General features: G+C 44.8%; 2 protein-coding genes across 2 annotated transcripts; both read left to right on the forward strand.

Moving 5' to 3' along the window:
* Positions 1–3,688: 3,688 nt before the first annotated feature.
* On the forward strand, positions 3,689–60,167 carry LOC307193545 (N-acetyllactosaminide beta-1,6-N-acetylglucosaminyl-transferase-like). The gene is made up of 3 exons (XM_079935688.1): positions 3,689–3,894; positions 33,589–35,052; positions 60,091–60,167. The coding sequence occupies exons 2-3, from the start codon at positions 34,122–34,124 to the stop codon at positions 60,102–60,104; spliced, it is 945 nt and encodes a 314-aa protein (XP_079791814.1). The 5' UTR covers positions 3,689–3,894; positions 33,589–34,121; the 3' UTR covers positions 60,105–60,167.
* On the forward strand, positions 44,190–45,917 carry LOC307193546 (N-acetyllactosaminide beta-1,6-N-acetylglucosaminyl-transferase-like). Its single transcript, XM_079935689.1, has one exon. It carries the CDS (start codon positions 44,946–44,948, stop codon positions 45,885–45,887), a length of 942 nt encoding a protein of 313 aa, XP_079791815.1. The 5' UTR covers positions 44,190–44,945; the 3' UTR covers positions 45,888–45,917.
* Positions 60,168–60,948: the final 781 nt, after the last annotated feature.

Raw genomic sequence — 60,948 nt, forward strand, 5'->3', positions numbered from 1 at the left:
TATATTTCTGTTTTTGTGCCAGTACCAGACTGTCTTGATTACTGTAGCTTTGTAGTATAGTCTGAAGTCAGGGAGCCTGATTCCTCCAGCTCCATTTTTCGTTCTCAAGATTGCTTTGGCTATTTGGGGTCTTTTGTGTTTCCATACAAACTGTGACATTTTTTGTTCTAGTTCTGTGAAAAATGCCAGTGGTAGTTTGATAGGAATTGCATTGAATCTGTAGATTGCTTTGGGTAGTAGAGTCATTTTCACAATGTTGATTCTTCCAATCCAAGAACATGGTATATCTCTCCATCTATTTGTATCATCTTTAATTTCTTTCATCAGTGTCTTATAATTTTCTGCATACAGGTCTTTTGTCTCCTTAGATAGGTTTATTCCTAGATATTTTATTCTTTTTGTTGCAATGGTAAATGGGAGTGTTTCCTTGATTTCACTTTCAGATTTTTCATCATTAGTGTATAGGAATGCCAGAGATTTCTGTGCATTAATTTTGTATCCTGCTACTTTACCAAATTCATTGATTAGCTCTAGTAGCTTTCTGGTAGCATCTTTAGGATTCTCTATGTAGAGTATCATATCATCTGCAAACAGTGACAGCTTTACTTCTTCTTTTCTGATTTGGATTCCTTTTATTTCCTTTTATTTTCTGATTGCTGTGGCTAAAACTTCCAAAACTATGTTGAATAAGAGCGGTGAGAGTGGGCAAACTTGTCTTGTTCCTGATCTTAGTGGAAATGCTTTCAGTTTTTCACCATTGAGGACGATGTTGGCTGTGGGTTTGTCATATATGGCCTTTATTATGTTGAGGAAAGTTCCCTCTATGCCTACTTTCTGCAGGGTTTTTATCATAAATGGGTGTTGAATTTTGTCAAAAGCTTTCTCTGCATCTATTGAGATGATCATATGGTTTTTCTCCTTAAATTTGTTAATATGGTGTATCACGTTGATTGATTTGCGTATATTGAAGAATTCTTGCATTCCTGGAATAAACACCACTTGATCATGGTGTATGATCCGTTTAATGTGCTGTTGGATTCTGTTTGCTAGTATTTTGTTGAGGATTTTTGCATCTATGTTCATCAGTGATATTGGCCTGCAGTTTTCTTTCTTTGTGACATCCTTGTCTGGTTTTGGTATCAGGGTGATGGTGGCCTCGTAGAATGAGTTTGGGAGTGTTCCTCCCTCTGCTATATTTTGGAAGAGTTTGAGAAGGATAGGTGTTAGCTCTTCTCGAAATGTTTAATAGAATTCGGCTGTGAAGCCATCTGGTCCTGGGCTTTTGTTTGTTGGAAGATTTTTAATCACAGTTTCAATTTCAGTGCTTGTGATTGGTGTGTTCATATTTTCTATTTCTTCCTGATTCAGTCTTGGCAGGTTGTGCATTTCTAAGAATTTGTCCATTTCTTCCAGGTTGTCCATTTTATTGGCATAGAGTTGCTTGTAGTAATCTCTCATGATCTTTTGTATTTCTGCAGTGTCAGTTGTTACTTCTCCTTTTTCATTTCTAATTCTATTGATTTCAGTCTTCTCCCTTTTTTTCTTGATGAGTCTGGCTAATGGTTTATCAATTTTGTTTATCTTCTCAAAGAACCAGCTTTTAGTTTTATTGATCTTTGCTATCGTTTCCTTCATTTCTTTTTCATTTATTTCTGATCTAATTTTTATGATTTCTTTCCTTCTGCTAACTTTGGGGGTTTTTTTGTTCTTCTTTCTCTAATTGCTTTAGGTGCAAGGTTAGGTTGTTTATTCGAGATGTTTCCTGTTTCTTAAAGTAGAATTGTATTGCTATAAACTTCCCTCTTAGAACTGCTTTTGCTGCATCCCATAGATTTTGGGTCATTGTGTCTCCAGTGTCATTTGTTTCTAGGTATTTTTTATTTCCTCTTAGATTTCTTCAGTGATCACTTCGTTATTAAGTAGTGTATTGTTTAGCCTCCATGTGTTTGTATTTTTTACAGATCTTTTCCTGTAATTGATAACTAGTCTCATAGCATTGTGGTTGGAAAAGATAACTTGATACAATTTCAATTTTCTTAAATTTACCAAGGCTTGATTTGTGACCCAAGATATGATCTATCCTGGAGAACGTTCCATGAGCACTTGAGAAAAATGTGTATTCTGTTGGTTTTGGATGGAATGTCCTATAAATATCAATGAAGTCCATCTTGTTTAATGTATCATTTAAATCTTGTGTATTTCTCCTTGGATTTATCCTGTATGGGACTCTCTGTGCTTCCTGGACTTGATTAACTATTTCCTTTCCCATAATAGGGAAGTTTTCAACTCTAATCTCTTCAAATATTTTCTCAGTTCCTTCCTTTTTCTCTTCTTCATCTGCAACCCCTATAATTCGAATGTTGGTGCATTTAATGTTGTCCCAGAGGTCTCTGAGACTGTCCTTAGTTCTTTTCATTCTTTTTTATTCTGCTCTGCAGTAGTTATTTCCACTATTTTATCTTCCAGGTCACTTATCCGTTCTTCTGCCTCAGTTATTCTGCTATTGATCCCATCTAGAGTATTTTTCACTTCATTTATTGTGTTGTTCATCATTGTTTGTTTCATCTTTAATTCTTCTAGGTCCCTGTTAAATGTGTCTTGCATTTTGTCTACTCTATTTCCAAGATTTTGGATCATCTTTACTGTCATTATTCTGAATTCTTTTTCAGGTAGACTGCCTATTTCCTCTTCATTTGTTAGGTCTGGTGGGTTTTTATCTTGCTCCTTCATCTGCTGTGTGTTTTTCTGTCTTCTCATTTTGCTTATCTTACTGTTTTTGGGGTCTCCTTTTTGCAGGCTGCAGGTTCGTAGTTCCCGTTGTTTTTGGTGTCTGTCCCCAGTGGCTGAGGTTGGTTCAGTGGGTTGTGTAGGCTTCCTGGTGTAGGGGACTAGTGCCTGTGTTCTGGTGGATGAGGCTGGATCTTGTCTTTCTGGTGGGCAGGTCCACGTCTGGTGGTGTGTTTTGGGGTGTCTGTGGACTTATTATGGTTTTAGGCAGCCTCTCTGTTAATGGGTGTGTATATTTTCCTGTCTTGCTAGTTGTTTGGCATAGGATGTCCAGCACTGTAGCTTGCTGGTCGTTGAGTGAAGCTGGGTGCTGGTGTTGAGATGGAGGTCTCTGGGAGATTTTCGCCGTTTGATATTATGTGGAGCTGGGAGGTCTCTTGTGGACCAGTGTCCTGAAGTTGGCTCTCCCACCTCAGAGGCACAGCAGTGACTCCTGGGTGCAGCACCAAGAGCCTTTCATCCACACGGAAAACGAGGAAATGGGGAAAAAATCATAAATCTTGCTCTCAAAGTCCACCTCCTTAATTTGGGATGATTCGTTCTCTATTCATGTATTCCACAGATGCAGGTACATCAAGTTGATTGTGGCGCTTTAATCCGATGCTTCTGAGGCTGCTGGGAGAGATTTCCCTTTCTCGTCTTTGTTCTCACAGCTCCCGGGTTTCAGCTTTGGATTTGGCCCCGCCTCTGCGCGTAGGTCGCCGGAGGGCGTCTGTTCTTCGCTCAGACAGGATGGGGTTAAAGGAGCCGCTGATTGGGGGCTCTGGCTCACTCAGGCCGGGGGAGGGAGGGGCACTGCGTGCGGGGCGGGCCTGAGGCGGCAGAGGCCGGCGTGACGTTGCACCAGGCACGCCGTGCGTTCTCCCGGGGGAGTTGTCCCTGGATCCCGGGATCCTGGCAGTGGCGGGCTGCACAGGCTCCGGGGAAGGGGGTGTGGAGAGTGACCTGTGCTCGCACACAGGCTTTCTGGTGGCGGCGGCAGCAGCAGCCTTAGCGTCTCTTGTCCGTCTCTGGGGTCCGCGCTTTTAGCCGCGGCTCGCGCCCGTCTCTGGAGCTCCTTTAAGCGGCACTCTGAAACCCCTCTCCTCGCCACTAGGAAACAAAGAGGTAAGAAAAAGTCTCTTGCCTCTTAAGCAGCTCCAGACTTTTCCCCGGACTCCCTCCCGGCTAGCCGTGGCGCACTAACCCCCTGCAGGCTGTGTTCACGCCGCCAACCCCAGTCCTCTCCCTGCCTCCGACCGAAGCCCGAGCCTCAGCTCGCAGCCCCGCCCGCCCCGGCGGGTGAGCAGACAAGCCTCTGGGGCAGGTGAGTGCCGGTCGGCCCTGATCCTCTGTGTGGGAATCTCCCTGCTTTGCCATCCGCACCCCTGTGGCTACGCTCTCCTTCCTCCGCGGCCCCGAAGCTTTCCCCCTCCGCCACCCGCAGTCTCCGCCCGCGAAGGGGCTTCTAGTGTGTGGAAACATTTCCTCCTTCACAGCTCCCTCCCACTGCAGGTCCCGTCCCTGTGCTTTTGTCTCTGTTTATTCTTTTTTCTTTTGCCCTACCCAGGTACGTGGGGAGTTTCTTGCCTTTTGGGAGGTCTGAGGTCTTCTGCCAGCGTTCAGTAGGTGTTCTGTAGGAGTTGTTCCACGTGTAGATGTATTTGTGGTGTATCTGTGGGGAGGAAGGTGATCTCCGCGACTTACTCTTCCGCCATCTTCCCGGAAGCCCCACCCACTCATCTTTTTGAGGGAAGCCATAAAAGCCGTGGATCAGCTATGGGGTTTGGGGAGGGGATGCTGGCAAATGGTAGAATGTGGTGAAGACAAGGGCTGCGTGCTGGCCGAGCAGAGGCTGAACTTGCAGGGGACAGCACTCTGAAATCCTGCCAAGAATCACCCCTTGGTCGCTGTGGGCAATTTGCGTTTTCAAGGATCCTGTGGGCAGAGATTCTCTCTAGATATTTCCTCACAGGAGGAGATGAAGAGAAACTAGGTGGTGGAACTTGAAGCTTTTTTTTTTTTTTTTTTTTTTTGCGGTACGCGGGCCTCTCACTGTTGTGGCCTCTCCCATTGCGGAGCACAGGCTCCGGACGCGCAGGCTCAGCAGCCATGGCCCGCGGGCCCAGCCACTCCGCGGCATGTGGGATCTTCCTGGACCAGGGCACGAACCCGTGTCCCCTGCATCGGCAGGCGGACTCGCAACCACTGCGCCACCAGGGAAGCCCAGAACTTGAAGCTTTTTAAGTAGAAAAAGAGGAAATTGTTTGCTTTTCTTTAGTAAAAATATATTTAATTTCTTTACGCATATATACTCAGATAATACATAGTGCTCCCTCAGTGTATCAAGTGAGCAGATATATGCCTCCCCCTGTTTTCACTTGGTTACTCCTTCTTTTCTTCCTCTTCCCACCGCCCGCATTAACTTTCCCTCCATCCTCAGCCCCCCAAGGTAGCTCATGTAACTGCCATGTTTTTCTTCTCATATGGTTAGTTTTCTTCTCAATGGTTAGTTTGATGTGTCGACCTGGGTAGGTTATAGTACCCAGTAATTTAATCAAACACTCGTCTAGGTGTTGCTGTGAAGGTGTTTTGTAGATAATGTTGACATCTACAATCAGTTGACTTTAGGTAAAGGAGATGACCCTCAATAATGTGGGTGTGCCTCATCCAATCTTGAAGGCCTTAAGAGCAAAAACTGAGGTCCCCTGAGGACAGAAACATCAAAATTCTGCCTGGGTTACCAGACTGGCACCCTGCCCTACAGGTTTCAAACTTGTCAGCCTCGCAGTTGCATGAGCCAATACCTTAAAATAAAAATCCGAAGAACCCTGGTTGATATAATACTTACTCATTTAATCATATAAATATTAACATATTGATAGAGACATACAGGTTTTTGCTATCTTTCGATTTGCAAAAATGAGATGATATTGTAAATGTGTTTCTTCATCTTGCTTTTTCTCATCAACATTTAAAAGGCTGCCTAACACTCCTTGGTCCTTAGTGCACATGAGTGCATATGAAACATGAAATGGTTCATTAAGTCATTCTCCTACTAATTGAAAATCACTCTGTTCTCTTTTTTTTCCCACTATGAGTGATGCTACAACAAATATCCTTGTATGTGCATATGTGTATAGACGGATGTATAAAGACTGACAGCCCCACCCCTAGCCAGGGACCCAAGGCCTGTGCCCATGTGTGGGTAAAATGAGGGGGAAGAGGTGAGAGGGGGAGATTTTCTGAGACTCCCTTGACACAGGGGCCCAGTGCTCTGTGAATCTGAAACCTGTTGGTGAAGTCTTAATGTGAGCTAAGTTTAGATGGGGAGGATGGAGATGCAATGGCTGACGGGATTAAGGTGAAAGTCTGGGAACTTCCCTGACGGTCCACTGGTTAGGACTCTGCACTCTCACTGCTGAGGGCCTGGGTTCAATCCCTGGTTGGGGAACTAAGATCCTGCCAGCAGTGTGGCACTACCAAAAAAAGAAAGAAAGTTTGAATGAAAATTGGGATTTTCAAACAGATTTTATGTGAAATGGTAATGGCTCCTATGCCTGAATGCATTATTGCGATGGATATTTTGTCCTACTAGGCATTGCTTCTCCTAATTAAGTTTGTAAAACACAAGGCATGTAAGTTTGCCCGCGGGCCGGTCTCGATTGGACATGATGGATGGGAACCTGAGGACTGCTGAGCGCACACAGTGGTTGATTTAAAACAATATAGAATACCTCGTTGGCAAAAGGAGATTACCACTTTAATTAATGACATGCTGGAAGCTGGCGGGCTGGTACCAATGAATGCTCTGCACAGTAGCCCTGAGTGGCACAGGGAAAAGGTGGATGGGGCCTGAAGAGTCACAGCAGACCAGTGAGGCTTAACTAAGGTTGTGTTGCCCACGGCCCCAGCTTCACCCTCCAAAAATACAACAGGCTCAAGAAGACTGGGACTCTGATTAATCTCGAGAATGCTTCTCTGTTGCAAACTCAAGAAGAGCCAACTGTAGTCATGTGAGAAGAACTCCAATTGGTGATCACTGTCCTGTCGCAAGGTTACCTGAACTCACCAGTTTACCGTCATAATTTGATCAGAAGGGATTTGGCCTTGTTGCAGGTCCTGAGTGTAAGATTATAGCATACTGATGACATTACGAAAATATTGGAAACTGCAGAGCAAGCTAGGACTGACTTGAATGCCACGATGGATCACGTGACCAACTGAAGCTGGTTAATAAATCTAGCAAAGATCCGAGAGCCTGCCTAAAACGTGAAACTCTTAGGAATGTCATGGTCCAGAGCCATTCAAGATATTCCATAAGAGACTAAAAAATAAAGTGCTGTCACCACTCATCCTTAGAACCCAACCCAACCTCCAGCCTTTGGTTAGCTTATTTGGATTCTGGAGAATGCATATTCTACATCTGGAAATACACTAGGTCCTATCTGTAAGGATACCCAGAGGAAAGCCGTATCTAGTTGAGGATCTGAACAAAAGCAGGATGTGTCTGAATTACAAAACGCGATGGCTCTTTCACCACCTTTGGGCCGTTGGGATCCCCACTCAAATATGATTTGGGAAGTGTCTGCCTCTCCCACTCATGCAGACCAGAGCCAGTGGCATAAGCCCATGAGCACCTACCAGTGGCAACCATTGGGATTTTGGACCAGAAATTTTCCAAATTCTGCCCCCTGCCCCTTACACATTACTTGAGAAACAGTTACTAGTGAGCTATTGGGCATTGATTTGGACTGCCTCAATAACTGTAGGACATCCAAAATCATGAAATCTGAAGTATCCACAGTGTCCTGGTAATGTCAGAGAAACACTCTTACAAGGAAGGCAGTGCTCAGAGGAGTTCCATACAAAATGGAAATGGTTTACACAGGAGCATGCTACCAGGGGAACGCAGGGTGGTACTCACCATGCCCACAGCAGGTAGCTGCTTTTCCCCATGACTGACTTTGGAACCACTTGAAGAACTGCTGGGACTTACTGCCTCATGGCCAGTGGCGCTATGAACATCTGTTAGTTGACCAGCAAAGAGCTGCCTGGTTTACAGATGACAGTTGCAAGATGAATAAACAGTATCCTGTCTGGAAAGACTGATTAAAGAAAGTAAGAATAAATCAGCTCAATGGGCTGAATTGCAGGCTATTTTCCTAGCAGCGATGGAAGAATTGAACGATGGGAAAAGCTCCTACATTTGGGTTTTCACTGACTCATGTGCAGTAGCTAATGGCCTGGTCATATGGTCAGGTGATTGGACAATGAAAAACTGGACTATTAAAAGGATGCTCATATGAGGTGTAGCCCTATGGGGAACATTCTGGGAATTTAAGAGATATGTTTGGGTTTTTTCTGGCTGTATTGAGATACAATTGACATATAACATTGTGTAAGTTTTCAAGGTGTATGGTTTTTTGACTTGATACATATTGCAAAATAATTATTATCATAGTATTAGCTAAAACCTCCATCACATAAGTACCTTTTTGTGTGTGTGTGTGGTGAGAACATTTAAGAGTTCCTCGTTTAGCAATTTTCAAGTATACAATACAGTATTATCAACTATAATCATCTATGTTAGACTGCCAGGACTGATTCAACTCAAAACTAGAAGTTGGTAACCCTTTGTCCAACATCACTCCACTTCCTCCACCCCATACCCCCAGCCCCTGGTAACCATCATTCTACTCTCTGTTTCTATGAGGTTGGTTTTTTTGGTTCCACATATAAGTGAGATCACACAGTATTTGTCTTTCTGTGTCTGGCTTATTTGAGCTGGAGTAATGCCCTGAAGATCCACCACACCCTCACCATCACTTATCATTGCTTTTTGTTGCTAACAGGTGTGAGATGATATCTCAGTGTGGTTTCAATTTACATTTCCCTGATGATTAGTGATATAGAGCACCTTTTCTTGTACCTATTGGCCATCTGTATGTCTTTTAAAAGGTTTGTAGTGACAGATAACTACATTGAATGACTTACGTCTTTTTCATTCCTTTTCCTTTTTGCTCCTCTGAATAATTTCAGTTGATCTGTCTTCAAGCTCACTTCTGATTGGTCATGTCTGCTGTTGGAGCTCTCTCTTGAATTCTTCATTTCAGTCATTGTATTCTACAGCTCCAGATTTTTGTTTGGTTCTTTTTTATTTTCTAAACTATTTTTATTTCTTCTTCCAAATTTTATTGAGATACAATTGATACACAGCACCGTGTAAGTTTAAGATGGACAACATAATGATGTGATTTACATACATCTTGAAATGATTCTCACAGTAACTTTAGGGAACATCCACCATCTAATATAAAAACAAAATTAAAAGGGGGGCAGAGTCAGGATGGAGGACTAATCATTAGAGAAATGCAAATCAAAACTACAATGAGATATCATCTCACACCAGTCAGAATTACCATCATCAAAAAATCTACAAACAATAAATGCTGGAGAGGGTGTGGAGAAAAGGGAACCCTCTTGCACTGTTGGTGGGAATGTAAATTGATACAGCCACTATGGAGAACAGTATGGAGGTTCCTTAAAAAAATAAAAATAGAATTACCATATGACCCAGCAATCCCACTACTGGTCATATACCCTGAGAAAACTGTGAATGAAAAAGAAACCTGTCCCACAATGTTCACTGCAGCATTATTTACAATAGCTAGGACATGGAAGCAACCTAAGTGTCCATCAACAGATGAATGGATAAAGAAGATGTGGCACATATATACAATGGAATATTACTCAGCCATAAAAAGGAATGAAATTGAGTTTTTTGTAATGAGGTGGATGGACCTAGAATCTGTCATACAGAGTGAAGTAAGTCAGAAAGAGAAAAACAAACATAACAAACCGTATGTTAATGCATATATATGGAAACTAAAAAAGTGGTACTGGTGAACCTAGTGGCAGGGCAGGAATAAAGATGCAGACGTAGAGAAGAGACTTGAGGACACAGGATGAAGGGGAAGCTGGGACGAACTGAGAGAGTAGCATGGACATATATACACTACCAAATGTTAAATGGATGCCTAGTGGGAAGCAGCTGCATAGCACAGGGAGATCAGCTCAATACTTTGTGACCACCTAGAGGGGTGGGATAGGGAGGGTGGGAGGGAGGCTCAAGAGGGAGGGGCTATGGGGATATATGTATACGTATGGCTGATTCAGTTTGTTGTACAGCAGAAACTAACACAACATTGTGAAGCAGTTATATTCCAATAAAGATGTGAAAAACAAACAAAAAAACCCCAACCAAAATTAAAGAAATGGAAAAAAATTTTTTCTTGTGATGAGAACTCTTAGGATTTACTCTCTTAACTTGCATATATAACATACAGCAGTGTTAATTATATTTGTAATGTTGTACATTATGTCCCTACTATTTATTTATATTTATTATAACTGCAAGTTTATACTTTTTTTTTTTTTTTTTTTTTGCGGTACACGGGCCTCTCACTGCTGTGGCCTCTCCCGTTGCAGAGCACAGGCTCCGGACACGCAGGCTCAGTGGCCATGGCTCACGGGCCCAGCCGCTCCGCGGCATGTGGGATCTTCCCGGACTGGGGAGTGAACCCGTGTCCCCTGCATCGGCAGGTGGACTCTCAACCACTGCGCCACCAGGGAAGCCCACAAGTTTGTACTTTTTGACAGCCTTCCTCCAGTTCTCCCTCCTGCCATCCTCCTGCACCCCCTCAGCAACCCCCCTCCCCGTAACCAGAAATTTGATATCTTTTTCTGTGAGCTTTTGCTGCAAAATTTTTAATCTCTCCGTGAAATCTGAATGAAAGCCTTGCCAGGTAGAGTATTCTTGGTTGTAAGTTCACCTCCTGGTGGGTGTGGATGGTGGATAACATGGCCGGCTGTGGGTTCCATGGTCTCCCAAAGATGATGCTGGCCCACTGCTGAGCAGGGCTGGGTCCTCGTGCTACTGGCTGAGGGGTACAAGGGATCTCAGAGCTGGTCGGTCTGCTGGTGGGTGGAGCTGAGTCCCTGGGCATCCTGGGGCTGGTGTTGGCCTGTGAGTGGGCAGGACCAGGACCCAGAGTCTCTGGCTGCAGGGCCCTAGGGAACCCCAATACTGGTCTCAGCCACTGGTGGGTGGGGTAGATCCTGGGGCTGCTGGCTGAGGGGCCCAAGGTGTCCCAGAGCCGGTGCTGGCCTCCGGGTGTCTGGGCCATGTCCTGACATGGAAGGCTGTGGCGTTATGACAGTCCTGTGGCTGATGTCTGCCTGTACGTGGATGGGGCCAGACCCAGGGGCCCCGAGGGCTGACTCCCACCCACTGGCGGGCACAGCCAGATCCCAGGATCTCTGGCTGCAGTGCCATGGAGGTCCATGAGTTTGTGTGTCAGCCACTGGTGGATGGGCCCAGGGTCCGGGGGTTCCTGGGGCTGCTGCCTGCTCCCTAGTGAGTGAGGCTGGGCCCAGGGCTAGTGCTGGCTCACTGGTGTCAGGGCGGGGTCCTGAGCCCTCTGGTGGACAGGGTCGCTGCCAGGGTGGCTTGGGGCTCAGGGGATCTTAAGATAGCAGGCCTGTTGGTGGGTAGAGCTGCGTCTCCGCCTGGCTGCTTGCTTGGCCTGGGGCATCCTAGTACTAGTGGTGATAGGCCAACTGGCAGGGCCAGTCCTTGCGCTAAGAAGCTAGAGGGAGAATTCCAAAATGGTGCTTCCTAGCCCCCGTGTCCTCGTGGTAGAATGAGCTCCCCCAAAAGGCTGCCTCAGTGTCTGTGACCCCAGTGTGACCTCAAACTGCCTCCTGCCTCTCCGGGAGGCCCTCCAGGATCAGCAGGTGGGTTGGACCGAGGTTCCTTTCAAATGATTGCTTCTGCCCTGGGTCCTGGAGTGTGTGAGATTCTAGGCGCACCCTGTTGAAACGAGTGGAGTTTCAATTTCCCACAGCCCTCTGAGACTCCTGAAGGTAAAGCCCATTGGCCTTAAAGCCAGTGTTCTGTAGGCTCATCTTCTCAGTGCAGACCCCTGAGCTGGGGTGCCTGACGTGGGGCTCAGACAGTTGCACTTGTGATTATCCTCCTATTTGCGGGTCATCCACCTGCACGTGTGGGTCTTGACTGTACCGTGTCTCTGCCCCTCCTACCCATCTCATTGTGGTTCCTTCTTTATACCTTTAGTGGTAGAAGATCTTCTTTTCTAGATTCCAGTCTCTCTCATCAGCAGTGGCTCTGTACACAGTTGTAATTTTGTTGTGCCCATGAGAGGAAGTGAGCTCAGCGTCTTCCTGCTCTGCCGTCTTGGCCACTCCAAATAAGGCAAATGTCCTATTGGGTTCTTTTTTATGTTTTCTCTTTGTTGAACTCCTCATTTTGTTCTTGGATGGTTTCCCTGATACTGTTGAATTGTTGCTGTTGTTGTTGTTTTTTATTTAAGAAATGTTTATTTAGCATCTTCTATGTTCTATATTTAGCTACTGTATACTATATTTATTTGTAACAAAGAAATAACTGCATATGTTGAGAAGTCTCTATGTCCTATACTGTGTTTTTTTGACACCTTTATTAGAGTATAATTGCTTTACAGTGGTGTGTTAGTTTCTGCTTTATAACGAAGTGCATCAGCTATACTGTTAAGTTGTTCATCTGTGTTCTCTTGTAGTTCTCTGAGCATCTTTAGACAATTATTTTGAATTATTTGTAGGGCAATCTCCATTTCTTTGGGGCCAGTTACTGGAGGTTTACTTTCTCCCGTTGGTGGACTCTTGTTTCCCTGACTGCCTGTAGCCTTGCACAGGTGTCTGCACATTTGAAGAATCAGTCACGTCTTTCAGACTTTATGGACTAACTTCAGTAAGGGAAGACTTTCACCTGCAGGTGGGGATGCCCTGGAGAGGGCTGTGACCCCAGGTCTCGTGGTGCAGAGATCCAAGCGTAGAAGCCAGGTGTCTGGGGGTTGAGGGTGTAACGTGTCTTCAGTTCAGGCTGCTGGGGTCCCCGGCGTTGACAACTGTGTGGTCCTTGGTCAGTGCTCTGGGGGAGTCAGCAGGAGCTGCAGTGGCTGCTGGGGTCTTCAGTGGTCCCTCCAGGCCCAGCGGCCAGGAATGAGGGCAGGCAGTGATGGTGACAAGAGCCAGCAGTGTGCATACACTCCGCCACTGAGGCCAGGTGCAGGTGTCTGAGAAGCGGCAGGGCCGGATGCAGACACACACGTGGTGCTGGAGGCCGGGGCAAGCAGCAAGGGCCAGGACCGGCTGGGGGTGACCGGCAGCGGTGGGGTCCCTGGCCGTCAGCCCACACTACTGTGGCTGCTGGTTCTTGCCGTGGGTGCACAGCAGTGATGGGGGTAGGGCAGGGGCCATGCGGGTGCTTAGCTGTGGGGGCTAGTTCTTTTTGTTGGGTTTTGTTTCGTTTTGTTTAAATTTTTTTGGCTGTGCCTCGAGGCTTGCAGGATCTTAGTTCCCCGACCAGGGATTGAACCCGGGCCCCCTACAGTGGAAGTACCAGAGTCCTAACCACTGGACCACCAGGGAAGTCCCTGGAGGGGCTAGTTTTATATGAGTACAGGACAGAGGCAGAAGACGGGGCCTGATTTGGGTCCACAACCAGCTACAGGGGCCCTGGCTCTCAGGCATGCTCGCCCGTGGCTACACAGCCTCCCCTGAGGCAAACGCATGCTCTGGCCGCTGGCCGCAGGTGTCTGGCTGTCGGCATGTAAGCGCACAGCTGCAGGCGCTAGCCCCGAGTGCACCGTGATGATGGGGTCTAGGGTCAGCTGTGGGGTTCTAGGCTGGCATCCTCCACTCACAGGCTGCAGGGGGCGGGGCTTGCTGCTGGTGTGTTCCCTGGGCTCCAGTGGGGACGGGGGAGGCGGGGAGGGAGAGCCGAGGGGCTCAGGTGGCTGGCGTCAGCGAACTTGAATACGGGGGCAGTGGCGGGGAGCTGATACCATCGGCAGGGGGCCCACAGGCAGCTGTACTGGTCACTGGTTCCTTCTTCAGTGGCAAAAGCTGCTGGGTTTGCATGTGTGGCAGGTCACTGTGAACCACAATTGCTCCCACTGTCTTTGGTAGCCTTGCTTCTCTTCCTTATTCGTAGCCATCTGTGTCAGCTTTGCAACCTTAATGGAATGAGACTGAAGCAGGCCTTCGGATGGCACCCCGGAAGGCTGGGGCGGCCGGTCGCTCGCGCTGCTCTTCCTTTCCTGGCAAGGGGACCTCTTTCTACTGCTGGTGCTGAGCACTGCCAGCCCAGGGATGGGCTGATGAAAGCAAAATTAAGCTGTCTTCCTTCTCTCTGTGTGCACTTATTCTTGGGTTTGTTGTTCTGCTCTGTTGCTGAAGTTTCTTCAGTTGACTTAAGTGGGCTCCAGAGCCCTCTGTTTTTGTTCATGGATAGCCGTGTAATTGTGGCCCTTCGCAGGGGTGGGGCAGAGCCTGGGGTCTCCTATGCCGCCATCTTGGTGACATCATTCTAAGGGGCACATTAAGTAGGACATGTCAATGCCCATCAGAAAAACTCCCTTCTTGGGACTTCCCTGGTGGCGCAGTGGTTAAGAATCTGCCTGACAATGCAGGGGACACGGGTTCGAGCCCTGGTCCGGGAAGATCCCACAGGCCGCAGAGCAACTAAGCCCATGCGCCACAACTACTGAGCCTGCGCTCTAGAGCCCGAGAGCCACAACTACTGAGCCCACGTGCCTCAACTACTGAGCCTGTGTTCTAGAGCCCACGAGCCACAACTACTGAGCCCACGTGCCTCAACTACTGAGCCTGCGCTCTAGAGCCCGAGAGCCACAACTACTGAGCCCGCGCACCTACAGCCCATGCTCCGCAACAAGAGAAGCCACCACAATGAGAAGCCTGCGCACCGCAACGAAGAGTAGCCCCGGCTCGCCGCAACTAGAGAAAGCCCGCGCAGCAACAAAGACCCAACGCAGCCAGAAATAAGTAATAAGTAAATTTTAAAAAAAGAAAATGAGAAAAGAAAAACTCCCTTTTTGAGAAATCCCTGGCGGTCCAGTGGTGAGGACTCTGTGCTTCCACGGCAGCACTGCAGGGGGCACGGGTTCAATCCCTGGTCGGGGAACTAAGATCCTGCATGCCTCACGGCATGGCCAAAAGAAAAAGAAAAATTCCCTTCTAGGTTTGGAAGGTGATTGGATCCACCAAGTGGACTTTTTGGACACCTGGGTCCATGAAATGAGTGGATGGACGTGAGGCGTACTGCAGCAATGCAGAGAAGGACTAAAGTGAGACGCCTTCTGAGGCACAAAACAATAACCAGAACTGTTCTGTCTGTCAACAAGAGAGACAGAGAGTGCAGGTGACTATGGGGGAAATTCCCTGGGGGAAGGCCTTGCACATAGCTGGACTACACCCCAGGGACTATGAATGGGTCGTAACAGTGATAGACGCTTACTCTGGAATGGGCTTCGCATAGGCAGTGGTAGACACAAATGCTCAAAATACTGTCAAAGGATTGGAACAGAAGATCCTTACCCATTTGAGCTGCCAAGTTACATTTCTTCAGACCAAGGGATGTCCTCCCCAGCCCATAATATCCAACAGTGTCCATTATCAAATGGACAAATTGCATTGCATATCCTCATTAGAGTAATGGTTTAATAGAGGAGCGGAACAGACAGTTGAAACGTTCGTTGTCTTAAACCGGGGGTGGCAGCGGGGAGAGAAAGGCATGCAGGGCAGGCTTCCATACCTCCCCGAGTGTGTGCTCACACTGCACAAGAGGGGGCCTCAGTAGATTCCTCTGCTGGGGTGGGGGGCCGGTGTGGAGGAGAGGGGGTGAGGGAGGATGCTGGTGCGACTCTGTAACTTTCTTTTTTCCTACTCGATGCAGTCACCCCAGGACTAGGGATGCAACTGCAGGTGCTGGAAGCAGGGATGATTCTTTTTTCTTTTCTCAATATTTATTTATTTGGCTGCACGGGTCTTAGTTGCAGCACGCGGATATTCAGTTGCCGGGTTCGGGATCTTTTAGTTGCGGCATGTGGGATCTAGTTCCCTGATAAGGATCGAACCCGGGCCCCCTGCGTTGGGAGCACAGAGTCTTAACCACTGGACCACCAGGGAAGTCCCAGCAGGGATGATTCTTGAGCAAGTAACTATCTCTTTCAACCTTTGTATCAGAATTCCTACAGTCCTGATAGGGTGGATTGTACCTTCACCCTGTCTAGAAAGGTTGGGGTGACAGTGAATGCACTGTTCTGCAGCTGTGTAACCCTACTCTATACGAATGGGAGGGGTCCAAGGGGGAGACACTGGCTAGAATAGTATTGCTGCCAGCAACCTGGACCAGCACACAGGCCGAAATGAATGTCCCTTCCAAAGGTGAAAAAGTCTTGGTAAAAACAAATGACAAATGGAGAGAAGGAGAGATCATAGCTGAGAGGAAAGGAATGAATAAGTGGGGTATGCAGTGAGGGAAATCCAACTTTATATTATTGATAATACCTCAAAAGAGGCTCAGAACGAGAGATTCATATTATCTTTCAGGACAATTGTGCCTGACACCTGGGAGGGTAAAGCTATGTTTGCCAAGACCAGCCCAGGCTTTGGAACCTGAAAAGGTCTAGCGGCAGCCTGTAAACTTGAGTGGCATCACTCTGGGAGTCGTGCTAGACAGATGGTTAATGACTAAATGGACTCTGGTTAATGACTAAGAGGACATTACTAGACTCCATTTAGTCATTAACAATAAGTCCAGTTTTGACTCTAGTTTTTTGACTCCTATTTTTTTTTTTTTTTTCGGTATGCGGGCCTCTCCCGTTGCGGAGCACAGGCTCCGGACGTGCAGGCTCAGCGGCCATGGCTCACGGGCCCAGCCACTCCACGGCATGTGGGATCTTCCCAGACCGCGGCACGAACCCATGTCCCCTGCATCGGCAGGCGGACTCTCAACCACCGCGCCACCAGGGAAGCCCTTGACTCCTATTTTTCAGGCTATATTTACTACAAGGAATTTGGGAGGGAATTCTGGGAGCACCCCTTCCTTCTGGGACTTCCAGACATGAGGTGTATGGCTCCTAGTGGAATGATCTCTGTGTAACCATGAACCTTGATGACCGAATACTTGGAAAGGTCCCTGGTTATAGTGGACAAAATACAATGGCAGCATGTCCGACATGCCACTGCTATGCACGAATGCACATCACCCCTTTTTTGTGGATGGAAAATTATGAAGCAGAAAAGAGGAAAACAATAGGTGTCAGATGAGATTATAACATAAGCACCCTGTGGTGGATCCAGGCGCCGCTGCGGTACAGCCCCGCTCTGAGACAAGAAGGATGTGGGAGGCTGTGTGGCATACTCAAACTAAATTACGTCTCCTTGTGACTACCACTCATCTACCCCTATTACGGGGAACCCAACATTCTGGGGTGCAAAATATGCATCCCAACTGCACCCATGCTGCAGCACACGATGCAACAACGTGCGTGGTAGATTATACAACACTGGCCCACAAGACGGAAAAAGGCCGTAGAGGAGAGAGGTGCTGGCCCGGGTAAGAGGGAAAAGACTGATTAACTAGACTAGGCGGATTAGAGGGAGTTCTCTTCCTGGAAGAAGGAAAGTGTTGAGTCAGCCTGGAAAGAAACTGAGGCTTTAGCAAAGTGAGGCAGACTCAGCAAAAAATGCTGGATGATGCTAGAACCCAGCTTTGGGAAAGGTTCTGTGCCACCACCCAACGGAGCCTCTTAAGTATTTTAAATACCGGTGGAGGCTGAAGCAGCCACGGGTCTTGTCCCTCAATCCTAGCTGCAGCCGGCCGCTCACGGGGCACACCTCTGGGAATCTCGTGGTTCTCCAAATTTATGGAAGTTTTCTGGGGGCACTTGTAACTTACACTGATGTACTGTGACTGTTCTCACCCCGGAGTAGGTCAAAATCATATCGGGACTTCCCTGATGGTCCAGTGGTTAAGACTCTGCGCTCCCAACGCAGGGGGCCCGGGTTCGATCCCTGGTCAGGGAACTAGATCCCGCATGCCGCAACTTAAGGTCCTGCACATGGCAATGAAGATCCCACATGCCGCAACAAAAGACCTGGCGCAGCTAAATAAATATTTTAAAATAAATAAATAAATAAAATCAAAATCATATCATGTCTGCTCAAGCCCTTCTTTGGCTTGCCTCATAGTAAAAGCCAAATTATCACAAGTGCCTGCTGATCTGGCCCTGCTGCCTCTCCTCCTGACTTTCCTCTTCTCATCCCTTCCTTTCTCTCCTCACTCCTTTGGTTCCATGTTGCCATGTGCTGTTATTTGCCTGTGCCAAACACAGCCCCACTTCAGGACCTTTGCATGTGCTGCCATCTCTGCTGGATTGCTTTTTCTCCAGAAATCTTCAGGACTCACTTCTCCTCCCCATTCAACTCTTTGCTCAATGGTCACCTTGATTGAGAAACCCCTCTGGCCGCTCAGTTTAAACGGCACGTACCCCCGCCCCATTGACCCTCACACTGTCTATCCCTCCACCCTGCTTTGATTTTCTCTGTAGCACCTGAAGTATTATACATGTGTTTGTTTATGTGTATATTAGCTCTGTGAGTACAGGGGCTCTGTCTTAATTTCTGAAGTATCCCCAGAGCAAAGAACAGGCAGTATCCCCAGCATCTTGGCACACACTGGGCGCTCAACCAATACTGGCTGAATGAATAATAAATAGCAGATAAAACTGAAGTTTTAGTGACTATACTGTACCACTGAACTGTTTGCATTTTACTTGAGGCTTAAAAAGAGACACTTTCATCTGAAGAAATGGATGGTGAATACTCGCAGAATCTTCCTTGTAAGTGAGGGAAATGTTTCTGGTGGAGAGGCCTTTCACATACCCTATTACAGCATGTCAGAGAAATTCTGCTCTTGCTCCCTGCCAGCTGGGCTGTGTGTGTGGGTCAGGGATGGAACCCCGGATCTAACAGCCCTGTCTGATAGCACCTTCTACGCTGATGGAAATGTTTTATACTTGTACTTTCCAACAGGGCAGCACAAGCCACGAGAGTGTGGCTGTTGAGCCCTTGATATGCAGCTAGTATGACCGAGAAACTGAACTGTCAACCTATTCAATTTCAACAGCTCAGGGGGCTGAGTCCAGACGACCAGGGTCATCTGAAAAAGAGAGCCAGAGAGCTCCCTGCAGGCTTCGTGACAGACCCCGCCCCCAGCCCCACCCCAGTGGTATGGACCAGCCCCATTACTTTTCCCCTGTAGCTTCCACCAAGGTTTAAAAGGACCTGAGACAATGTGATTCCCTAGTTAACTAGTTCTCTAAGGCCCAGCCCAGATCTATTCCCCAAGAGTCCCATGACCCCATGAGGTAGCATCCTGTCTCTCTTGTCAGGAAGAGGAAACTGACTCACAGTATAACTGTCACGAGCTGAGGCCTCAGAACAATCTGCAGACTAGGTGAGGCTGGGCTTAGCTACATTGCAACCCTCACCCACTCAGCAGCTGGGTGGGTCTGTGACATAAATACAAACCTGTTAGAGCCTAGGCGTGATTATAATAGCTTTGATGGTATGCCAGATACTGTTCCAAGTGCTTTACAGGATGGAGTAGATGCTAGTATTATTCCATTTCACAAGAAACTCATGTACAGACAGGTCAGGTTTGCCAAGATGACGCACCTTGTGTGAAACGATCAATGTTTTAAGCTGCTACATGTTGGAGAGGTTTGTTATGCAGCAAGAGCTGACCGTTGTTGGAGCTTTCTGGGAGGGCTCTGGTATCACGGCTACAGCAGGCTGGCCCGTTGGCCAAAGATGGCACAGCAGGTAAACGGTAAAGTGAGGATTCAAACCTGGGAGTCTGATGGCAGAGCCACTAACCATGACTGTATCAGCTGAGGTTCTTGGTGGCCAGCAACAGAAAACAATGCTCGCTAACATGCCTTTCAAGTTTTTGTAGAAAAGGCGATAGCACGGCCTGTGCCGTTTCCCCATTCTCTTTGAGATCGTGACCTTCTGCAAAGCCTGGGCCTCTAAGGTGACTGCTCATCTTTATTGTCCTTTCCTACCTGCTCTTTTTTTTTCTTTTAATTAATTAATTTTTAAAAACATCTTTATTGGAGTATAATTGCTTTACAATGGTGTGTTAGTTTCTGCTTCATAAAAAAGTGTATCAGTTATACATATACATATGTTCCCATATCTCTTCCCTCTTACGTCTCCCTCCCACCCTCCCTATCCCACCCCTCTAGGTGGTCACAAAGCACCGAGCTGATCTCCCTGTGCTATGCGGCTGCTTCCCACTAGCTATCTACCTTACGTTTGGTAGTGTATATATGTCCATGCCACTCTCTCATTTTGTCACAGCTTACCCTTCCCCCTCCCCATATCTTCAAGTCCATGCTCTAGTAGGTCTGTGTCTTTATTCCCATCTTACCCCTAGGTTCTTCATGACCTTTTTTTTTTTTCTTAGATTCCATATATATGTGTCAGCATACGGTATTTGTTTTTCTCTTTCTCACTTACTTCACTCTGTATGACAGACTCTAGGTCCATCCACCTCACTGCAAATAACTCAATTTTGTTTCTTTTTATGGCTGAGTAATATTCCATTGTATGTATGTGCCACATCTTCTTTATCCATTCATCTGTTGATGGACACTTAGGTTGCTTCCATCTCCTGGCTGTTGTAAATAGAGCTGCAATGAACATTTTGGTACATGACTCTTTTTGAATTATGGTGTTCTCAGGGTATATGCCCAGTAGTGGGATTGCTGGGTTGTATGGTAGTTCTATTTGTAGTTTTTTAAGGAACCTCCATACTGTTCTCCATAGTGGCTGTATCAATTTACATTCCCACCAACAGTGCAAAAGGGTTCCCTTTTCTCCACACCCTCTCCAGCATTTATTGTTTCTAGATTTTTTGATGATGGCCGTTCTGACTGGTATGAGGTGATACCTCATTGTAGCTTTGATTTGCATTTCTCTAATGATTAATGATGTTGAGCATTCTTTCATGTGTTTGTTGGCAGTCTGTATATCTTCTTTGGAGAAATGTCTATTTAGGTCTTCTGCCCATTTTTGGATTGGGTTGTTTGTTGTTTTGTTATTGAGCTGCATGAGCTACTTGTAAATTTTGGAGATTAATCCTTTGTCAGTTGCTTCATTTGCAAATATTTTCTCCCATTCTGAGGGTTGTCTTTTGGTCTTGTTTATGGTTTCCTTTGCTGTGCAAAAGCTTTGAAGTTTCATTAGGTCCCATTTGTTTATTTTTGTTTTTATTTCCATTTCTCTAGGAGGAGGGTCAGAAAGGATCTTGCTGTGAGTTATGTCATAGAGTGTTCTGCCTATGTTTTCCTCTAAGAGTTTGATAGTTTCTGGCCTTACATTTAGGTCTTTAATCCATTTTGAGCTTATTTTTGTGTATGATGTTAGGGAGTGTTCTAATCTCATACTTTTACATGTACCTGTCCAGTTTTCCCAGCACCACTTATTGAAGAGGCTGTCTTTTCTGCACTGTATATTCTTGCCTCCTTTATCAAAGATAAGGTGACCATATGTGTTTGGGTTTATCTCTGGGCTTTCTATCGTGTTCCATTGATCTATATTTCTGTTTTTGTACCAGTACCAGACTGTCTTGATTACTGTAGCTTTGTAGTATGGGATTTATTCCAGGAATGCAAGGATTCTTCAATATATGCAAATTAATCAACGTGATACACCATATTAACAAATTGAAGGAGAAAAACCATATGATCATCTCAATAGATGCAGAGAAAGCTTTCGACAAAATTCAACACCCATTTATGATAAAAACTCTCCAGAAAGTAGTCATAGAGGGAACTTTCCTCAACATAATAAAGGCCATATATGACAAACCCACAGCCAACATCGTCCTCAATGGTGAAAAACTGAAAGCATTTCCACTAAGATCAGGAACAAGACAAGGTTGCCCACTCTCACCACTCTTATTCAACATAGTATTGGAAGTTTTAGCCACAGCAGTCAGAGAAGAAAAGGAAATAAAAGGAATCCAGATCGGAAAAGGAGAAGTAAATCTGTCACTGTTTGCAGATGGCATGATACTATACATAGGGAAACCTAAAGATGCTTCCTACCTGCTCTTGCTGCAAGTTCCTGGTAGAACTCCCAGCCAGAGTTCACACATCAATTCCCTTTGTTGAGAAAACACCCTCAGTGTCTGGAGAGTATTTGTTCCCAGCAAGAGTCGGGCAACTCTTTTTTCCCACCACCTACCTCACTCTTGTTGGCCCATGTCTCAAGATTACATGTTCAGATTTGGGGCAAAACGGGGTAAAGGGGACATTGTTTTCACATCCTACAATTTCTATACCCCTTTCTCTCAAGGAAGAGGGTCAGATGTTTATCTGTTTGCTTTTTTTTATTTTATAAAAAAAATAGATGTAGAACCTGAGCTATGGGCCTTCAAATCACTATTAAGCAGAGGTCATTTTTTTCAATTGAAATATCAATACATTTGGCACATAACGTTGTGTAAGTTTAAGGTGCACAATATGGTGATTTGATACATTTATATATTGCAGTGTGATTGCCACTGGAGCTCTGGCTAGCACCTCCGTCCCATCACCTAATGATTCAACGCATGAATTTGGGTGGAACACAGTTTCATCCAAAACAGTCTTTCTCCAAGAGATGATGAAAGTAAGACTGAGAGAGGGCATACCCCTTGCCCAAGTTCACAGTGAAGACGTAAAAGAACAAGGATTTGAAGCCACATGTGTTTGTCCTCAAAACCTACACTCTTAGCCAGCACACCACACTGCCTCAGGTGTCAGGACAGAGAAGGCAGGACTGGCACACACTGCCTGCTGCCCTGGCCCCGCGGAAAAGTGGGCTGCTGGCCTACCTAGTAGCTTGTGCAGGGAGGATGCTCTCTCTGTATGTTCTTAATGACGCCGATGATAAGCGTGGATTACTGTTCACCTGTGGACACGTGTCAGGAAGAGAAGGCAGCAGGGCCCTTGCAGGGCAAGCCTGGCCAAGGTGGGCACAGAGCCCAAGCTTTCCAGTATTTATTAATCCACCAGGCATTTATCAGCAAGTCTCTTGGTTTATCAGAAGGGCGGAACGTTTGTCTCAGTTAATATTTCTATCCAATCTTTCTAGACCCAAAGTTTCTTGTGGGGACATCCCCAGCTACTGGGGTTCCCACTGTAGCCGTCTGTCCAGGCCCACCCCTTTGGATGCTACTTACACAACCCCCTCTACTTTGTTTGTTCATCTGGTTGTATTGGAGACATTTCCTAAGGAGGGGCTCTGGACTCACACTGTACTCTTGTGAAAAGAGCAAATGAGTGAATGAATAAAGGAATGAATGATATTAGAAATCAGACAAACATGTCTCCCTTCAGCTTTTGAAGGACTCCAGAAAGTAATTCAAAGAGACCACAGGACATGAGCACTGATTTCCTAAGCTAATGATTTCCAATGTGATGCTTAGTACAGAAGAGCAGTAAGGAGAGTGGACACTGTCTTCGATCTGCCCGGGTTTGAATTGCATCCCCACTGCTGCCAGCACCATGTGACCTCAGCAAGTCACTTAAGATCTCTGTGAGTCAGTTTCCTCTTCTGCAAAGTAAGTAACAGGAGAGCATCTAATTCACAACGGTGTTGTAAAGATGAAGTGCCTTCACACCGATAAAGCACTCAGACTAGGGCCCAGCCCACGGCAAGATCTGTGTGTTACCTGCCACTGTACTGGTTTTATTTTTACAATGAATGCTTCAGATAGAGCTGCTTGTGATCCACACTCACCGTGTGGCTCTCCTGAAATGCCTCGCATGGGCTTTAGCACAGGAGTAGGAGGTGCCCAATAATGCCATGACAGTAATATCAATAATCACAACCAGAGCGACAGCTGTGCGGCAGGCACTGTGTACCATGCGTTCCACATGCATTCTCTGAAACCTCCAGCAGCCTTGCAGGATAGTCATTTAATCCCTGTTTCCCAGAAGAAAGGATTGAAGCTTGAAGATTCAAAAGATTGAAGAGGGGAAAGAATGTCTTGCCTAAGGCTACATCATCAGAAGGTAGAGTTGGAATTCTCACCAGAATTGTCTGAAAGATCATACAATTGTACTGCTTTAGGCTAACTTCTCATTTAAAATCATTTAAATTAGAGATGAAGATAATAATTGTATTCATCTCTTTCCCAGCATCCAGTATGTGCAGGACACGGTAGAGGCTTTCCATGCAATTATTCAGTTCTTACAAGGACCCTCTGAAGGAGTAAAGATTATTATTCACACTTTACAGAGTGTGATGGTTAATTTCAGAGGTCAGCATGACTAGGCTCTGGTGCCCAGTTACTTGATCAAACCCAGTTTAGATGTTGCTGTGAAAGGATTTATAGATGGGATTGATTACTGATATAATTAAATCAATTGACTTTGCTTAATGGAAATTATCCTTCGTGCTGTGGGTGGGCTGCATCCAGTCAGTTGAAGCACTGATTTTGATCCGAGGAGAGAGGGTGAGACAGGATTCATGGGGCCGCCTAGACCCAAGAGGTGGGAGCCAGTCTCTGAGCAATTTTAAGAGGGAGAAATGTAAGCGACCACATTTTTCTCAAAGCAAGGTTAAAACTGGGGCAAGATCAAACTTGCTCAAGCATTCTGCCCAGTAACTGTATTTGCACCGCAAAGAGACAATCATCAGTCCTAGAGAAAGGGCGCTGGGAGCTGGGGTAGGGGGACGGGCAGTGCATACCTTGGGAATGTACCCTCCTCTCCGCTCCCTCAGGGCTCGCAGGGGACCAGAGTCCGAATGCTCCTGGATCAACGTGAATGTCTGAATTATCGAGGCAGTCCGCCCCAAAATCCGTTTAGTTAGCTAGTTAGGGGACTTCCCTGGTGGTCCAGTGGGTAAGCCTCCACGCTCCCAATGCAGGGAGCCCGTGTTCAATCCCTGGTTGGAGAACTAGATCCCGCATGCCGCAAATAAGAGTTACCATGCCGCAACTAAGGGTTCGCACGCCGCAACGAAGTTCCCTCGTGCCGCAGCTAAGACCCAGCGCAGCCAAAATAAATCAAGCAATCAATCAATAAAAATAAATAAATAAATATTAAAAATAAGTTAGCTAATTAGAACTGCTCCTCGGGATGGCATTCCAGACTAAGACTGAGATCATGATGGCAGCTCCAGGGCTACCCAAGGCCAGCTCATCTCCATGTTGATGACTAATGGTTTTTTACTCCATAGCCAGTCTCAGTGTTGGGATTTTACTGCAAAGATGTGGGGTTCTGGAAAGTTCTGAGATTGTACCACTAATGCCTGGGGGGAGGGTTACCAAGGAAGGGAAGATGAAGGAGGGAGTTGGCCCAGAGATAAACCTATAAGGGGTGTGTGTGTGTCTGAATGTCTGTCTATCTTTCATCTAGGCTCCTCTGACTTCAGAATCTTGCTCAAATTTACACAGTAAGTGCAGGAACCAGAACTCTGCTCTTCTTACTAGAGCAAACCCAGTAATAGGATTGTGCGCGTGCGTGTGCGCGTGTGTGTGTTCACCTTATCCCAAACTCTTCTGGAATGTTATCAAATCGATTATCAATGGATGCCACAATTAATGAAAGAACACTTACCCTTATTCTCTTTCTGGACACAGAGGACCTGAGGTCAGTTTTTCACTTAGTGGCAGATTAAAGCTGTCGATGTTTAAGCTCCCCTAACAGTGTGGAACTTAAGCCAGTTGGCACTTGGGGCACTCAGGGCTCGTGCTGGCAACGTGGCGGCAGAACTGGATGCTCCAACAGCAATGCTGGGATGGTCTGAAAGCCAGGCTGCACCCCTAAGTGTTTCTTCCTGCACAGTAAGGGTCCAAGCTCAGCTTTTGCTTGAATAAAAGCTGCTGATTCGATTTTTAAGATACATTTTACTTTGGAATAATTCTAAATGTACAGAAAATTTGCAAAGATATTACAAAGGGTTCCTATATACCTCCCATCGGTTTTCGTTTCTCCTGATGGTATCATCTCTCGTTACCTTTGTGGTATGTTTGTCAAAGCTTAGATATCGACGTCAATACATTACTAATAACTAAACTCCAGGCTTTATTTGGATTTCACCAGTTTTTCCATTAATGTCCTTTTCTGTTCCAGGATCCAGCTCATGATACCTCATTCACTTAGTTGTCCTGTGTCCTTAGTACCTCTGGTCTATGACAGTTTCTATCTTGCATTTTTTGCCTTGACTGTTTTGAGGAAGACTGGACAGATGTTTTCTAGAATGGATCTCAGTTGGGGTGTATCTGATGTATTTTCTCAAGTTCATAATGCGATTATGAGTTTGGGGGGAAGAATATCACAGAGGTGAAATGCCCTTCTCATCACATCCTACCTGGGGGTCTCTGACGTCCACAAGATGCCATTGAGGTGTTGACTTTGATCACTTGGTCAAGGTCATGTTTGCCAGATTTCTCCGCATTAAAGTAACAGTTTTTGTCTTTCCGTTTGCTATTGTTTGGCAGTGTTACCAAATCCAGCCTACCCTCAGGGGTGGGGGACTTACCTGAGGTAATTCCTTTACCTCCTGAGGCAGGAGTAATTTGATTTGTTTTTTTGAAAACTGAGGATCACTCTGCTACTCGTTTATAATTTGCCATTTCTTTATATTATGTGAGGGAGAATGTGTCTATCATCTTATAGCTGATTTAGGGATTAAATCAGGGACATGGGACATAGGGAAGAACAGGAAATACACCGATGAACAAAGTGGATGGTGAGGCAGGCGAAATGAGGTTTATGCTCACATATGAAATCACTGTGGAACATGCTCTGAATTGAAGCAGTTTCATCTAAAAAACTTGAAATGATATCATCTATCTTCTTGAGTAATTGTGAGAATTAAGTTGTACAAGGAACCTGGAAGTACTGAGCACAGTGTTTGGTATACAGTAGATACTCAATAAAGGTTAGTTGCCTTCCTTCAAGAAGAAAATGACATAATGTAGTTTTCAGGAGCATGGATCCTGGCTCCTGGCCCCAAACTGCCTGCTTTTGAGACTTGGTTCTCCTGCTTCAAGCTGTGTGACCTTGGGCCAGTTACTTAACCTCTCAGTGCCTCAGCTTTTTCTTCGGCAAAAGGGAGATAATAATAATATTCCTCTGTTGGTGGCAATGTTAATTGATGGCAGCCACTATGGAGAACAGTATGGAGTTACCTTAAAAAACTAAAAATAGAGTTACCATATGATCCAGCAATTCCACTTCTGAGCATATATCCAGAAAAGATAAAAACTTTAATTTGAAAAGATCCGTGCACTCAAATGTTCATACCAGCACTATTTTTTTTGTGTGTGCGGTACATGGGCCTCTCACTGTTGTGGCCTCTCCCGTTGCGGAGCGCAGGCTCCGGACGCTCAGGCTCAGCGGCCATGGCTCACGGACCCAGCCACTCCACGGCATGTGGGATCTTCCCGGACCGGGGCACGAACCCGTGTCCCCTGCATTGGCAGGCGGACTCTCAACCACCGCCACCAGGGAAGCCCCCGATACCAGCACTATTAATAATAGCCAAGACATGGAAGCAACCTAAATGTCCATCAACAGAGGAATGGATAAAGAAGATGTGGTACATATATACAATGGAATATTACTCAGCCATAAAAAAGAATAAAATATTCCCATTTGCAGCAACAGGGATGGACCTAGAGATTATCATACTAAGTGAAGTAAGTCAGACAGAGAAAGACAAATATGTGATATTGCTTATATGTGGAATCTAAAATATGACACAAATGAACTTATTTACAAAACAGAAATAGACTCACAGACATAAAAAACAAACTTATGGTTACCAAAGGGCAAGGAGGGGAGGGATAAATTAGGAATTTGGGATTAGCAGATATACACTACTATATGTAAAATAGATAAACAACAAGAGCCTACTGCATAGCACAGGGAACTGTATTAAGTATCTTGGAATAACCTATAGTAGAAAAGAATCTGAAAAAGAATATATATATACACACATATATATATATAACTGAATCACACCTGAGACTAACACATTGTAAATCAACTATGCTTCAGTAAAAAAAAAATTAGTATCCCTCTCATGAAGAATAGTCGATATGAGTTTTAAATGATTTATTGTATGTAAAGGGCATAGAACAGTGCCTGGCACATTTGCAAATATTCCATATCATTCAATACATTCATAGCTTGGGCATCAGGAGAAAAATACAATATGCATTATTTTAATATTTAACCATTCTCTGGATTACTATATCCCACTTTTTTTCTGTCAGATTTGTCCTCAGCATTATTGGGGTATCACTAAGATACAATAAACTGTCCATACATGTACAAGTGAAAATTTTTGACACATTAATATATCTGTAAAGCCATCAGTACAATCAAAATACTGAACACGTCCATTAGGCCCCCAAAGTTTTCTTATGTCTCTTTATAATTCCTCTCTTTTTTGCTTCCTGTTCCCGGGAAACTACTGATTTGCTCTCTGTTACCATAGATTTATTTGTGTTTTCTAGATATTTCTATGAATGGAATCATATAGTAAGTACTTTCTTTTTGGGAGGTGTGGCTTCTTTCAGCCTGACTATTCTGAGGTTCGTCCATGTTGTTGCTTGTATACATAGTTCATTCCCTTTTATCCTGAGAAGTATTCCATTATGTGGCTATATGATAATTTTTTTTTTTTCTTTTTTTTGGTACACGGGCCTCTCACTGTTGTGGCCTCTCCCATTGCGGAGCACGGGCTCCGGACGCGCAGGCTCAGCGGCCATGGCTCACGGGCCTAGCCGCTCCGCTGCATGTGGGACCTTCCCGGACCAGGGCATGAACCCATGTCCCCTGCATCGGCAGATGGACTCTCAACCACTGTGCCACCAGGGAAGCCCTATATGATAATTTTTTAATCCATTCCTCTGTTTATGAACATTTGTATTATTTTATTATTTATTATTTTACTATTATTATGGTTTGCTGTTGCAGATAAAGATGCCCTGAACAGCCATGCCCAGGACTATATATGAACACATGCTTTGATTTCTCTTGAGTAAACACCGTTGATCCTCATTATTCACCGATTCTATATTTGCAAATTTGTCTACTTTCTACAATGTGTAACCCCCAAAGCAATACTTGAGGTCATAGGCCCACTTGTGCAGAGCAGCAAAACACCTGAGTTGTCAGACTTGTACGTTCCCAGCTGAGGTCGAACAAGACGATGCTCTGCCTTCTTGATTCTGCTCTAAGACGGCTGAACTGAGAATGGAGATGGGGGCGGCAGGGTGCCTCCGTGCCATCAAACGACCCCAGCTCTGGGGCCAGTCGATGGGGCTTGAATCCCCACTCAGGCTCCTATCAGTGGGGCGGCCTCAGACAAGTCACCTCACATGACAGAACTTCTGTCTGGGTGGGTTTCTGTCCCTGGCAACCACGTGATTCCTAAGCCCCTCACCAACTGGGCTGCGACTCTGACTCCAGAAGTCCTTCCTTCCTGTTGTCTCGGACCTCTGGTGTTATACTGGCCTTGCTCTTGCTGATTAAGTATTGGTGGTAGTGGTTACCAGGGGCTGGGTGGGGAGGGGATATGGGAGTTGTCGTTCAATGGGTAGAGAATTTTCGTTATGCAAGATGAGAAAGTTCTGGAGTTCTGCTGACAATATGCATATAGTTAACACTACTGTGCTGCACACTTCAAGGTGGTTATGACGGCAACGTTTATGTTATATGCTTGTATGCCACAATAAAAGTTAAAAAAATGCTTTAACAAGTCTTCAGCGCCAGTGATTAGGGGTAAAACATGAATTTTCCAGGTTTCAGATCTCGGTATCAGAGACCGGAAGGGGATTCTGTGTTAAATTTTCCTGGGTCAGCATGTGCCCCTGATTCAAAACTACTCTTCTATTCAGCTAATTTGACAGAAATGCAAGAACGTGTCAAATACGGAAGGACAGAAGTAGGGGACTTGGTGGGGGGGAAGAGGGGTGAAAATATCAGCAATGGCCTTCACAGTGGGGACAATGGGTAAGTGCTTGGAAATACGCTGATGGATTGGGTTAACTCTTGTTTTTATGAGAAATAATCTACTTACAGAAGATAACTAAGGATTTAGAGGACAGTCATAAATACAAATGTTATTAGAATTAGATGCCCTTAACAAGAGTTTTGAATAAACCTGTCAGTTTTGGTCACAAAGTTTCCAAAATTGTCTTTGTTTGGCTTTGGATGTATTTACCTACTCCTGCTAAGACTAGCCCGAATACTGTATAAAAAAATAAATAAAATAAAATTCAAAACTTAAAAAAAAAAAAGCACTAGCCAGAATAAGTGTTATCACATTGGACTTCAAAGTGCAAATATGTTATCAGCCTCTTTTAAAAGCACAAATATTATCTTTAGCTTAGGTTTCTAAGGGTAGAAACTGAACCGAAGACCAATCTCATGAAGTTAAGATAATCTTGTGTAATCTGTCCTTCAGTTGAATAGGCGTATAGAAGCACTTGTAAAATGCTGTTTCCGGGCTTCCCTGGTGGCGCAGTGGTTGAGAGTCCACCTGCCTATGCAGGGGACACGGGTTCGTGCCCCGGTCCAGGAAGATCCCACATGCCGCGGAGCGGCTGGGCCCGTGAGCCATGGCCGCTGAGCCTGCGCGTCCGGAGCCTGTGCTCCGCAACGGGAGAGGCCACAACAGTGAGAGGCCCGCGTACTGCAAAAAAAAAAAAAAAAAAAAAAAAAAAAATGCTGTTTCCTGAAATCCTTATCGAAAGGAAGGAAACATTTTTGGAAGCGGCACATTGCCTGGATCAGCCCTGACCAGCTGCCCCTCCTGGCTGTGGTGCTCACGGCTGTTCCCTTCTCTGAATGGCATCCTGCTTTCCTCTGTAAAATGACAGCAGGTGATGAGATGACCTCTAAGCTTCTTCCCAGTTCTGTCACTGGACAGTTCTCTTATGTGACCGTTTAACTTTCCTGGAAAAAAAAAAAAGAATTAAAAATTTGATACTCAAATTACATGAGAAGAATTAAAATTAAATGATTTGATTTTGATTTGAGTGTGCCTAGGACATTGGGGAAATTTTTATTTTTAGGACTGATATCTAATTCTGCAAATGAATAATAGAAGTGATGGCACACAACCATGGTGCATCCTACTGCCTTCATATGCTCTACAGGCTGCTCAGCTGTCCCTGCCGGAACATAGCAAAGAATCCCCAAGAGTACTCCGTGCTCCAGACCTTGCTTGCTTTGCTTCCATCTAATCTAACCTGTCTCTTGTCCCATTTTTTCAGAACCTTCGTTAAATGTCATTGTTTCCAATGACTTTTCTTTTCTGTCTGCGCCACGCAGCATGCGGGATCTTGGTTCTCCCGACCAGGGATCGAACCATCCGTGTCCCCGGCATTGGGAGCGTGGAGTCATAACCACTGGCCTGCTAGGGAAGTCCCCCAATGACTTAATGAGATGTATAGAAGTTATTGCTATGGCGTTTTTCTGGAATAACTCACCAAAACAATTTGCTTGCTTAAGAGACATCTTAAATGTCCTTATGGAAACCGCGGCTGGCTGGTTGGGTTGGGACCTTGAGGTCTGGGAAGTTCTTCGGGGTCGCTCACATGCCACATTGAGCCCTCCTCCTGTGTCTTCAAAGACGTGTTCTTCCCTCCGAGTTGCTCCCAGTCTATTGGGAGAATAAAATGCTGTATTGGCACAAAAATTCTCCCTTCCTTCCATGCACAAGATTTTCCACCTTGTCCAGCTATGCTGTACAGGGCCAGTGTGTGGCAGCACCACGTTTTGCCAGAGTTTGAGAAACAGTGGAGTCAGGCAAAGCAGCGTGCTCTGAATTTCTGGTTCTCTGGAGGTGCAGGTGAGCCTCTAAAAATGACCGTCTGCAACTCAGCAGTTAGCAGTTTTAGTAGTCAGTAGTTTTCTGTGTGCCAAGGTCTGAGCAAATTGCATTCCACTTATTAACCCATATTCGTCCGCCAAACAAACTTACTGGTATTTTCTTTATTTGACAGATGACAAAACTGAAACAGAAAAGCAAAGCCCCTTGCCCAAGCTCATACCGCTAGGAACAGTAAAACCAAGATCCCAACCCACCCAAGTCTCTCTCTCTCTTTCTTTTTGTAATAACTTTTTTTAAGCGAGCATTATACATTTTTATTATTTTTTATTATTTTTTTAAATTTTAACTTTATTTTTTATACAGCAGGTTCTTATTAGTCATCCATTTTATACACATCAGTGTATACATGTCAATCCCAATCGCCCGATTCATCCCACCACCATCCCCACCCCCTGCCACTTTCTCCCCTTGGTGTCCATACGTTTGTTCTCTACATCTGTGTCTCTATTTCTGCCCTGCAAACCAGTCTATCTGTACCATTTTTCTAGGTTCCACATATATGCATTAATATACAATATTTGTTTTTCTCTTTCTGACGTACTTCACTCTGTATGACAGTCTCTAGATCCATCCACGTCTCTACAAATGACCCAATTTCATTCCATTTTATGGCTAATATTCCATTGTATATATGCACCACATCTTCTTTATCCATTCGTCTGTTGATGGGCATTTAGGTTGCTTCCATGACCTGCCTATTGTAAATAGTGCTGCAATGAACATTGGGGTGCAGGTGTCTTTTTGAATTATGGTTTTCTCTGGGTATATGCCTAGTAGTGGGATTGCTGGGTCATATGGTAATTCTATTTTTAGTTTTTTGAGGAACCTCCAAACTGTTCTCCATAGTGGCTGTATCAACTTACTTTCCCACCAACAGTGCAAGAGGGTTCCCTTTTCTCCACACCCTCTCCTGCATTTGTTGTTTGTAGATTTCTCTCTTTAAAGCACATGCTTTGCTACTAAATAGGATGTCATTCTAGCATTCGTGAGGAAATCTAGAAAATACAGGAAAAAGTGGTAAAGTTGTACAAAGTCCACAGTAGAAAATATACTGGTTTGCAGAGACATCAGTAGTTATAGGGGAGGGATCAAGAAATCTTTTCTGTCAAGAGCCAAAGAGTAAATATTCTAGTCTTGGGTGGCCAGATGGTTTCTGTTACAACTGGTCAGCTCTGCTGTTGCCATGGGAAAGCAGCTATGGACAATCTGTAAACCAATGGCTATGTTCCAATGGCATTGTATTTATGGACACTGAAATGTGAATTTCATGTATCATGAAATATTCTTTTTCTTCAAATTTCCTTTCAGCCATTCAAAAATGTACAACAGTTCTTAGCTCACAGGCTGTACAGAAACATATGGCAGGTGGATTGGCCCACACCCATGATGCCCATTGTAGTTTTGTCCACCCCTGGTATAGAGGGAAGAAAAATGACTAGACTTAATTTAATGATGACCGCCTAACATCAGCGAGGTGCCAAAACTCTAGTGATCAGTAGACAGAAATCGCTCTCCATAGGCTAGTGGTGGGGCAAACAGACAAGCAAAGAGAGGGGCACCAGGTCCTAGTAGAACAGGTGGAAGGGCTCCTAACCCAGACTTGGGAGGGCAGGGAAGGGGTGCCACATGGGGGGCCTGATGGACGGGACGAACTCATCAAGAAAAGGGGGGGAGCGCATATTCCAGGTACAATATTCTCGACCCTATTAGGGTTGAGACCTCATGCTACCATGAACTCATTATTGACCCTCAGGCAAGTCAGTGCATGTGTGGGCTTCAATCTCCTCTTGTGCAAAGTGGGTGTAAGGTCAATGCTCACCTCCTAGGTTGTCAGTGAGAAAATGGAGCCAAGAGGGCGATAGAACATCAGTGACAGTTCGTTTTCAAGATGCTCCATTTGTGACTTGAGCGAGCTGGTCTGAAAAAGCTGCAAGATTCCTTCCAATCCCACGTCTCTGAATTCTTGATTTTTATCTTTAGGTAAAGAGAAACCCTGCTTTCAGCAATTCTGGGAGCTGTTAACATTAATATCAGTCACTGCTGGTGGTGACCTGCCTCACAACAACAACATTTTGGGGATGTGGCCCCAAATTGAAGAAATATACCGTCCCTTGTGGTCAAACATGATGTCGGTGATGGTGAGGGTGTCCCTCTCCGGGGTAAAAGGGCTGTAAGACGGACACACGTTCTACCCCCACCCCCCGGGGGAACACCTTGAGTCGGCAGCCGTGACAGATTTGTTAGGGTCTTAACTTGAGATTGACCTGGACCAAGGTGCCTAACACTGCTCAGCTGTTGCTCCGTTGGCCCCAGTGGCTCATGTTCTCAGATCCACTCAATCCCTTCATCGTTAGAGAAGAACTTCAGCTTGTGGTTGATCCACGGTCCCTTAAGTGAGTGGCAGTATTTCTCCTCTTGCTCAAAATAAGAAGTGGGAGTAGATTCCCCAGCAGTCGGGGGATGGACCTGAAGACTGACTTCAGCAATGATATGAAGTGACAAACACAGAAGAGATGGCAGGAAACATGAAGCTGAAGGTGTTTGAGTTCGTTGTAGGGCTTATGGCCGTTTCTCTAATTCTTTTGTTCCTCTATACCAACAATTTAGTCCTGCCAAAATACCTTCCAGCGGGGAAAATCTCAAACTCTTCAGTGCTTGCAGAAGTCTGTGACATGATCATAGCAGGAAAGAAAATCTTGTATGGAAATATACCAATGACACCACTGAGAAACATAACTTGCCAACAATACTTGACCCAGAATCACTACATAATGAAACCTCTGTCCAAAGACGAAGCTGAGTTCCCTTTGGCATATGTCATGGTCATCCACAAAGACTTTGATACATTTGAGAGGCTTTTCAGGGCTATTTACATGCCTCAAAATGTCTACTGCGTTCATGTGGATGAGAAAGCCACCTCTGCTTTCAAGGATTCGGTAGGAAGGCTGCTGAGCTGCTTCGCAAATGCCTTTCTGGCTTCCAAGAGGGAGTCTGTGGTCTATGCAGGAATTTCCAGGCTCCAGGCTGACCTGAATTGCCTGCAAGACCTCATAGACTCAGAGGTTCCCTGGAAGTACGCCATCAACACGTGCGGGCAAGATTTCCCCCTGAAAACCAACAGGGAGATCGTTCAGTATATAAAAGGATTTAAAGGGAAAAACATCACCCCAGGGGTGCTGCCTCCAGCTCATATTATCAGAAGGACCAGATATGTGCACTTGGAGCAGAAATACCAATTGTTTTCCTTCATGCTGTGGACTTGGATAAGAAAAATGTCTCCTCCCCATAATCTCACCATTTACTTTGGCTCCGCCTATGTAGCCCTTACAAGAGAATTTGCTAATTTTGTTCTCCAAGACCAGAGGGCCATTGATTTACTTGGGTGGTCGAAGGACACCTACTCTCCTGATGAACATTTCTGGGTGACACTTAACAGGATTCCAGGTATGTGGAACTTGATTTCCATTCTACATAAAGTCTGGAAGTATTTGTGTGTGTGTGTGTGTGTGTGTGTGTGTGTGAGTGTGTGTGTGTGTTTTACACTTTGAAAATATCTTAAATTGCATTATATATATTCACCTATGTTTCCAGTTTTATGGACACCCTGTAGACTGTTTTGTGTGTCTGTTTCAATGGAATTCATATAACCTAAGTTACAGTTCTTACATATCAGTTCTAAGGCTCTGTCTTTGTGACTCTGAAGGACAGGCCTTTGGGGGTGAGATTCAAGGTAAACAGAACTTTGCACTTCCACATTCCGGCTTTTGCTATTCTGCTTTTATTTTTTTTTAATGTTATTTTTTCATATTTATTTAATTATTTATTTGGTTGCCTCAGGTCTTAGCTGCCGCAGGCAGGCTCCTTAGTTGCGGCTCCAGGTCTCCTTAGTTGCGGCATGCGAACTCTTAGTTGCGGCATGCGAACTCTTAGTTGCGGCATGCATGTGGGATCTAGTTTCCTGACCAGGGATTGAACCCGGGCCCCCTGCATTGGGAGCGTGGAGTCTTATCAACTGCGCCACCAGGGAAGTCCCCTCTTATTCTGCTTTTAAACAACAGAGGTAACTCCATTAACTGCCTCTACCTTAAAGAGAAGGAGAGGATTCGCATTAGTATGCTTCCAGGCAACTTTATCCTCCTGGGAATGGAGAGAGTGGTAGGAAGGGGCTGATTTGCTGGAAAACTACTGGAGGGAGGAGGTTGGAAGGAGATGGTTTTCTGGAAACATTACCTCATCTTTTTAATTGAAGTATAGTTGATTTACAACGTTGTGTTAGTTTCTGGTGTATGGCAAAGTGATTCAATTATATATATTCTTTTTCAGATTCTTTTCCATAGTTCCATAGTTTATTACAAGATGTTAAATATAGTTCCCTGTGCTATGCAGTAGGAGCTTGTTGTTTATCTATCTATAGTAGTTTGTATCTGTTAATCTCAGACTCCTAATTTATCTGTCCCCTCCCTTTCCCCTTGGTAACCGTAAGTTTTTATGTCTCTGAGTCTATTTCTGTTTTGTAAATAACCTCACTTGTATCACATTTTAGATTCCACATACGTGACATCATATGATATTCGTCTTTCTCTGTATGACTTACTTCACTTAGTATGATAATCTCTAGATCCATCCTTTTTGCTGCAAGTGGCATTATTTCATTCTTTTCTATGGCTGAGTAGTATTCCATTGTATATATGTAATCACATGTTCTTTACCCATTTATCATTTTTTAAAATAAATTTATTTATTTATTTATTATTTATTTTTGGCTGCACCAGGTCTTCATTGCTGCTAGCGGCTTCCTCTAGTTGTGGTGAGCAGGGGCTACTCTTTGTTGTGGTGTGTGGGCTTCTCATTGTGGTGGCTTCTGTTGTTGCAGGACTCGGGCTCTAGGCATGTGGGCCTCAGTAGTTGTGACTCACGGGCTCTAGAGCACAGGCTCAGTAGTTGTGGTGCACAGGCTTAGTTGCTCCGCGGCATGTGACATCTTCCCGGATCAGGGCTCGAACCCATGTCCCCTGCACTGGCAGGCAGATTCCCAACCACTGCGCCACCAGGGAAGCCCTCCATTTATGTGTTGATGGACATTTAGGTTGCTTCCATGTCTTGGCTATTGTAAATAGTGCTTCTATGAACACTGGGGTGCATGTATCTTTTCAAATCAGAGTTTTTGTCTTTTCTGGATATATGCCCAGGAGTGGGATTGTAGGATCATATGGTAACTCTATTTTTAGTTTTTTAAGAAACCTCCATAATGTTTTCCACAATGACTGTACCGATTTACGTTCCCACCAACAGTGTAGGAGGGATCCCTTTTCTCCACACCCTCTCTAACATTTATTATTTGTAGACTTTTTTTAATGATGACCATTCTGACTGGTGAGAGGTGATACCTCATTGTAGTTTTGATTTGCATTCTCTAATAATTAGAAATGTTGAGCATCTTTCCATGTGCCTACTGGCCATCTGTATATCTTCTCTGGAGAAATGCCTATTTAGGTCTTCTGTCCATTTCTTGATTGGGTTGTTTGTTTTTTTGTTACTGAGTTGTATGAGCTGTTTGTATATTTTGGAACTTAAGCCCTTGGGACTTCCCTGGTGGTCCAGTGGTTAAGACTCCACGCTCCCAGTGCAGGGGACCTGGGTTCGATCCCTGGTCAGGGAACTAGATGCCGCATACTGCAACTAAAGATCTAGTGCAGCCAAATAAATAAATTAATTTTTTAAAAAAAAGGAAATTAAGCCCTTGTTGGTCACATCATTTGCAAATATTTTCTCCCAGTTCGTAGGTTGTCTTTTTGTTTTGTTTATGGTTTCCTTTGCTGTATAAAATCTTATAAATTTGATTAAGAAATATTACCTCTATTTAATCCCCAATAGCATTTTAAGATCTAGTAGCCGTGTACTCATGTGGGCTACACTTATGTTTTTTGTTTTTTGTTTTTTGTTTTTGCTGTACGCGGGCCTCTCACTGCTGTGGCCTCTCCCGTTGCGGAGCACGGGCTCCGGACGCGCAGGCTCAGCGGCCATGGCTCACGGGCCCAGCCGCTCCGCGGCACGTGGGATCCTCCCAGACCGGGGCACAAACCCGCGTCCCCTGCATTGGCAGGCGGACTCTCAACCACTGCGCCACCAGGGAAGCCCTACACTTATGTTTTATATTTCCAGAATCTAGCACAGTGCCTGCATAAACTAAATACACAAAAAATGTTTGTGAATGAATGAATCATTTGATTGGGGTACATGAGATTTCTGTTTCTAAAGGTTTTTCAAAGCAGAGCACTTATTAGTATGTTGTTTCATTATGTGATATACTTACTGGTGATCATGAATTTTCATGTCTTGTTAAGTCATTAGTATCCATGTATATCTTAGTTACAACTTTTAATTTCTTATTAAAGGACAATGTTTCTAATTAATGGTTTGCACTATTTTCCTCAGTTCCCTTCAGTCAAAGGGAAAATGTTTCCAGAATTTAATAAAGTACTTGGCACCCTCTGGCATTTAAAATGTGCTTTATTTGATTAGTCACTCCACACAACATTCCTGTGAGGAATGAACTTCATTCGATAATATGCAAAACTGATAATGAAGCCCTGGACCAGTTAGAAAAGTGATGAGGGGGGCTTCCCTGGTGGTCCAGTGGTTAAGACTCTGTGCTTCCACTGCAGGGGGCGCAGGTTGGATCCCTGGTCGGGGAACTAAGATCCCACGTGCCTCGAGCCATGGCCAAAAAAAAAAGAAAAATTTTGAGAAGTGATGAGGTCATTCTGCAAGTAGTTTCTATGAAAATCCATCTTCCAGAATTAAAGACTGATCTACATGGGCTTCCCTGGTGGCACAGTGGTTGGGAGTCCGCCTGCCGATGCAGGGGACACGGGTTTGTGCCCCGGTCTGGGAGGATCCCACATGCCGTGGAGCAGCTGGGCCCGTGAGCCATGGCCACTGAGCCTGTGCGTCCGGAGCCTGTGCTCCGCAGCGGGAGAGGCCACAACGGTGAGAGGCCTGCGTACCGCAAAACAAAAAACAAAAAAACAAAGACTGATCTACTAAGTAAATTCAGGTTTTGCCAAACACAAAGCTATTTTTCTGTCTTCCATACTTTTTCAGTCTGGGCTGTTGATGGTCATCTGTTGTAAAGAAGGTCTTTCCCCATCCAGCTGGCCAAATAGAGAGTAGGCATCAGGTTCCTCGTAGACTGTGAGCTTTGAGAAGAAATGGGGATACTGCGATCCAGCACCCGGGGACCCAAAAGAGCAGGGGATCCGTTTCTTTGCACTCTGTTCTGATTGAACAGCATATTGCAATCGGAAGGAGGGGGCTAGTGTCTTGCAGCACGTAATTCTCAGTGATCAGAAGCTCAAGGTCTCCCCAGGCTGGGAACAGTCGCTGTAGCAGTGACCGTGAGTTCCTGTAACTTCAAACTCAAATCAAGGACTCTGTGGGGAGCAGAGTGGAGGAAGGAAAGAGCAGAAGTCTAGACAGGTGAAGAGCCCAGTTGGCTCTGGGATTGGATCCTTGTTTTACCTTCTCCTTGTGACACCCAACCTCTCAAATCCAGCCAAAACTCAAACCTGAGGCCTTTCTGAGCAGAGACATGTTAGACTGTGAAAACCTCTGAGGTTCTTGGGCTCAGCTGCCTCCTGTTAGCCTTTGGCTTTGAAAGCCGAGGGTTGTCAGGTACCCTTTCAAGGGCAAGTGCAGCTGGAAGGGGCTTTGGGGGCACAGACTGTACTTAACGCTGAGGTGCTCTTCATCTGTCAGCTCTTTGCCTCAGCTTTGTGTGCCCCAATGATATCTAATTGACTGTTTTTTCTTGCACCTTCCTACCAGTCTATTTGCGGTGATTTTATGTTAAATAATTGCTACCCTCCTCATTTCCTCTCTTCACTCTTTTCTTCCCTGTGGCTTTCCCTCAAGGTATGAAATTAGCTCTGATGTCTCTGGCCAGCCCCCAGCTGGGTGCTTTCTGTGTGTTACTTCTGGAATCCTCCAGCTGCACCAGGAGGTCGTTGTTGGAAAAAACTCAGGCTCAGAGGTATAGGTGACGTGGTCGGCAGGAAGCCACCACTGGGGACCCCGAGGAAGAACAGGGGTTGTTTTCTCAAATTCACCCCAGAGGAAGCTGTGAGGTGTGAGATCAAATCACTGGTTCAAGGGCTCCCGGCTGTCAAGAGTGGCTTTGGCCCAACTGGAGACCTTCTGACACACAATCCAGGCTCTCTCTCACCACCCTCCTGGGCTATTTTAAGTCCTGTTGCTTCCAGCTATTTCCTGTGGCTAAAAACAAAAACAAACAAACAAACAAAAGCAGTGATGATGAGAAAACAGTGTACAGAATTTAACATAGTAAATACATAAACAAACAGAGAAAGAAGATGGAGGGAGGAGAGAGCCTGGGCAGAGAGAAAGAGCTGCAGGAGTCCAAAAAGACAAAATGTCACGTGCGCTTAAAACCAGTTTAACCCAAGCTGCTCTTTCTCTGTGACCTCTGTGGACGCTGAGAAAGTTTCCATTTGGTTTCCCTGGTTTCTTACTTGGGCACAGAGGTGATGTCATGATGAAACGAATACTTGAAAAGTGGTTTGGGTACCACGTGGCCCCAGGAATAAGACAAGCATGAGGCACAGTGCATCCACATCTGTAGAAATGGAGCCCTTTTCTTCTGCTCCCTTTCTACAGTCAGTTGTTGAGATTAAACTCTAAGCGCAATTTTCTTAATGGAATAAAAATTAGTTTATGTCCTGGAGTGAGAATTTATAAGAGTGTACGTTACATAGAAATAAGCAAGTGTAGGTTGAATTCTGGGACATCAGTGAACACCTCACCACTTACAGAGCGGCCAAGCCACAAGTCTGTGTTGGTTGCCAACTTCTTCAGAATTCTATCCTACCCAATCACTGCCTCCAACTTAGAATTTGGGGTATTAATTTTGATGTAATGTTCAGGCTGGGATAAAGGAGAATGTCTTTTTTTTTTTTTTTTGGTCACTCATTACCATCCCCTTCTACTATCTTGCACAAATGGCAAGAGCGTTGTACCCAGAATTTAGAAGAATGATGAGTGGTATATTGCAAAAGGTCCTCAGGAAAGTCAGGAGGGTCCGGAGAACCAGCGTTTCCCACATGACCACCGGGAGAGTAGACATCAGATAGCACCGGGGTGATGCACAAAAAAAGATTGATTCCTGTAAAAAATGGCTAGTATTGCCCAAATCAAAAGACCCTTGAAGCATTTCAGGTGAGATGCAATTAAGGACTCCACTGCAGCAAAGTGCCAACTTGCAAACGTTCTTTACCCTGTAACTTTAAACTCAGGGAGCTGTAAATTCAGAGCAGAACAGGCAAATTATTAGAGATGCTTTTATGCGTGAAATCTCTGGAGGGATGGAATTGTGTCAAGAATGAGGAGATAGCCGAAATCAACAAAGGAAGAGTTGATGTAATCATCTGAATACATTAGGAGAAAAAGTTGTAAAAATTATTCAACTAGTTTAGAAAGCATAATTAGGCATTGATGCCACCATTTATTTATTTTATAATTTATTTTTTTAAGTATTTATTTATTTGTTTGCACCAGGTCTTAGTTGCAGCAGGCGGGCTCCTTAGTTGCAGCATGCGAACTCTTAGTTGTGGCATGCATATGGGATCTGGTTCCGTGACCGGGGATTGAACCCGGAGCCCCTTGCATTGGGAGTGTGGAGTCTTAAACACTGCACCACCAGGGAAGTCCCGAGGCCTCCATTTATTCATCCCTATAGTCGATTTCATTTGATGTGGGCAGTGGCTGCCTAGAGAGATATTACAAATAAAACAAAAATTAACAAAATTTTAGTCATCATTTTTGAAAAGATTGCTCTCGTATGACTACTGTATTGAAGAAATGATTTGTTCCAAAGAATTCTAGGTAGACACATGAAAGATAGTTAAGTAAATAGATATTTGAGTTGTTTGAATTCATTTTGGGTCCTACAGACCAGTCTGTATTCACTTGAATCATATTGTATGTAGAATCTGATTCCTAAAACAAGTAAAGTCTGACCCCTTGGTTCTGGAAAACTTCCCTAAGTCCTTTCTTATCATCATTTCCTATGCTCCTGAAGATTATGAAACAGAGTTGGCAACCTTCTTGTTAATGCATTAGTTTTCAGCTGGGGTGGGAACAAAACAACAACAAATAATAACTCCAGTCTTGGGTTCTAAGGTAATGGTGTGAAGATGATGTCCAGTGAAAACTGAGTAGCACGATGGAAAATGTTATGCTCGGGCTTCCCTGGTGGCACAGTGGTTGGGGGTCCGCCTGCCGATGCAGGGGACGCGGGTTCGTGCCCCGGTCCGGGAAGATCCCACATGCCGCGGAGCGGCTGGGCCCGTGAGCCATGGCCGCTGAGCCTGCACGTCCGGAGCCTGTGCTCCGCAATGGGAGAGGCCACAACAGTGAGAGGCCCGCGTACAGCAAAAAAAAAAAAAAAAAAAAAGAAAGAAAAAAAGAAAATGTTATGCTCTGACAGGAAGTGCAAAACGCAGGATGCGAACTTGCATCTCCCATGTTCTTGGTAAAATCAGAATGTGTGTATCTATGGACAAGAGGGAAATGGGAGCACAGGACATGAAAACACTGTGTTCACAAACTATCTGTAATGTTATGTTGTCTTTGTAATTAAGATGTTTTGGAAAAACTAGGTACTTTGAACGTCCCCACATCCACAGATACAAATAGAGATCACAGATGACAAAATATAAATCACAAATGTAGGAATCTCACACTAAGGTGATCAGGGAAACAGGGAATGCAAAATAGAGCACTTGATCGATAAGTGTCTGATTGCCTAGTATGTGCAGACAGTGATGGGAGCCAGAAACAGATGAACCACCTGGGAGCCCAGCGCTGATAGCCCCTCCACGTGTGCGCACAGTGTGCTTTCACCCCTGTGCAGCTGACTACCAAATAAAACAAAACTGATCAGAGTTATCCTAGGTGTATACTACTTGGCATGGGCTCACAGAGGGAGGAGTAGGGAAGACTAAGAAGATTTCAAAGGAGAGATGGTAACTGTGTCATCTCCTTGATGTGAGTGTTGGGGGGAGGGGCTTTTGTTTATTCTTCTCTCCCAGCCCTGATCTCACGGGCCACAGGGTGAGGTGGCTTGAAGAGAGTGCGGAAACCTAACCACTAGATCACCAGGGTCAGCAGGCTTGAAACAGGACCTCAGTCCTTGTCTTCTCTGAAGAAAGAATTCAGCACAGAGACAAAAGCGTTTATTAGAAGAAAAGTACGTGCAGAAAGACATGCAGGCAGGCTCAGAGGGAGAGTCACGCTTTGGGAGTGGCAGGAATTACTTACATGGGGGAAGTTTTATGGGTTCCTTCTGGCCAATCATCTTGCTTTGTCTTGCTTCGTGCCCAAACTGGGTCTGACTCAGGGCCCTCCCAACGTGCCTGCACATCTTTTAGCCAAGATATGTTCTAGTGCGAGGGTCTCTGGGAGGCTGGCAGGACATATTACGGGCTAGCGCCCCCTCCCTTTTTGTTTTTTGTTTTTTTGGCTGCATCACACAGCATGTGGGATCTTAGTTCCCCAACCAGGGATCGAACCCGTGCCCCCCTGCAGTGGAAGCGTGGAGCCCTAACCACTGGACTGCCAGGGAATTCCCACCCCCTTCCTTTTTTGACGCTAAGGAAACTTTCTGCACATGTGTAGTCACGGAGGTCTCCGTGACCTCAAGAGTGAAGAATGTGGTTGTCTTATCTTTTTACTCAAGCAGAGCTCAGCTCCTCTCTGCTACTGCCTTTTTTTTTTTTTTTTTTTTGTCTGTATTGGGTCTTTGTTGCTGCATGCGGGCTTTCTCTAGTTGTGGCGAGCAGAGGCTACTCTTCTTCATTGTGGTGTATGGGCTTCTCACTGCGGTGGCTTCTCTTGTTGTGGAGCACGGGCTCTAGGCACGCGGGCTTCAGTAGTTGTGGCACGCGGGCTCAGGAGTTGTGTCTCACAGGCTCTAGAGCACAGGCTCAGTAGTTGTGGCGCACGGGTTTAGTTGCTCTGCAGCAGGTGGGATCTTCCTGGATCAGGGCTCGAACCCGTGTCCCCTGCATTGGCAGGCGGATTCTCAACCACTGTGCCACCAGGGAAGCCCCTCTGCTCCTGCCCTTATTTTACCTTGAAGCACCAGCATCTCAGCCTGGGGCCCAGCTATCTTCTATCTCCGCCTCATTCATTGCTGGGCAGGCCATGAACCCTTGATGCGCTTTCTCATTGTATTCTCACGACTGACCTATGAAGGTGATAAAATTATTCTCATGTTTTACAGGTAGGGAAATGGAATGGTTTATATATATGAATCTAATAGTTTGGAATGGTTTATATATATGAATCTGAGAGCCTGTCTCCTTAAGTTCTAAAACATCCCAAACTGAGATGATTCTTCTCTCCTGCCTCTCCCTGCATCCTCCCTGGGCTTGGGTGAAATAAACTTGACATTCACTAACTTCAGCTCTAGCAATTTGGGGGTTACAATGGGCTGTCAGTTTTTTGGGGGGTTGGGTTTTTTTTTTTCATTAGCCTTTATTCATCATACTGTGACCAGTTAGGTGGGGAGGTTCACTTGCTAATGTGCCTTTTTAAGGACCTTACCTCCTAGCAGAGAAAATTAAGTGCTGGAAAGAATGGCTCAACAGTTAGTCATATGCGGTGCTTTAATAGCATAGCCAGCCAATATGGAGAGGGGGGCGTGTGTGGAAAAAGGCAAGGTTAAGTGATTAATTTTTAAGCGCTAAATATTTATTGACAGAATATCTCCCCAGGCAGTGTTCACATGCTTAGAACCCACGCTTTTAACTTGGCAGTGCTGTTTAAGCAAACAAACTCAGTCAGTTGAACACAATGATTAACAGGAAGTTGGAGCTGACAGAGTTGCCAACCTTTTGGCCAGGAGAAGAGGCTGGGGTTAAAGTCTTAGAGCAATGGCTTTCAGAATAGTCAGTTCACCCCTTGGTGATTTTCCTGTAGGGAAAGGTGGACACATTGGAGTCAAAACCTCCCTGAGGCAACTTGTTTTTATGTAGAAACAGGTTGCAGGAAGGGGGTGTGGGGACTGAGCAAAGCAAATCCCAAAGAGTTACTTCAGAAACGTGAGGCAGAAAGGTGGAAATGCAATGCAGTGGCAAACGAGGAGAAAAGGAAGACAGAAAGAAAGGACAAGCATGCTCAACTGGAAGGTTACGGAACAGCCGATCAGAACTGCGCCTACCAAAAGGATGGTTATGGATTCTGGAGAAAATGTAAGTTAAATCTACCTACGCTCTGATCAGATCCCAAGAGACATTTTACTCATTTCCTGGTTTTGAATGATGGGCTCTTGGAAGCAGTGTCTTTTTTTTGTGTCTCTGGTCACTGGTCTGATTTTTGTGTTTGTTTACAATCATGAGTTATGGGAGAATAAAAATTTCCTGGGAGCATCTCTGTCCAATGCTTCGCTATTAGCAGAAGCCTGTCGTCAGATTTTTAAGGGGAAGGTTTTTTACCCAACAGAGAATGCATTGAAAACTGCCCTCAGTGAATCTACCTGTTATGAGTACATAGCTCAAAGTCAGTACATAACAGAAGCACTCTCTGAAGAAGAGGCTGGCTTCCCTTTGGCTTACATGATGACCGTCCACAAAGATTTTGGCACTTTTGAGAGACTCTTCAGGGCAATTTACATGCCCCAAAATGTCTACTGTGTTCATGTGGATGAAAAGGCAACAGATCCATTTAAAGATGCAGTGAAGCAATTACTGAGCTGCTTCCCAAATGCTTTTCTGGCTTCCAAGATGGAGCCCGTGGTCTACGGTGGGATTTCCAGGCTCCAGGCTGACCTGAACTGCATCAAAGATCTTGCAGGCTCTGAGGTTCCGTGGAAATATGCCATCAACACCTGTGGGCAAGATTTCCCCCTGAAAACCAACAGGGAGATAGTTCAGTATCTGAAAGGATTTAAAGGGAAAAACATCACCCCAGGGGTGCTGCCTCCCGATCATGCTATTGGTCGGACTAAATATGTCCACCAGGAACTATTGAGCAAAAGAAATTCCTACATGATTAAAACCGCGAAATTGAAAACTCCACCTCCTCACAACATGACTATTTACTTTGGCACTGCCTACGTGGCCCTCACGAGGGAATTCGCTAATTTTGTCCTCCAAGACCAGCGGGCACTTGACTTACTGTCCTGGTCCAAGGACACCTACAGTCCTGATGAACATTTCTGGGTCACACTCAATAGGATTCCTGGTATGTATGTCTCTTAACTTTCGTTTTTATGAATAAACATTGCGTGGCCAATACGGAACGAACCACTGAAAAATAGTAAAAAAAAAATTAACATTTTTAAAGATCTTTACAGTTTCAACTATTCATTAAAAAAATCTGTACAGCAGCTCTGCTCACAGAGTGGGTGATATAACTCATCTCCATTTTACAGATGAAGAAACTGAGGCATAGTGATTAGGGCAGAGGTAGAGACTGACTGTTTGACTTGATTTTGCTGACATACCAAGCTACCTTTCTGAGCCCATAGACCCACTTCGAATATGTGCTGTAGTCTTGAGACATGGCAAGGAACTGAGGAACACTGACTGGTGAATGAAAGATTAAACACAATTCTCCTTTAAATGTGATGGTATTTAAAATCAGGCATAAATATGATAAATTTGAGCAGCAATTTGAACACGTAAATAATACCTTTGCCCCTATTGAAGCTCCAATAGCTAAATTCAGATCATTTCAAAATGAGAGCAAGATACAACTTTAACAATTTTCATTTGCACGTTCTTTCCTGGAACTGAGTCCAAAATTTAGAGCGTCTTAAAGCTTCCTAGACCAGCGCCTTTATTTTATAGACAATGAAACCAGTGTGGTTATATGATGTGCTCAAATTACCCTGCTAGTAAGCAAACATGCCAATTATAAACCAGGTTGCCTAAGCCTGATGTTCTTTTAAGGTGATTTTCAATTCGGTCTCAGTTGTTCCTAAACTAACTCCACATTTCCTTGGTCCAAGTTCCAAATGACTTGAATAATCTCCAGTTGTTTACAGTGAACTAATTCAGTTCTGCTAGTTCAATTTGAAATAAAAATTCAGATTCACATTTCAATTCACATTTCAGATTCAGTTTTCAAAGGAAAACTAACTTGAATCAACATGAGCATCAAGGTCATGGTTTCTTGAGATTAGTGGTTCAACCCTGGATACATATTACAGTCGCCTGGAGCTTTTAAAAATGCATTTCCTGATTTCCTGGGTAGATGTGGACTTCAGTATTTGTTCAGCCTCCGGGAAATTCTCAGGAACAGCCAGGGCTGTGAACCATCGTGGATGCTTGTTTTTGATGTTTGTATACAAAGCTTCCTAGACTTAGAATGCTTTTTTTTTTAAATTTTTTTTCCTTGGTAATACTTGGCAAAATTGTGAAAACAGAAAAATCCACTGGGGAAAAAGTAGTTGCAAAAGAAACAACATACAGCCAGGTTAATATCTTTAACACATAAATACATCTCACAAATAGGAAAAAGGAACACATCAGATTAACCATGACATGTAGAAATACATATGCTAAACAATCATATACCAATGCTTACCACCAATACAAATTAAAATAAATGATTACAATTCTTTACTTCTCAAATTGGTGTTAAAAAAAAAAACCTAACTCCAGGATGGGCAATGAGTGTTCCAATACAGACCACTAGAAAAAGTATAAACCTGCACAGTCTTTCTGAAGGACAATTAGGCACCTATATACCAAACGGCTTTGAAAATGTTCATATCCTTTTACTTAATTTTACTCCTAGGGATTTATTCTTAAAAAATAAACAGAGATAAGGAAAAGATTAATTTAAAAGTATTTTCATCATAGTGTCACTTATAATAGCAAAAAAAGAATAATATTCTAAAATCCTAGTAATAGAGGACTGGTGTAGGCATAAAAGCAAAGGAAATACAGCTACTTAGAAGGCAGCTATGATAGAATGCTTTTTAAATCTGTGGTTTTCCCAAAGCGGGAAGGGGTAATGTCCTAGTGATGAAAGAAATCAGGACAGGACTCCCCTGGTGGTTCAGTGGTTAAGAATCCGCCTGCCAATGTAGGGGACACGAGTTCGAGCCCTGGTCTGGGAGGATCCCACATGCTGCGGAGCAACTATACCTGTGTACCCACCACAACTACTAAGCCTGCGCCCTAGAGCCCTCGAGTCACAACTACTGAAGCCCACGCCACCACAATGAGAAGTCCGCGCGCCGCAAGGAAGAGTAGACCCCGCTCGCTGCAACTAGAGAAAGCCCGCGCGCAGCAATGAAGACCCAACGCAGCCAAAAATAAATAAATTTAAAATAAATAAATAAACAATTGTTAAAAAAGAAATCAGGACAAGGACCTACCGTATAGCACAGGGAACTATACTCAATATCTTGTGATAACCTATAATGGAAAAGAATCTGAAAAAAGATATATATATATGTGTATATATATATGAATCACTTTGCTGTACACTTGAAACTAACACAACATTGTAAATCAACTATGCTTCAACAAAAATTTTTATTTTTTATTACTTTTTTAATTAAAAAAAATAAAAGGACTTCTTTTGGCAGAGATCACGGTCAAAAAAGAAATCAGGGCTCAAGAAATTGAAGTGGGGAGTCATGACCATTAAGCTGTTTATATGGGATTGTAGTACCCAGAATAAGGGAGGTAAAAAGGCCCTCTTCTCACTTTTGTGTTGCTTGGACCAAATATGTATTGACCATTCAGGTCTGGGCACCAACCTGTAAGGGGAGACATTCACAAAGCAGATTCCAAAGAGAGTAGCCAAGAAGGTTAAAAGGCTAGACCCCATTTTTCAAAGAAGGGACCAAGACAAACAAAAAGGATATTCAATCTGCAAAAGACTTGAAAAGGGATCACTGCCTTCACATAATTAAAACGTTTGCCCAGGAGACAGAAATTGAACCAATGCTGTAGTTTTGGAAGAAGAATCCAGGGTCAGTGGTGGGAGATAAAAGAACCCACGGATCTGGGATTAGAATGGGTAGCTTCCTCAGTGGTGAACAAACCCAAGGGATATTCGGAAGCAGAGGCTGAAGAAACCCTGTCAAGGAACTCAATTATCAAGTGTCGGACAAGATGGCCTGTGAGTCTCTTCCGCTCTGAAGTTCGTTATACTAACTAATGATTCTAATCAATGTATTGAACAGAAGTGTTGAGTTCTCAACATGATTTCTCTATTGCAACTAGATTTTTACACCTCTGGTAAATACCAGCAATTACAGATCAGCAAAACAATGGAAAACAAATGGACTGCTCCACGCATTTCAAAAACTTAAAAGAGTGAGCCCTTAAAATTGTTTCTGCGTTATGGGTATGGGATCCTCGTTAGAGGCCTGTGGCCCTTCACTGGTCCAGCCAACTCTTGCAGGACCTGAGGTAGGCCTGAGTGTAGGGCTTAGTCATGAGGAGGTAAGGGAATCAGAAACTTAGGTGGCTGTCTTGTTTAACTGTTCCTCCTGCTATGTGAAAATCTGGGTCATTTCTCTTTTGAGGGTCACTCTTTGCTGATGCATGCGTATGTTCGTTGTTTGTTCTGGACATTTTAAGATTGTTCTAGTTGATTGCAGTGATTGGGGCTTATTAGGTTTCTCTAAGGAGTAATAGGACAGAAGAAAAAAGATCTCGCGGTTGAAACGGCCTCATGGGGAACTAGAACACCACCTGATAGAAATACAGTGTGAGCCACATGTGTAATTTCAGGTCTTTTGTGGCTACATTAAAGAAACAAAAATTAACGGGTCACATGAATTTAAATCATGTATTTTATTTAACCCAATATACCCCAAATATCAGTTGTGCCCGTGGCTACTGTAGTGGACAGAGCAGGCAGCCAGGTGTCCTCCCTGCTCTGGGGAGAACGGTCAGCCAGCAGTGGTGCCGTCCGAGAGCCACGCGGAGAAGTCGGCCGTGCTCGTGTGTCAGCATCTTCATTCTGCTTCTTTTTACTTATATGAAAGTCTTACCTCTGCTTCAGAGTTTTCACTTGCTTGTGGGCCCCGCGGCTTGTACTTTCAATGCCTTCCCCTTGTGTCTCCAGCCAGATTCTGGGCTGTTCCCGTTGATGGTAATTCCTCTGTCTCCTGCAGATATTTATTCCCAGAGAGGCTTGCTGTGGGTCGAGTTGTCACTGTACAACGAGCATCCCTTTTCTCATTCCAGGCCACTTCCTGGGCTGTGGCTGACCTCTGTGTAGACGCGCTGCCCTCCATCGAGGCCCCAGACCATTCGGGTCAGGTGTCGCCAGGGTGGCAGTGTCAAAACGCAAAACAAAACGTGGTCTCCTCATACATAGTAAGGCTCTTTGGCCATGACAGGTCCTCTGGAAGCCTCTTGGAAGATGAGAATTCCTGGGTGGTCCACTCAAGCGGACCATGAGGACAGAAGTGTTATACAAAGAGAATTCACAGGGGCCTTGAAAGATACTGCCCACCAGACTTCACCAGCTGTTGTGAAATGAGGGTTCCTGCCTTCCCCACTTCTCCTCCCTCCATCTTTCCCCCACTTTCCCCCCACCTCTCTCCTCCCCAGTTCCATTTGTTAATCCGTCTACAACAAGATGGCCACATTTTAGTTTCTCATCTGACTCAGCTGTGGCTGACTTCCAACTGGAGAAAAGATCCTTTTACCAGCCAGGCATTCAAGTTCACTGCCTCCTACTTCCCTTATGAGTTATACGTCATGTGCTGCATGGCTCTGCCTGTGACAGGGGCTTTCAGTGGGCATGCTTCGTTCATCATGTGGTCCGTGGATTTAAAGATTTCAAAACTGACCAGTGGTTTCTGCCCCACTTGCTACAAAGGAATATTTCTGATATGATTCAGTGGGAGCTTATTTCAAATTCATATTAATGAATGAATGAGAAAAGAGCCTTTCCTCCTTTCTCATTCTGAAAAAATCTCAGAAAAAAAAATCTGAGAGCAGGTTTTGTTGGAGAAGGGAGAAAAAAGGAATGCCAAGATATCTGATGGGGAAGGAATAGAGAAAAGAAGAAAATTGGAGATCGTGGGCTTGGAAGAGAGATTCTACTTGCTTCTTATTCCCCCCCCCCCCCCCCCCAGGAACCAGACTATGGACCAGCCCTTCTGGAATTCTTTGTCTTGTATGTACCCATGTGCCCTTGAAAGGGGAGGCTTGTTGAGTCTCTGCTATAGAGTCCATACTGGCCGGACTCTCTGTCATTATTGGAGGCTGGCTACTTGCTTTAGTCCCTTTATACGTACAGATGCAGTGCTGAGGTGCCGAATGCTGGAACCTTGAGAGGAGGGAGGAAGAACAGATCTAAATAAAGCTGCTTCTGGGAACTCGTAGTCGTGGCCCCAAGGATTTGGCTGGGATCTTGCTATGTCCAGAGGGAATTTATGTTTCTCAAACACATCACTGCGTGTATGGGCAGACTTGCAGGGGAAGGAAATTTGGGGGATAAGTTTTACTATTAGCTTGAACAATCTCTGTTTTTGTATCTGCTGGAAATACTGACTTTTGTCAACTGCATAGGAAAGGAAATCAGTGAGTTGGGATATCTGTGAGTTCTTTTTCAAGGAAATACCATCTCTCCTCAAAACAATTAAAAATAGAACTACCATACGATCCAGCAATCCCACTGCTGGGTATTTATCCAAAGAAAACAAAAATGCTAATTCAAAAACATGTATCAGTATATACCCCTAAGTTCATTTCTGCATTATTTAGTATAGCCAAGATATGGAAACAACCTAAGTGCCCATCAACAGATGAATGGATAAAGAAGATGTGGTATACACACACGTGCGCATGCACACACACGTGCGCGTGCGCGCGCGCACACACACACACACACAGGAATATTACTCAGCCATAAAGAAGAATGAAATCTTGCCATTTGTGACAACATGGGTAGACCTAGAGAGTATTATGCTAAGTGAAATAAGTCAAATAAAGAAAGAAAAATACCATATGATTTCACTTATATGTGGAATCTAAAAAACAAAACAAATGAAAAAACAACAAAACAGAGTTGTAGATACAGAGAACAAACAGGTGGTTGCCAGAGGGGAGGAGGTTTGGGGATGGAGAGAAATATGTGAGGGAGATTAAGAGTTACAAACTTCCAGTTGCAAGATAAATGAGTCACGGGTATGAAACGTACAGCATGGGGAACAGAGTCAATAACACTGTAATATCTTTGGGTGGTGACAGATGGTAACCAGACTTATCGTGGAGATTATTTTGAAATGTGTAGAAATAGCAAATTACTGTGCTGTGTAACAGGAGCTAACGTAGGTCAATTATACTTCAAAAACAAACAAATTCATAGTAAAAGAGATCAGATCTGTGGTTACATGGGGGTGGAAATTGGATGAAGGCAGTCAAAAGATACAAACTTCCATTTATAAGATAAATATGGGATGTAACGTACGTCATAATTAATATAATGAACACTGCTGTATGTTCTCTATGAAAGTTCTTCAAGTAAATCCTAAGCGTTCTCATCACAAGGAAAAAGTATTTTTTCTTTTTCTTTTGTGTCTATGTGATGGTATTCACTAAACTTATGTGGTCATCATTTCGTGACGTATATAAGTCGAATTATTATGCCATATGCCTTACACTTATACAGTGCCGTGTGTCAATTCTATCTCAATAAAGACTTTTAAAATATCAAATTAATATTAAAATTTCATTAATTTAATGAAAATATTATTAATACTTCATATTCAGAAATAACATTTCTTCCTATGGTGACCTATCTTAATTTCATACTAAGGAAGCTAAAAGGAGATTGAAGACAAAAAAAAATAGGAATTAGGCTCAACTGAACTAAAATCAGTGGTCACCAGTTGAATGCATTTCAGGTTTAAGCAACTGTAGAGTGTTTTTGACAAATGATCTAAATAAAGATCTGTTTACTCTGCAGCATCAGACGGTGGCTCCCAATTTGCTGGTGGGATTTAAAAGCAGTCCTGGCTCTGCCACCTGCAGTCTGCATAACTTTGGGCAAGATGCTTAATTTCTCTGAGTCTGATTCTCATCAAAATATCTCCTTGTCAGGGGACTTCCCTGGTGGCACAGTGGATAAGACTCTCTGCTCCCAGCGCAAGGGGCCCAGGTTCGATCCTTGGTCAGGGAACTAGATCCCATATGCATGCCGCAACTAAGAGTTTGGATGCCACAACTAAGGAGCCCGCCTGCTGAAACTAAGACTCAGTGCAACCAAATAAATAAATAAATATTTTTTAAAAAAATCTCCTTGTCAGACTGTGGGAAGGATTAGACAGTACACAAATTGTACCCGGTCCGTTGAAGAAACTCATTAAATGTTCAAAGAGAGGGGGAACAGATGAACTTTTTTTTTTTTGCAGTACGCAGGCCTCTCACTGTTGTGGCCTCTCTTGTTGCGGAGCACAGGCTCCGGACGCGCAGGCTCAGCGGCCATGGCTCACGGGCCCAGCCGCTCCGCGGCATGTGGGATCTTCCCGGACCGGGGCACAAACCCGTGTCCCCTGCATCGGCAGGCGGACTCTCAACCCCTGCGCCACCAGGGAAGCCCAGATGAACTTCTTTGATGTGGATTGTTGAACTTTTAGTGTTACAATTTTAAAGCTTCTGTGTGTGATCAAAGAAAAAAGAAAAGAGAGAGAAGAACCTTTGGTTTTGAAGGTACAGGGATAATTTTTTGCTAGAAACTGGGTATGTGGCCCACAGAGGTTACCCCTCAGCTGTTGCTTTTCTTAGCAACATCACATGTGTAGAGCCTTAAGTGGCTGGTTTCTCTTTCCTCTTATTAGGAAGCAGCATTCTGTGATCAGTTGAGAGCCTCTTAACTCTGCCAGGCTTCTGTCATCCTAACAACCTAGAAGACAAACGGTCTGCAGGCCTTTGCTCATGCCGTTCCCTTGTTCTGAAATGCTCTTTGCTTCTGCTGCTCATCCTGGCTTGTTCTCCAGATCTAGCTGAGATGTCACGTGCTTCCTCAGAGAAGCTTCTCTGCTCCTTTCCCCCCTACCAGAAGCAGCCACCCTGCCCACCCACTTTACTCCTACTTCGGTCATAGAGCCACTTCCATCGCATCTTAACTGGGTGTGTGGGTCCTGGTCGCCCTCAGCCCCACTTCCCTACCTCACCCCTATCTCCTGTACCCCAAAAGTGAGAACGTGAACTGGATGATTGGCACCAGGACCTAGACTTCTGGCTTGGCCAGAAGTTGAGTGGCCAAAGCAGAATGTTGAATGAGGAGCCAATGAATGGGAGAGAAAAGAGTACAATTCTGCTTCCCTCCTTTTTAAAAATTTTTTTTTAATTAATTTATTTTTGGCTGCGTTGGGTCTTGGTTGCTGCGTGTAGGCTTTCCCTAGTTGTGGTGAGCAGGGGCTACTCTTCGTTGCAGTGCACGGGCTTCTCACTGCGGTGGCTTCTCTTGTTGCAGAGCATGGACTCTAGGCACGTGGGCTTCAGTAGTTGTGGCACATGGGCTCAGTAGTTGTGGCACACGGGCTTAGTTGCTCCGCAGCATGTGGGATCTTCCCGGACCAGGGCTCGAACCCGTGTCCCCTGCATTGGCAGGCGGATTCTTAACCACTGCGCCACCAGGGAAGCCCTCTGCTTCTCTTAAACACGGTATTTTCTCCAAATGAAGGAAATTCTCCTGCAGTTTTGCAGAAAGTTTATTTTGTTATTTTCAATTCTATTTCAGCCTCTAAGCAGGCCCTGGGGCAGGAATCCTGCCCCCTACTTCCTTTTCCAAAGGGCAGGCATCCTTACCACCTATGCTAAATCCATCAGAAAACTTTGGGAGTGTGGGTGGGTCTGCAGGAGTTAGGGGGCATCTGATTGCTGAGGTCAGCATACATCACCGTCTTCATGCATTTAGGGGATTGAAACTGTCTTAGTTCAGGGCTAGAAAAGTAAAATCAACAATTAAGGGAATCTGCCAGTCACTTTGACCCTGAGAAGCTCTGATTTTTTTTTTTTTTTTTTTTTTTTTTTTTTTTTTTTGCGGTACGCGGGCCTCTCACTGCTGTGGCCTCTCCCGTTGTGGATCGGCACAGGCTCTGGACGCGCAGGCTCAGCGGCCATGGCTCACGGGCCCAGCCGCTCCGCGGCATGTGGGATCCTCCCGGACCGGGGCAGGAACCCGCGTCCCCTGCATCGGCAGGCAGACTCTCAACCACCTCTCTCTGCGCCACCAGGGAAGACCAGAAGCTCTGATTTTAAATATTCAGAAAATGTAAAGTGCTTTATTTTGCTACCACTTGAATTCCATGTGTAATTGCTAAGCAGACCGCCTGGCCTTTCAGCCAGTTTTTCCCCTGGGCCCCTCTTTGCCTAGAGAAATCCTGATTATCTTTGAGGGCCCAGCTGTGAACTGTACTGAGCTCTGTGAAATCTCTGACCTCGCACCACCCTCAGGCAGAGTTTGTCCTCTGTGCTCTTTTTTCCTCCCTGGTAGCCCTTATCTTCTTCTGAGGGTTTATTGATGTTTCAGTATCTGTGGAGACCTGACAGAGTGCAGAGTCACGGAGAGACAGAGTGAGATTTCTATCTTTGCGAGCCTCGGCTCACACACAGTACTGGGCGTCAGACTGAATTTGATTCCCCTATGTTGCTACTATAAAATAAGCGTGGTGGGCTTCCCTGGTGGCGCAGTGGTTGAGAGTCCGCCTGCCGATGCAGGGGACACGGGTTCGTGCCCCGGTCCGGGAAGATCCCACACGCCGCGAAGCGGCTGGGCCCGTGAGCCATGGCCGCTGAGCCTGCGTGTCCGGACCCTGTGCTCCGCGATGGGAGAGGCCACAACAGTGAGAGGCCCGCGTACCGCAAAAAAAAAAAAAAAAAAAAAAAAAAAGGCGTGGTGTTGAGACAGGTTAAAGAATGACAGAGCCCTTGAGGACACGACGTAAACTGGTTAGAACCAACTAAGCCCAAGATGGTGGAAGATTCGACTTCCAGTGGACCTTGAGCCTCATTGTAATGCATCAGCTAAATGACACACCCACAGGCGCCATGACAGTTCCCAAACCAACCGTAAAAGGCCAAAAAGTGGGCGGTGGCCCAATGCCTGGAAGTCTCCGCCCCTTCCCCAAAATGGCTGGCATAATCCTCCCACTCATTAGCCGATGAAATTACCCAGCCCATAAAAACTAACAACCCCTCACCCTGGGGCTTCTCTCCTATGGAGTGTGTATCTGTTTGAAAAAATCTGCTTTCACTGTACTTCGGCTCGCTCTTGAATTCCTTCCTGCACGAAGCCAAGGTCCCTCACTTGGCAGCCCGTCCCAGGGACTCGCCTGAGACCCCGGGATGTGACCATCCTCTCGCGCCCCATTTTCTTTTTCCTGCAACAGTGTTGCTTTCATGCAAACCCAAAAGTCTTTTACTGCCCAAATCACTGACAGGTGACAACCAATCCCGGTCTAGTCACTACAAAAGGAGGCAGGTACATCACCATGACATGAGTTCTTCTCAATCTGAGGCACTGGACAAACTTCCTTTTTCCTCTAAGTTTACAGCTTTATTGAGGTGTAATTTACACACCGCAGAATTGAGGTATGTAATTCAGGTGTATAAATCACATACCGTAAAACACCTGTTTCAAGTACACAATTCAGTGATTTTTAGTATATTTACAGGTGCACTGCCATTACCCCAAGTTAATTTAGAATACTTTTATCACCTGCAAAAGAAACCTCACGCCCATTTACAACCCTTTGTTTTCTGTTTTTGTAGATTTGCCTTTTCTGGACATTTCATATAAATCAAGCCATATATGTTTTTTCATGTCTAGCTCCTTCCACTTAATGTAATGATTTTGAGGTTTATCCAGGTTGTAGCATGAATCAGTACTTCACTCCTTTATACAGATGACTACTATTCTGTTTTGTGGGTAGATCACATTTTGTTTATCCATTCATCTGTTGTCAAACTTTTGTTGTTTCTACTCCTCGGCCATTATGAATAATGCTGCTGTCAACATTCCTGTGCAAGTCCTTGTATAGACACATGTTTTCATTTCTCCTGGGTAGATTCTAAAAGTAAAATTGCTGGTCCAGGGACTTCCCTGTTGGTCCAGTGGTTAAGACTCTGCGCTTCCACTGCAGGGGGCACGGGTTTGATCCCTGGTTGAGGGATCAAAGCCACACAAGGGGTTTTTAAATTCACTTTTGACCTCCTGTTCTGTTTCCTCTTGACTCCCTTTCTGCTGGGCATTGCCCACTGGTAGGAAGGAGAGGTCGTCGGGTCATGGCTGAGGGTGGCTGGTGTCAGGAGCCAGAGTGGAAACAGCCTTGGTCTGCTTAGGGAAGAAGTGATGTGGGCTCTGGTATGTGGTCCTGCAGAGTATTTAATTAGAAGTGATAACTAGGGCTTCCCTGGTGGCGCAGTGGTTGAGAGTCCGCCTGCCGATGCAGGGGACACGGGTTTGTGCCCCAGTCCGGGAAGATCCCACATGCCGTGGAGTGGCTGGGCCCGTGAGCCATGGCCGCTGAGCCTGCGCGTCCGGAGCCTGTGCTCCGCAACAAGAGAGGCCACAGCAGTGAGAGGCCCGCGTACCGCAAAAAAAAAAAAAAAAAAAAAAAAAGAAGTGATAACCATAAATACTAGTTATTCCCAGAAAGACACCTGATCCCCATTCACCTGGGAGACTCCGCTGGAAGAATATTTCTGGGAGAAGGACTCTGACTCATTATTTATTCATTCATTCATTCATTTCTGGTGAGATTATATAACATAGAAAGTGCACATATCATTAGGGTTCAGAATGATGCAGTTTCACAAACTAGACACACCCATGCAACCAGCATCAAGACACAGAAATAACCAGCATCCCAGTCACTACCCTGATGTCTGACAGCATAGATACTTTTACCTGTTTTTGTCCTTTATAGAAATGGAAATATACAGCATGTCCTTTTTCTCTCTGCCTTTTTTTGCTCAGTGTTATGTTTGTGAGATTCCTTTTTTGGTTGTTGCAGGCAGTTCTACTGATTCATTCTTGTTGCTGTGCAGAGAGAAGGAGGTGTGTGTGGTTGGGGATGGGGGATGATTTTGCCCCCCAGGGAACAAATGGCGATATCTGGAGACATTACTGGTTGTCACAACTTGGGGAGAGGGGGCAAGGGGTGCTACTGCATCTAGTAAGTAGAGGCCAGGGATGCTTCTAAACATCCTACGGTGCACAGGACGGCCCCCCCAAACAAGGCGTATTCAGCTCAAAATGCCAGTAGTGCTAAGGTAGAGAAACCCTGCTGTATAACAACCATTGGTGGGCATTTGGGTCTGTTATGAACACGGCTGCAGTGAATGTTGAGCTATGCGTCCTTTGATAAACATGTACGCAAATGCAAATACCTGGGGATGGAATTACTGGGGGAGAGGATATGTCTGTGCACAGCCTGAGTAGATACTGCCAGTTTTCCAGGGTGGTCCCAATTCACGCTTCCACCAGGAGCGCATGCATGTGTGTGTCTGCACCGATATACGGTATTTTCTGACTTTTTCTCTTTCTTTCTCTTTTTAAAAAAGTTTGTATCCTTCTCCTGCACCCTCCTCCATTTCAGCTTATGGCACACTAGATACTCAAAACATCACTGTTTGTCGGTAAATAGTCCTAATCTATATTTTGTGAAAGACTGGGGTTATGCACAGGTGTGCACAGTGTATACAGTAAATTAGAAAATGCATTTGGGGCAGGATGACCTGCAACTAGGGTTTCTCTCATTTAAATAACAGCAACTAGCACCTTTCTGTATATCCATTTTCTGCCATTCTTCCTAAAAGTACCAATTAACTTTCCAAAGGAAATCTTTTTTTTTTTTTTTTTTTTTTTGCGGTACGCGGGCCTCTCACTGTTGTGGCCTCTCCTGCTGCGGAGCACAGGCTCCGGACACGCAGACTCAGCGGTCATGGCTCACGGGCCCAGCCGCTCCGTGGCATGTGGGATCCTCCCGGACCGGGGCACGAACTCGTGTCCCCTGCATCGGCAGGCGGACTCTCAACCACTGCGCCACCAGGGAAGCCCTATCCACCATTTGAATTCATGTTTATTAAGTATTTCCAAATTATACAGTATTGTTTATCCTGAAATATTGGTTGTTTTGTTTTGTTTACAATATATTGTTTAGTCCTAGGGAAACAGATCAGGTGGGGTCATTGAGGAAAAAAAAATCATAGAGTTTTGGCATCTGAGCCGTTGGTTCTCAAACTTTTCGTCTCAAGACTGTTAGAAATGGAAATAATTAAATTCCACCTAAAACTAACTGATGTCTTGCGGCAGGGGCCCTGCAACCTGTATGTTAACAACCCCTCCATGTAATGAGATGTCAAACAGAAGTTTGCAAACTTTTGACCTAGACTATCCTTAACCTCAAGTCACAGGCACACCAGTTTGGCTTTTGGAAACAAGTGTTTTGCTGAAACAATGAGTCAGTTCTTCCAAGGTTAAGTAATTAATTTCCACAGGTAAATTCAGTGGTAAGTTTCATCCTGAAATGTTAATTGGCTGTGACTTTTGTGGGATGATTGATTGTTCATTTTCTAAGCCCCCCAGTTTCAGGCTGTTCATAGTACTAATGGCTACATTTCTGCTACTAAAAGGTTGCCTCCTACCTGCACCGGCTTTGACATTTGCCTCTGGGGATTTGTGTAGACTGTCTTTTGCAAATATTTGCTTAGCATCCTTTAGCATGCAGGAACTGTTTCCATGACACCTTTGCTCCATCAAAATCAGATGTAGATCACTTCAGCTCACACTACCATGATATGATCTAGTACCACCGCCTCCTGGACCTGCCACCTAGGCCTAGAAAATTCTGTGTGTTAAACTTCTTACCCGCTCTGAGATGAGAATTTGAAATCATGCTTTGCATCCGTAATCTAGACAGCAACTTCTCCTGTTGCTAATTAGATGAACGGGATAGAAAATAAAATGATTGGGTCCCAGGAGAAGGTGGATTTTCCCCAGTGAACCCCCTTGGAGGACTCCTCAATTATGGGAGAATTGTTGTTTTAGTGAAAGATGTGCTTCGGAAATATCTTCTTCTTCTCTTTAGCGTCATAATCATCACTGATAGGTAGATAGATAGATAGATAGATAGATAGATAGATAGATAGATAGATATAGACAAATAAATAAAAGGCTTCATTTAAAAACCATCTAGCCACCCAGAACAGAATAACTTAACCGGTTGTCCAAAGTGGATTAGATTATCACCCTTCTTTACTTTCTTGTGAAATACTCTTAGTTCCAGGGGAAAAAAAGAAATCCCTATAGGGACTTCTTCGGTGGCGAAGTGGATAAGACTCCGCGCTTCCAATGCAGGGCGCCCAGGTTCGATCCCACATGCGTGCCGCAACTAAGACCCAGTGCAACCTAATAAATAAATAAATATAAAAAATAATAATAATAAAATAAATCCTATATTTTATAATTAAGGAAGGAATCCCTGAGTCATCTGACCTGCTTCAGTAACAATGCAAACCACACAGAAATGACCTTCCAAAGAGCAGCCGGCAGTGAGACCAAGAAATGATACCATCTCACCTCAGTTACTAACCTCTTCTGCCGATACAACTTTGCCTCTCCATGCCACGCCAACAAAAACTTCATCAGACCCAGTCCTTTTGGTGCCCTTTTCACTATTTTAACATGATAAATCTAGCTTTTGCTCAAGCCTGTGTTTCCTCAGTTTCTTTCTCAACTCCAGGATAGCAATTAATTGAGAATGGAAAAACAAGTCCCAGAACAATTATGAAGGTATAATGAAGTTTGCATTAGTATATGCAATTAAACCAAGGAAAGATGCGTGAGGAATTATGAATAGAATTCAGTGCTGATGTGGTACATGTATAGTTAGGTCTTTGTACAGGCGTGTGCTAGGGGGAAGAGAGAAAAAAGCACTATTTGTACCGTAAAATCACACCTCCAGATAGCTAGAAATCGGCTTGAAAGAAAAAAATCATGGGGACTTCCCCGGCGGTCCAGTGGTTAGGACTCTGCGCTTCCACTGCAGGGGCACGGGTTCAGTCTCTGGTCAGGGAACTAAGATCCCCACATGCTGCATGGTGTGGCCAAAAAGAAAAAAGAAAAAAATCATGGATGGCTCTCCTAGCCTATGCTGTTCTAACATATAAATTAAAAGTGGGCAAACACGGGTTTCAACATTCCTTCTTCCACAGCTGAAAACTGCACTTTCAAATGCCCAGATGATTCTGGACCCATTCCCGAGCGTTGAACGCACCGTGTGCCAGGCCCTGGCTCAGCTGGTGAGCTGTGGGAGGGACAGGGGGCAGA

This window comes from Stenella coeruleoalba (assembly GCF_951394435.1).
Source record: "Stenella coeruleoalba genome assembly, chromosome: 10".
In the NCBI taxonomy this organism is placed as follows: Eukaryota; Metazoa; Chordata; class Mammalia; order Artiodactyla; family Delphinidae; genus Stenella; species Stenella coeruleoalba.

Excerpts from the sequence above, each read along its gene's own strand:
- LOC307193546 (XM_079935689.1), top strand. The coding sequence starts at position 44,946 with ATGATGGGCTCTTGGAAGCAGTGTCTTTTTTTTGTGTCTCTGGTCACT.
- LOC307193545 (XM_079935688.1), top strand. The coding sequence starts at position 34,122 with ATGGCAGGAAACATGAAGCTGAAGGTGTTTGAGTTCGTTGTAGGGCTT.